This window comes from Mustela putorius, unplaced genomic scaffold (assembly GCF_011764305.1).
Source record: "Mustela putorius furo isolate JIRA1106 unplaced genomic scaffold, ASM1176430v1.1 tig00000544_pilon_pilon_pilon, whole genome shotgun sequence".
Lineage (NCBI taxonomy): Eukaryota > Metazoa > Chordata > Mammalia > Carnivora > Mustelidae > Mustela > Mustela putorius.
In genome coordinates this window covers 75,895-147,983 of record NW_025421409.1, presented here as the reverse complement: position 1 = coordinate 147,983, position 72,089 = coordinate 75,895, and the positions used below count along the sequence as shown (strand labels likewise).

Here is a 72,089-nt window from a genome sequence, read left to right as displayed (position 1 = left end):
ATGCGGCCAAAATTAGGAAATGGCCTCCTCATGTGGAAAGTTGGTTTCCCGTCACTTGTGTTAGCTGTGGTTTCTGTGTCTTAGGAAAAGAAAAACCCTGTCGGATAGACAGTGAGCTCCAAGGTTTTCAGGGGCTGAGCCTTAGGGTGGGCACTTGGCTTCCCACCTAGGTGGATGAAGGGAAGGGGAGGTGCTGTATTGCCAGGCCCAGAGAAACTCAGTATGTGACAGAGGGATTGCCACTCATGTCGCTGGTGGACCTACCAGATGAAAATGACTCTTGGCTATTCTCTAGCCTTTGAAAGCAAACAAGTCAAGATAGTATTTTAGTAATCACAATATAGCAAGTGAGGCAAAGTATGATCTGAGGAGTCGTTTGAATCATGACTCCTCCATGAAGCACAGGCTTTTTTGTGTGTGTGAGAGATGATATTTCATTGTATTTTTTATTTATAATTCCCAATGATGAGTGATGTGGAGCATCTTTTCATGTATCTGTTCTCCATCTGAAAGTCTTCTTTGAGAAAAATATTTGTTTAAGTCTTTTGCTCATTTTGAAAATGGATTATTTATAGTGCAGTATTGACTTTGATATGTTCTTTATAGATTTTGGACACTAACCCTTTATCAGGTACATCATTGTGAATATCTCCTCCCATTGCACAGGTTGCCTCTTAGGTTTAGTAATTGTTTACCATACAAAAGCTTTTAATCTTGGTGGTGCCCTAATAGTTTATTTTTGCCTTTGTTTCCTTTGACATATCTTATAAGAAGTTGCCATGGTCAATGTCAAAGAGGTTATTGCTGTGTTCCCTTCTAGGATTTTGATGGTTTCCTATCTCACACCTAGGTCTTTCATCCTTTTAAAATGTACTTTTATGTATGGTGTAAGACAGTGGTCCACTTTCATTCTTTTGTATGTTGCAGTCTACTTTTCCTAACACCATTTATTGAAGAGACTATTTTTTTCCTTTGGATATTCTTTCCAGCTTTGTCAAAGACTAGTTTACCATATTTTTGTGGAGTCATTTCTGAGTTTTGTTCTGTTCCATTGATCTAGGTGTCTATTTTTGTGTCAGTGCCATCCTGTCTTGATGACTATAGCTTAGTAATAAACTTGAAGTCCAGAATTCTGAAGTCTCCAGCTTTGCTTTTGCTTTTTCAAGATTGATTTGGTTTTTTGGGTCTCTGTATTTCTTTTTTTTTTCTCTTTTAGTTCTTATATATATATACATATATACATATATATATGTATATATATACATATATATATATACATATATATATATATCTTTCCGGCATAACAGTATTTATTGTTTTTGCACCACACCCAGTGCTCCACGCAATCCGTGCCCTCTATAATACCCACCATCTGGTTTCCCCAGCCTCCTACCACGCACCCCCGCCCCTTCAAAACCCTCAAATTGTTTTTCAGAGTCCATAGTCTCTCATGGTTCCTCTCCCCCTCCAATTTCCCCCAACTCCCTTCTCCTCTCCATCTCCCCATGTCCTCCATGTTATTTCTTATGCTCCACAAATGAGTGAAACCATATGATAATTGACTCTCCCTGCTTGACTTGTTTCACTCAGCATAGTCTCTTTCACTCCCATCCATGCTGGTACAAAAGTTGGGCATTCATCCCTTCTGATGGAGGCATAATACTCCATAGTGTATATGGACCACATCTTCCCTATCTATTCATCCATTGAAGGGCATCTTGTTTCTTTCCACAGTTTGGCAACCATGGCCATTGCTGCTATGAACATTTGGGGTACAGATGGCCCTTGTTTTCACTACATCTGTATCTTTTGAGTAAATACCCAGTAGGGCAATTGCAGGCATAGGGAAGCTCTATTTTTAATTTCTTAAGGAATCTCCACACTGTTCTCCAAAGAGGCTCAACCAACAGTGTAAGAGGGTTCCCCTTTCTCCACATCCTCTCCAACACACGTTGTTTACTGTCTTGTTAATTTTGGCCATTCTAACTGGTGTAAGGTGGTATCTCAATGTGGTTTTAATTTGAATCTCCTTGATGGCCAGTGACAATGAACCTTCTTTCATGTGTCTGATAGCCATTTGTATGTCTTCATTGGGTAAGTGTCTCTTTATGTCTTCTGCCCTTTCTTTTCTTTAAAGATTTTATTTATTTGACAGAGAAATCACAAGCAGGCAGATAGGCAGGCAGAGAGAGAGAGAGAGAGGAGGAAGCAGGCTCCCTGCCAAGCAGAGAGCCCGATGCTGAACTCTATCCCAGGACCCTGAGACCATGACCTGAACCAAAGGCAGAGGCTGAACTCACTGAGCCACCCAGGCGCCCCTTCTGCCCATTTTTTTGATATGATTGTCCGTTTTGTGTGTGATGAGTTTGAGAAGTTCTTTATAGATCCTGGATATCAGCCTTTTGTCTGTACTATCCTTTGTGAATATCTTCTCCCATTCTTTGGGTTGCCTCTTTGTTTTGTCGACTGTTTCCTTTGCTGTGAAGAAGTTTTGCATTTTGATGAAGTCCCCCAAATTCATTTTTTAAATTTTTCTATATATATTTATATTTATTTTTATTTTTTATAAACATATAATATATATATTTTTTTAATTTTTTATTTTTTATAAACATATATTTTTATCCCCAGAGGTACAGGTCTGTGAACTGCCAGGTTTACACACTTCACAGCACTCACCATAGCACATACCCTCCCCAATGTCCATAACCCCACCCCCCTTCTCCCAACCACCCTCCCCCAAGCAACCCTCATTTTTTTTTTGTGAGATTAAGAGTCACTTATGGTTTGTCTCCCTCCCAATCCCATCTTGTTTCATTTATTCTTCTCCTACCCCCTTAAGACCCCATGTTGCCTCTCCACTTCCTCCAAATTCATTTTTGATTTTGTTTCCTTTGCCTTTGGAGACATATCTTTCTTAAATTTTTTTTAAATTTCTTTTCAGCATAAACAGTATTCATTGTTTTTGTACCACACCCAGTGCTCCATGCAACCCTTGCCCTCTCTAATACCCACCACCTGGTTCCCCCAACCTCTCACCCCCCCCCCCCTGCCTACAAAACCCTCAGATTGTCTTTCAGAATCCATAGTCTCTCATGGTTCCTCTCCCCTTCCAATTTCCCTCAACTCCCTTCTCTGCTCCATCTCCCCTTGTCCTCCATGCTATTTGTTATGCTCCACAAATAAGTGAAACCGTATGATAATTGACTCTCTCTGCCTGACTTATTTCACTCAGCATAATCTCTTCCAGTCCCGTCCATGTTGCTACAAAAGTTGGGTATTCATCCTTTCTGATGGAGGCATAATACCCCATAGCATATATGGACCACATCTTCCTTATCCATTCGTCCATTGAAGGGCATCTTGGTTCTTTCCACAGTTTGCGACCGCGGCCATTGCTCCTATAAAGAATGGGGTACAGATGGCCCTTCTTTTCACGACATCTGTATTTTTGGGGTAAATACCCAGTAGGGCGATTGCAGGGTCATAGGGAAGCTCTATTTTTAATTTCTTGAGGAATCTCCACACTGTTCTCCAAAGAGGCTGCACCAACTTGCACTCCCACCAACAGTGGAAGAGGGTTCCCCTTTCTCCACATCCTCTTCAACACTTTTGCTCCAGCTCTTTGAATAATGCCAGTAAAATTTTGTTCAGAATGGCATTGAAAGTATACATTGCTCTTGGCACTGTAGACATTTTAACAATGTCTATTCCTCCGATCCATGAGCATGGAATGGTCTTCCATTTTTTTGTGTGTCTTCTTGATTTGTTTCATGAGTGTTCCGTAGTTCCTCAAGTACAGATCCTTTACCTCTTTGGTTACGTTTATTCCCAAGTATCTTATGGTTCTTGGTGCTATAGTAAATGGAATCAATTCTCTAACTTCCCTTTCTGTGTTTTCATTTTTAGTGTATAAGAAAGCCACTGATTTCTGTACATTGACTTTGTATCCTGCCACATAACTGAATTGCTATATGAGATCTAGTAGTTTGGGAGTGGAGTCTTCGGGTTTTTCTTAAAAAGTATTATGTCACCTGCGAAGGGAGAGAGTTTGACTTCTTGATTGCCAATCTGAATACCTTTTATTTCTCTCTGTGTTGTCTGATTGCTGTTGCTAGGACTTCTAATACTATGTTGAATAAGAGTGGTGAGAGTGGGCATCCTTGTTGTGTTCCTGATCTCAAAGGGAAGGCTGTCAGCTTTTTCCCATTGAGGATGATATTCACTATGGGTTTCTCATAGATGGATTTTATCAAGTTGAGGAATGTTCCCTCTATCCCCATACTTTGAAGCATTTTAATCAGGAACGAATGCTAGAATTTGTCAAATGCTTTTTCTGCATCGGTTGAGAGGACCTTGTGGTTCTTCTCTCTTTTCTCATTGATTTGTTCTATCACATTGATTTGGGAATGTTGAACCATCCTTGCAACCCAGGGATGAATCCCACCTGGTCATGGTGGATCATCTTTGTAATGTGCTATTAGATCCTATTAGCGAGGATCTTGAGAATCATCGCATCCATATTCATCAGGAATATTGGTCTGAAATTCTCGTTTTTGGTGGGGTCTTTGCCTCGATTGGGGATCACTATAATGCTGGCTTAATAAAAAGAGTCTTGAAGTTTTTCTTCTGCTTTAATGTTTTGAAACAGCTTCAGGAGAATAGGTGTTATTTTTTCTTTGTAAATTTGGTGGAACTCCCCAGGCAATCCGTCCTGACCTGGGCTCTTGTTTTGGGGGAGGGTTTTGATCACTGCTTCAATCTCATTACTAGGTATTGGTCTATTCAGGTTGTCAATTTCTTCCTGATTCAATTTTGGAAGTTTATGGTTTTCCAGGAGTGCATCCATTTCATCTAGGTTGCTTAACGTATTGGCATATAACTGTTGATAATAATTTCTGATGATTGTTTCTATTTTTCTTGGCGTTATTTGTGATCTCTCCCTTCACATTCATAATTTTATTAATTTTGGCCTTCTGTCTTTTCTTTTGGATTAGTTTGGCCAATGGCTTCTCGATTTTATTCTTTCAAAACAGCAACTTCTGGGTTCATTGATGTGTTCTACTATATCTCTAGTTTCTATCTCATTGATCTCTGCTCTAATCTTGATGATTTCCCTTCTTGTGTGTGGAGTTGGCTTAATTTGTTGTTGATTCTCCAGTTCTTTAAGGTGTAGAGACAGCTGGTGTATTCTGGATACAGTGGCCTCCTCTGCCCATGGCCTTGGAGGAGGGGATGACGGTCAAGGCCAGTGCCACAAGGGAAGGATGTAATGCAAACATTTCCTGGGAAAGTAAACCCCGCCTTCTCCAGCCCTGAGTTTTCTAGGCTGAGTTCCCCATTGGCTCCCAAGCTAGGCGGAGGAGGCTGTAGACACCCAAGGGGTCGCCCTGTGCCTGGCTCCAGGAGGAGCAAGTCACATAGTGTTCTTTGTGGAACGTGTCCCTGGAGGGTTCACCAGTCAGGTATGGCCCTCTGAAGGTGAACAGGGAGCAGCTCAGCCAATCCATGTGGGGAGATAACACGGGTTGGGCTTGATGTTGCCCAGCTCAGGCTCCTGAAGAAAGGAGGAGGACAGAGGCTCGGGGTGTCCCTCCCATGCCAATTGGGGGTGCAGCTGGCCCACCATGTGTCCCTGAGGGCATATGGTATCCCGGGCTCAAGTCAACAACAAGATAGCATCCAAACCCAGCTGGGAGAGGCCCGAGTCCCCGGGGGGCCCCTCAGCCTCTGCGGAGACCCATGGACAGCCAGGCTCACCTCATGTCACCATTTCATCATTTCAGGTTCTATATATTTTCATACATACAGGATAACCAAACAAATCACAAGAATGTGAAGGAAATTGAGTGCAGTGCTCATTTGGAATATGTTAAGGAGTTAGGATTAGAAATTGTGCACAATTCAGGGACACCTGGCTGTCTCAGTCAGTTATGCATCTGCCTTCAGCTCAGGTCATGATCCCGGGGTCCTGGGATTGAGACCCATGGCAAACCCATCGTCGGGCTCCTGGCTCTGCAGGGATCCTGCTCTCTCTCTCCCCTCTGCCTGCTGTTCCCCCCTGCTTGAGCTCTCTCTCTCTGTCACATCAATACAATCTTTAAAAAAAGAAATTGTGTACATTTCACTTTCCACTTTTGTAAATAAAACAAATATAACTTCTATGACCAGAAGCAATGTCTTCTGTCATATTACATTGCTGGAATATACTAAAGCCATAAAATTAATTATTTTATTAGTTGTTACAAGATTTTCTTTTGACTTATTCATTTGAGAAAGATACAGAGACAGGGACAGAGAGAGAGCACAAGCAGGGGGCGAGGCCAAGGACAGAGATGCAGACTCCCTGCTGAGCTGTACTCCCAAGTACAACAGGGGGCTCGATCCCAAGACCTGGAGATCACCACCTGAGCCAAAGGCAGATGCTTAACCATTCGAACCACCCAGGTCCTCCTGCCATTTCTTTTAAATTTTTAAATTAACATATAATGTATTATTCACCAGAGGGGTAGAGTTATGTGAATCATCAGGCTTACACACTTCACAGATTCACCATAGCACGTACACTCCTCAATGTCCATAATCCAACCACCCTCTCCATTACCCCACCGCCCGCCATGACCCTCAGTTTGTTTTGTGAGACTTAAGAGTCTCTTAAGTTTTCTTTCCCTCCTGATCCCATCTTGTTTCATTTTTTTCCTTCCCTACTCTCTAAACCTCCACTTTGCCTCTCAAATTCCTGATATTAGGGAGATCATATGATAATTGTATTTCTCTGATTGACTTGTTTCGCTCCACATAATACTCTCTAGTTCTATCCACATCACTGCGAACTGCAAGATTTTATTTCTTTTGAGGGCTGCATATTATTTCATTGTATATATATACCACATCTTCTTTTAACCTTTCATCTGTTGATGGACATCTAGGTTCTTCCCCTGGTTAGGCTGTTATGCACATTGCTGCTATAAACCTTGGGGTGCACGTTCCCCTTAGGATCACTGCATTTATATCTTTAGGGTAAACACCCAGTAGTGCCATTGCTGGGTCATAGGGTAGCTCTATTTACAACTTTTAGAGGAACCTCCATATTATTTTCCAGAGTGGCTGCACCAGCTTGTATTCCCACCAACAGTGTAGGAGGGTTCACCTTTGTCTGAATCCTCGCCAGCATCTGTCGATTACTGACTTGTTAATTCTAGCCATTTTGACTGGTGTGAGGTAGTATCTCACTGTGCTTTTGGTTTGTATTTCCCTGATGCCCAGTGAGGTGGAGCAATTTTTAATGGGTCTGTTGGCCACCTGGATGTCTTCCTTGCAGTGATGCCTGTTCGTGTCCTCTGCCCATTTCTTGACTGGATCAGTTGTTCTTGGGTGTTCAGTTTGCTAAGCTCTTTATAGATTTTGGATACTAGCCCTTTATCTGACATGGCGTTTGCAAATATCTTCTCCCATCCTGTTAGTTGTCTTTATACCGATTGTCTTTTAACTGAAAGCCATAGGCAGGGTTTGATGGTGTGTTAGGGAGAAGAAGGAATATGAGCAAGGGAATGGGGCAGTTTCGGTCTCTGTCTACTGTGCCACAGCAGGTGTCACAATGGGTTGTATTGCATGGGGGGTGGGGGGCAGGGTCCCCTCCCTTGGCCTCTGTCTTCAGACCTCCCGCTCCTCACAGGGCCCAGAGGGTGGGACTTGGCCTTTTCCTCCTGCAGTTACTTACATGAATTTCCCCAGTGGCAGCTTTGCATTGAGAGGAGCTTGCCTGCCTTCCCCTGGGGCAGTGCTAAAGCTTTCCTTGTGCAGCAAAGTTTCTGCACGGTAAGGTTTGAGAGGATGCTGTGTTTCAGCATCTCACTTCACAGGGGCCAATTCCTTCCTCATGTCCCTGGGCATGTGTCACAGAACCCAGGACAAAACAGTGGCCTCACCCTGGAACTTCGCATCCTGAGTTAAAGTGGAGGATGGTTCCTGTCAGGCCTCCAGGTCCCTGATCTTGGACACCAGCTCCCCCAGCTGAACACTTGTCTTGATCTCACTCTTCTGACAGACCACAGAGCAGAACAGACACAACAAACCTTCCCCACGGGGCTCCTTCTGCCATAAATTGGTGCTCTTATGACGGCAGACAGAAGCACATTTTTGGTGCATGGGTTTCTTAAGATAACCCAGGCAGATGAGACATCTACTTCCTTCTTTAAAATGTTCAGCCAGACCCACTCTCTGCAGAAAAACGTGTAGACTGGAGTTTCCTAATGATAAGTGACCTTGAGTGCTTGGGTTCTTTTTTTTTTTTTCTTTTTTTACACTTTTTTTGAAATTTTTATTTTCAGCATAACAGTATTCCTTGTTTTTGTACCACACTCACTGCTTCATGCAATCCATGCCCTCCCTAATACCCACCACCTGGCTTGGGTTCTTAATCTTCTTTGCTTGCATAGACATGTTATGTAGCTACTACATGTCATCCCTCTACTAGGAAATGACACACAATATAGCAACAAGTGAGTTACTCTTGGCCCCGAACTTCTGATATTTGAGATGCTATTGAGAATAAAAAGCTTGATGGGTCATTCAGCCTTGACCTGAGCTGGTGAATTGAAACAGATCGTGGGTGTCCAATACTGTAGCCACCGACCACCCATGGCCATCAAGCACCTGGAGTTCAGCTCCTCTGAGTTGAGATGTGTTCTGAGTGTAAAATGCACACTGGATTCTGAAACCGGAAGAAGGAAGAGGAGTTATATTATCTTACTGAGATCGTTAAAACAATTCTCATTAACATAAATACATGTGGAGGGGATACCATTTTTCCAATTATAAATATTTTGACTTATTTCCTTTTACCGTCTATAATGTGCCTGCTAGAAAATTTGTAACTGACATGGGTGGGACACATTAGATTTTCTGCCAAGCATTGCCGGACCCAACCCCCGAGAGTCTCCAACTCAGGGAACTGGTCCCACCTGGCTGTGACTCAGAACCAGAGCAGCCACTGAGGGGTGGAATCAGTCAGTGGGGAAACTCAGTGCAGCATCTCGTAGAGCAGTCTGAGCTATGATCTGGTTAAGGAATAGAAAGACTTGGTCCTCTCTCCAGTGTGGGTATTGAAAATCTAGTCCTGCCCACAACTCCTAGAGCAGAGAGCCCGAGTGTACCCATTGTCTCTAGGTGCAGACCCTGTGTTTGGAACTGAGCTGGCCTCCAAAACACTCATTATATTAGGAAAATACTTCATTCCCCAGACTTGTGGTCTCATATTTGCTTTTGTGAAACCCTGAGGGTTAAATAAAAAAAAGTTTCACAATCTTGGATGTGTCCTCTATGAGAGTCTTCTCCAGCCTTCCACTCCCTCTGAAGGTGATTCAGTTCTGGAATGAGATTGATCAAGAAGGGATCTCTGTTAAAGGGTTCTTCTCACACTCTACCATAGCAGCAATCGCCTCTTATATTTGAGTCCTTTTAATTTAATTCTAGGAGAAAAGCGACTTACTGATGAAAGAAAGGTGGCCACAAATGTTTGGATTCAACGTTCACCCAAAATTGAACAGGGTGCTACACTTTCAAGAAATTTGAAGTTGAGTAGTTACAAATCTCAAGAATGGCCTGTGGCCATTATAATTTTTCTCATTGTTTAGTCTGACTTCGTCAATATTTCTCCTTATGTATTCCTCCATATCCATTTGGAAAAAATTCATCCTTCATCTGGAAACCACACCCTCAGAGGTAAAATTCCCATTTCAATTTGACTCCTATTTTCTTAAGATTAAGACCTCAGTTTTACTAAACAATACTCACCCTTCACTAATATCTGTATAAATTGTCTTTCACTTTAGCTCAAGTGTTTAGAGTATGTAGGCCATGGTGATGGCCATACCACCTATTTGGGGAACCAAGCCAAGGGGGATGGCATTTTACTCTGCTTCGTTCCCATCCTATGAGATAGAGGCTTCATGTTGATTTTATTGCCAATCGGTGACTAGAAGAAGAAATCCCTTATTCCTACCACGTTTTGATGCACAGTGAAATATGAAAATATAGGCATATCAAAACCATGAAGCGAATTTTAAATATATTTGAGATTCAAAACACGGGGAGGTCGGATGAACATTTCATGAATTATAACTGTTTTAAATATCCTTGTTAGCAGTCCCTCAGTGAAATTTGAGGTGTTTTGCTGTTTCTCCTCCCTTATTTTGCCTTTATTCCTCAAATATGGAAAGTCCTGATGGATTTGATTTCTTGAGTGACTGTGGCAGACACGTGGAACTTTTGGTGAATGGAGCAATGGTAAACGCAGCTGGCCACTAGGTGGAGAGATGTCACCGACTGTGCAAGCTCTTCTGGCTGGTTCCTGTCAGAATTGGATGGAATTGTAAGACAACTTGGAGAGTTGGTGGTGGTTGGTGTTAGCAAATAGGACACACCCGTGTACTTGAAACAGGAACACATCTGCTACCACCATGGCAGCAATGGCTGCATAAAGATCCCCATGGGGGTCCTCTGTGCTCTGTGGCCTTGGAAGAATGGAATCAGGTTCAACTGGCAGTGGGGAGAGTTGGTTTCCAAGATCAAGGATCTGGAGCCCTAGGTGAGAGCTATTCTCTGGGTGAACCTGTGGATGCTGACATTACCCCCACCACCACCCCCTTCCTCACTAAGGACTCAGAGATCATTATATCACTGCTGGTTCTCCAGGAATGGCAGGAATTATCTGATCTTAGGCATTCTATGTGACTATGCCCCTCAGTCCTGAGTGCACAGTAGAATGACCTGGCAGGTCCCTGATAAAGACTGATGCTTGAGTCCTGCTCTGGACACAAGTGGGCCACCCGACAGAGCCTGTTCTTGCTACAGGTTGGTTTCTTGTGAGACTTCTATGCTTTGGAAGGGAACCCACCGATACACTCTTGCTACCATTGCGTCTCCACTCCTCTAGGCTCTTGATTGGTGCCCTTGTGGAAGGTCTCCCTGCCATGCCAAACCTCAGGGGGAATCTCTATTACACAGAGGAAGCACCTGTCTCGATTCTTGATTTCCCTCACAAGACATGTAACACAATCTTGTCATTGTTGTTAGCTTTGTAGGGGGGAAATGATAATAATAACATGTGTCTTAACTCTTTGAGGCTAAAGGATGTGGGTAGCCTAGAGTACAAATTAATGAAGGCTTCAAAAAAATCATAGTGCCAGGGTGCCTGGGTGGCTCAGTGGGTTGGGCCTCTGCCTTCAGCTCAGGTCATGATACCAGGGCCCAGGGATTGGGCCCGGCATCAGGCTTTCTGCTCAGGGGAAGCCTGCTTCCTCCTCTCTCTCTCTCTCTCTCTCTCTGTCTGCCTGCCTCTCTATATGCCTACTGTGATCTCTGTCTGTCAAGTAAATAAATAAAATCTTTTTTAAAAATTATAGTGACCCCTCTGTGTGGTATTGCTTATTTCCCTCATTAAATCCCTTTTTTAAATAGATCTTATTTATTTAGACACAGAGAGAGAGAGAGAAAGAGAGAGAAAACACAACGGGAGTGGGACTGGGACCGGCAGGCTCCCCACTGAGCAGGTAGCCTGGTACAGGACTGGATCCCAGTACCCAGGGATCATGACCTGAGCTGAAGGCAGATGCTTAACTACTGAGCCAACCAGGTGCCCTTGTTAACCCCTTTTCCTGGTTGGCTGCTTAATGTCCATGAGACAAGATCAGTGTTAATATGCATCCTTAATTTTAGTCCTGAGGTGGGAGTTCAGGGAAGATTTCTGTGGAAAGGTTCATTGACTGTGGAAAGAGCAGAGATAAGCCACTTAAATGCAAAAGGAGTATGTGGGCCTCTTCTAGGTTCAGGCTGTGCATTCTGACCAGTTGTTGATTTGGGTTCTTTCTCTCCAATGGCTATGACCTCAGATGTAGATACACCCAAGGAGAACCTCATGACTTTTGCTACCCTGAAGGGTGTCCAACATGGACATTCATTTCAAATAGAATCGGAAAGAGGTTCTGAGAGGTTCAGCAACTCCATCTGCACCCTGGACTCCCCTTGCTTGCCCTCTGGGCACCCTACTGGGAAATAGATGTTGGAACAATCAAAGAATAGGATCTGGGCATTTGCAAAGAATCTCTTCACCAACACAGGAGGCACCCAGTGCCTGCAAAATGTGGATTCTGGACTGTGGATTTGAGAAATGGAAAGCACTCATACATTGATTGGCGCTGGGCCTCGGGCTGCTCTCTTCATGGACCCCACGTTCACTTAATGAGGTTCTCCCGGGGTGTGGATATTTGAAACCTTTCATTTTCTAGCAACAGCACTGTGTCCTGACTGAATTCCCAACCCCACGACCATGATCAGAATAATGTGATTGTTTTATGCCATTCCTTTGGGGGGAATACCTACTCAAAGGACCCCCCCCCCAGGAATACAAACATGAATGCATAAATGGTTTTTTATTTATCTGTTTTGTACAAAACTCTAATGCTTTTGCATTTTCTCCTCCTATTTGACATGCAGAGGTGTGAACTTGTTTTCCAGTTGTTCCCTATTTCTGTACATATCTATTGATATGTTTAAGAAGTTTCCCATCACAGTGGGGCCAAAATTCCCCATTTTTAATGCACCAGTGTACCATTGCCTGTTTCCTCCATACTGGTTCAACTACCTGGATATTCTATGGAGAAAATGTGGCCCTAACCATATTAATGCGATTTTTTCTGTCTCCTGAAGAGCTTATTTGATTGACTATGTCTAGAAAGTTGCAGTAAGTCAGCAACAATGGGCACTGGTGCCGTGTGGATTTTATCTTCTTCTTTTGAAAGATGTTATTGATTTGCAGAGAGAAACACCAGGGGCACGCACATGAGCGTGTGTGTAATCGTGGCACAGGGAGATGCAGAGAGAGGATTTCAAGCACACCCACATTTAGGCCTAAGCCTCGCGTGGGGTTGGATCTCATGAACCCGAGTCAAGCCCTGAGCTGACATTCAGAGTCCCAGGATAACTAGGCACCTGGAATATACGCAATTTTTTTTTTAACCATGTATTGCAATTACTTCATTTTAACCATGCCATGTCTCTTGGTTTTGTTCTAAAAGTTTTCCTTGTTTCATGTATTTGGGGGCTGGTTCCTTCCCTTTCCATTGCTCATTTTCGTAAACAGAACAAGATCATGTATTACCCATCTATGTGCCAGAACACACACTGAACCCTACCTTTTGGGGAGTATTTAAAATACATCATTTAGAAAAGTATTCATTGTATTTATTTCCTCCACCCGTCCACTCGTACAGAAATGCTGTGTTGAAAATACAGTGATTTGTTTCTCATAATTACTCATGAAGAGCCTGTTTTTCCCACACATAGTGACCAAGAAATTGGTCAGTGAGTTCACAAAGGTCTAGAGATAACAAAGTACTTAGCCTTAGCTACACACAGAGAAAAAGCAGATCAAATACATAGATGCTGAGAGAATGACATAATTGGATTAATTTGTGCATAGAGAAATACGACTCTGGAAAACGGAATTGGTGTTAACACTGCTTTTGATTTCATCTGGGACCCATGTTAAACTTTGTTCTAGAAATGTCTGGTGACTGAGGATGGTAGAGATGGATAGGGATGGTGTTTTCAATCAAGAATGGGACCTCTATAAATGGTGCTGGGAAAACTGGGCAGCTATATGTAGAAGAATGAAATTCGACCATTCTCTTACACTGTACACAAAGAACGCAAAATGGATAAAGGACCTCAACGTGAGGCAGGAATCCATCAGAATCCTAGAGGAGAACATAGGCAGTAATCTCTTCCATATCAGCCATAGCAACTTCTTTCAAGATATGTCTCCAAAGGCAAAGGAAATAAAAGCGAAAATAAACTTTTGGGACTTCATCAAGATCAAAAGCTTCTGCACAGCAAAGGAAACACTCAAGAAAACAAAGAGGCAACCCACGGAATGAGAGAAGATATTTGCAAATGACAGTACAGACAAAAGGTTGATATCCAGGATCTATAAAGAACTCCTCAAACTCAACACACACACAACAGACAATCATATCAAAAAATGGGCAGAAGATATGAACGGACACTTATCCAGTGAAGCCATACAAATGGCTATCAGACACATGAAAAAAATGTTCACCATCACTAGCCCTCAGGGTGATGCAAATTAAAACCACATTGAGATATCACCTTACACCAGTTAGAATGGCCAAAATAAGCAAGACAGGAAACAACATGTGTTGGAGGGGATGTGGAGAAAGGGGAACCGTCTTCCAATGTTGGTGGGAAGGTACGTTGGTGGAGCCTCTTTGGAGAACAGTGTGGAGATTCCTCAAGAAATTAAAAATAGAGCTTCGCTATGACCCTGCCATTGCACTACTGGGTATTTACCCCAAAGATGCAGATGTCGTGAAAAGAAGGGCCATCTGTACCCCAATGTTTATAGCAGCAATGGCCAGAGTCGACAAACCATGGAAAGAACCAAGATGCCCTTCAACGTACAAATGGATAAGAAAGATGTGGTCCATATACATTGTGGAGTATTATGCCTCCATCAGAAAGGACGAATACCCAACTTTTGTAGCAACATGGGCGGGACTGGAAGAGATTATGCTGAGTGAAATAAGTCAAGCAGAGAGAGTCAATTATAATATGGTTTCACTTATTTGTGGAGCAAAAAAAATAGCATGGAGGACATGGGGAGATGGAGAGGAGAAGGGAGTTGGGGGATATTGGAAGGGGAAGTGAACCATGAGAGACTATGGACTCTGAAAAACAATCTGAGGGTGGGAGGTCGGGATACCAGGTGGTGGGTATTAGAGAGGGCAAGGACTGCATGGAGCACTGGGTGTGGTGCAAAAACAATGAATACTGTTATGCTGAAAATAAATAAAAAATAAATTTAAAAAACATTTTTAAAAAAGAATGGGACCTCTATCTATTCTCAATATGTGTTTCTTTTCCTCTCTTCACCCTAAAGATGGGCTAGTGAATCTATTTGGGGGGCAGGCCACCTCCCCTCATGTCATTTCTTTTCAAAAACAGAGGGATAATGTGTGAGACCAGACTTCAACTTTGGAAAAGAAGTGTTTCCTCTCACGTGAGACCCTGGTCTGTGAAGAGCCACCTGTCTGGACAGCAGGAGTTGGCCGCTGTGCAGCTGTGGTGACTCTGAAAGGTCTATGATGACACCATCACCATGGCGACAAGAGATACACCTCTGCTGTCCTGTCCAACGGCCCCTCTTTGAGCTGAGTGAGTCGATGAGACAAATCAGCTCTCAAGATGGGAAACGGAATCGGAATGTGTGGCTGCTGTTGTGGTATGTTCTTACAGATCTCCTGACTGCTTTTTGCTGCTAATCAGATAGTTCACTCTTCCTCCAACTATTCTCTCATTATTGAAAAATTTCTCTCTCCAACTTGTCATTCAGAGTTATACAAATGTTTTATAGTTTAGTTTTATCCCTGGATTTCTATTTTTGGTTATTCTATTTTGGTTATTCTACCAAGCTAGCTGCCTTGACTTTTGTCCTCCGTTTTGAAAAATGTACTCCTCCCTTTGATATCCTGCACCTCACCCTTGACAAACTAGGTTCCCCTAGGGGAGAACGGCAACATCTATTTTCATTTACGCTTTTTTAACGTCCAAAATTATACATTTCCATTCCTCCTTTCTGAAAGTGAGAGTGAACCTGGAAAGGTCGATATGGAGGATATTTATGATTGTTTTATCCATGTTTTACAATGTATTCCTGTACCGTTTATCCCAAAATGGGTATGCATTTCAGGATTTGGGGCACATGTTGGTTTGTTCCTAGAAACAGGCACCCCAACGAGATCCAAAGAATAGGAGAGTCTACATTTCACTTATGACCCCCAAGCAGATGTTTCCCTTTCTTCTTTGGCTGTTATCAAAAATTACTTTTTCTAGGTGATATGCTGTCTAGGTCACATCCCCCTCTTTGCTCCTCCTCCAAGCCCGTATTCTATTCTCTCCTTCTACGTATTGGACTACTGGAGGTGCCCCATATAAGCGACATGATGCCATATTGTCTAACTGGGTCTGGCTTATTTCACTTAAGATGAAGTCCTCCAGGGCCATCCAGGTTGTCACAAATGTTGACATTTCCTTCCTTTGCAGGTGAGAAATTCACCCAGCTATGGGCCCGAAGATGGAAACATCATATAAAAATACAACCCACTGATGGATCCCATGAAGGTACCATGGGAATTCATTCATGAATCGGGTTCAAGAATAATTACTGTAGGAGCACCTATGTGGTGTCCAACTCTTGATTTTGGCTCAGGTTATGATGCCAGGGACCTGAGCTCAAGCCGCATGTGGGGCTCCGCGGTGGGTATGGAGCTGTTTAAGCTTCTCTCTCCAATTCCCATGCCCTTCCCCTGCTCACACTCTCTCTTTGTTGCTAGAAAAAAAAAAAAAAAGAAAGAAAGAAAGAAAGAAAAGAAAAAAAAGAAGCTGTATCAATATACTTGCCTGTGAGTGTCCCATACTTCCGACAAAGATACCAAGCCATATTATTTTTGTGAACATTGAATTTCAGCTGGTCACTCATGAGTTTATAACCACAAGAATAAAGCTGCATTTGCAACTCGAGTTTGGTAATGTTAAATGGTAGGTATAGTGAAGCTAACATTAGGCATGAATGTGTTGTTAAACACTAGCCAAAGAGATGTCTTCTTAATTTCTAATCAATAGTCCTTAATACTTAGAGTAGGTTTAGAGTATCCTAACAAGTGAAGAGATAATCAAAAAAAGTTCCCTTATCCCCCTTATCCCATAGTGCACCTTTTCCACAAGTATCAAAACCTTCATCATTGTGGAACATTCGTCACAAATAACAAACCAGCCTAGAGCTATTATTCACTGAATTCCACCATTGCTATTAAGGCCTGCTCTGTGTTGAGCAGTTAGTATGGGTTTTGACAAATGGGTAAAGTCCTGTATCCAACATTTATAGGGTAGGTTCACTGCCATAAAAATCCTGTGTTTCACCTAGTAATGCCTTTGCACTTTCTCTAGGAATAAGAGCAACCGCTGATGGTTTGTCATCGCTCTAGATTTCCTTTTTCCAGAATATGATAGAGTTGGAACTGTAAGCCATGTTGCTTTTCCACACTGACAGCTTTCCCCTCTATCTATACAGTTACCATTCATTGATATCTTTCTGTGACTTGACACCTGAATTATTTTTCTTTTCTTTTATTATTTTAGTTAGAGAAAGAAGGAAAGTGTGGGGGAGAGGCAGAGGAAGCTGCCTGCCAGAGGAGCTTACCTGACACGGGGTTGAAATTCCTGACCCTGAGATTCTGACCTGAGCCAAAATCAAGAGTTGGGTGTTTAACTGAGAGAGCCGACTACATGCCCCGAAGGTTCAGCTCTTTTTTTTTACAGAATCCTATTTCATTGTATGGGGATATTGTTGGTTGTTTACCCATTCACCCTGTGAAGGACAACTTAGTTGCCTCTAGTTGTGGTGTTCCTAAAGAAAGCTGATAGAAGCACTCCTGGGCCGGTTTTCATAGGAACATAATTTTTCAGCTCAACTAGATAAATACCTAAGAGTGTGATTAGACACAGCAAGGCTCTTATGCTTTGTTAGATTTGATAGAATTCACCAGTCCAGCCACCTGGGGCCGGCACCTCCTTTCTGGGAAACGTATGAACTGTGGATTCACTGTCTTTGATATATGCCAATTCAGACAATCTATTTCCTTTGCGTGGGTCTTGAGAGTTTCTGTTTTGGAAGGAATTGGCCTTTTTGCCTAAGCCATCCTAGCATTTTTCCATGTATTACTTTACTTTTTAAAATTTGATTTTATTTTTTTTTTCAGTGTTCCAAGTGTTCATTGTTTGTGCACCATACCCAGTGGTCCAGGCAATACTGCCCTCTTTAATACCCACCACCAGGCTCACCCATCCCCCTCACCTCTAAAACCCTGTTTGTATCTCAGAGTCCACAGTGTCTCATGGTTCATCTACCCCTCTGATTTTCCCCAATTCACTTTTCCTTTCCTTTTCCTAATGTCCTCCATGTTATTCCTTATGATCCACAAGTAAGGGAAACCATACGATAATTGACACTGCTTGACTTATTTCTCTCAGCATAATCTCCTCCAGTCCTGTCCATGTTGATACAAAAGTTGGGTATTCATCCTTTTTAAAACAATTTTTATTTTTTTTAAATTTCTTTTCACTGTTCCAGAATTCATTGTTTATGCACCACACAAGTGCTCCATGAAATACGTGCCTTTCATAATACCTACTACCGAGACCAAGAGTCAAGATGGCGGAGAAGTAGCAGGCTGAGACTGCTTCAGCTAGCCGGAGATCAGCTAGATAGCTTATCTAAAGATTGCAAACACCTGAAAATCCATCGGCAGATCGAAGAGAAGAAGAACAGCAATTCTGGAAACAGAAAAACAACCACTTTCTGAAAGGTAGGACCGGCGGAGAAGTGAATCCAAAGCGACGGGAAGATAGACCCCGGGGGGGGGGGAGGGGCCGGCTCCCGGCAAGCGGCGGAGCAACCGCGCACAAAATCAGGACTTTTGGAAGTCTGTTCCGCTGAGGGACATCGCTCCAGAGGCTAAACCGGGGCGAAGCCCACGCGGGGTCAGCGTGGCCTCAGGTACCGCAGGGTCACAGAAGGATCGGGGGTGTCTGAGTGTCGCAGAGCTTGCGGGTATTGGAACGGGAAAGCCGGCTACAGAGACAGAGCTGACAGTAAGCTCGCAGCTCCGTGTTACCTTGAACCGGTCGCAGGCTCGGTGAGCTCGGAGCGCGGCCGGAGGTCAGGCAGACGGGAGTACCTGGGCGCTGTTCTCTGAGGGCGCACTGAGGAGTGGGGCCCTGGGCTCTCGGCTCCTCCGGGCCGGAGACCAGGAGGCCGCCATTTGTATTCCCATCCTCTGGAACTCTACGGAAAGCGCTCAGGGAACAAAAGCTCCTGAAAGCAAACCCGAGCGGATTACTCACCCCGGCCCCGGGTAAGGGCGGTGTAATTCCGCCTGGGGCAAAGACACTTGAGAATCACTACAACAGGCCCCTCCCCCAGAAGATCAACAAGAAATCCAGCCGAGACCAAGTTCACCTACCAAGGAGTGCGGTTTCAATACCAAGGAGAGCAGCAGAATTCCAGAGGAGGAGAAAGCCAAGCACGGAACTCATGGCTTTTTTCCTGTGATTTTTTTTTTAGTCTTGCAGTTAATTTAATTTTTTCTTTTTCATTTTTTTTTTCTTGCCTTCGGGTAAAATTTTTTTTTTAACTGTTACCTTTTTCTTTTTTAACGATTTTTTACTAGTTTATCTAATATATATATATATATTTTTTACATTTTTCTTAGGTGTTTTCTTTTTTTAAAAATTCTTTTCTTTTCTTTACTTTTTTTTTTCTTTTTCTTTTCTTTTTGCTTTTTTCTTTCTTTCTTCCTTTTTGAACCTCTTTTTATCCCCTTTCTCCCCACTCACGATTTTGGATCTCTTCTAATTTGGTTAAAGCATATTTTCCTGGGGTTGTTGCCACCCTTTTAGTATTTTACTTGCCCCTTCATTTACTCTTATCTGGACAAAATGACAAGACGTAAAAATTCAACACAAAAAAAAGAACAAGAGGCAGTACTGAAGGCTAGGGACCTAATCAATACAGACATCGGTAATATGTCAGATCTAGAGTTCAGAATGACAATTCTCAAGGTTCTAGCCGGGCTCGAAAAAGGCATGGAAGATATTAGAGAAACCCTCTCGAGAGATATAAAAGCCCTTTCTGGAGAAATCAAAGAACTAAAATCTAACCAAGGTGAAATCAAAAAAGCTATTAATGAGGTGCAATCAAAAATGGAGGCTCTAACTGCTAGGATAAATGAGGCAGAAGAAAGAATTAGTGATATAGAAGACCAAATGACAGAGAATAAAGAAGCTGAGCAAAAGAGGGACAAACAGCTACTGGACCACGAGGGGAGAATTCGAGAGATAAGTGACACCATAAGACGAAACAACATTAGAATAATTGGGATTCCAGAAGAAGAAGAAAGTGAGAGGGGAGCAGAAGGTATACTGGAGAGAATTATTGGGGAGAATTTCCCCAATATGGCAAAGGGAACGAGCATCAAAATTCAGGAGGTTCAGAGAATGCCTCTCAAAATCAATAAGAATAGGCCCACACCCCGTCACCTAATAGTAAAATTTACAAGTCTCAATGACAAAGAGAAAATCCTGAAAGCAGCCCGGGAAAAGAAGTCTGTAACATACAATGGTAAAAATATTAGATTGGCAGCTGACTTATCCACAGAGACCTGGCAGGCCAGAAAGAGCTGGCATGATATTTTCAGAGCACTAAACGAGAAAAACATGCAGCCAAGAATACTATATCCAGCTAGGCTATCATTGAAAATAGAAGGAGAGATTAAAAGCTTCCAGGACAAACAACAACTGAAAGAATTTGCAAATACCAAACCAGCTCTACAGGAAATATTGAAAGGGGTCCTCTAAGCAAAGAGAGAGCCTACAAGTGGTAGATCAGAAAGGATCAGAGACCATATACAGTAACAGTCACCTTACAGGCAATACAATGGCACTAAATTCATATCTCTCAATAGTTACCCTGAATGTGAATGGGCTAAATGCCCCTGTCAAAAGACACAGGGTATCAGAATGGATAAAAAAAACAAAACCCATCTATATGTTGCCTCCAAGAAACACATTTTAAGCCCGAAGACACCTCCAGATTTAAAGTGAGGGGGTGGAAAAGAATTTACCATGCTAATGGACATCAGAAGAAAGCAGGAGTGGCAATCCTTATATCAGATCAATTAGATTTTAAGCCAAAGACTATAATAAGAGATGAGGAAGGACACTATATCATACTCAAAGGGTCTGTCCAACAAGAAGATTTAACAATTTTAAATATCTATGCCCCCAATGTGGGAGCAGCCAACTATATAAACCAATTAATAACAAAATCAAAGAAACACATCAACAATAATACAATGATAGTAGGGGACTTTAACACTCCCCTCACTGAAATGGACAGGTCATCCAAGCAAAAGATCAGCAAGGAAATAAAGGCCTTAAATGACACACTGGACCAGATGGACATCACAGATATATTCAGAATATTTCATCCCAAAGCAACAGAATACACATTCTTCTCTAGTGCACATGGAACATTCTCCAGAATAGATCACATCCTCGGTCCTAAATCAGGACTCAACCGGTATCAAAAGATTGGGATCATTCCCTGCATATTTTCAGACCACAATGCTCTAAAGCTAGAACTCAACCACAAAAGGAAGTTTGGAAAGAACCCAAATACATGGAGACTAAACAGTATCCTTCTAAAGAATGAATGGGTCAACCGGGAAATTAAAGAAGAATTGAAAAAAATCATGGAAACAAATGATAATGAAAATACAACGGTTCAAAATCTGTGGGACACAACAAAGGCAGTCCTGAGAGGAAAATATATAGCGGTACAAGCCTTTCTCAAGAAACAAGAAAGGTCTCAGGTACACAACCTAACCCTACACCTAAAGGAGCTGGAGAAAGAACAAGAAAGAAACCCTAAGCCTAGCAGGAGAAGAGAAATCATAAAGATCAGAGCAGAAATCAATGAAATAGAAACCAAAAAAACAATAGAACAAATCAACGAAACTAGGAGCTGGTTCTTTGAAAGAATTAATAAAATTGATAAACCCCTGGCCCGACTTATCAAAAAGAAAAGAGAAAGGACCCAAATAAATAAAATCATGAATGAAAGAGGAGAGATCACAACTAACACCAAAGAAATACAAACTATTATAAGAACATACTATGAGCAACTCTACGGCAATAAATTTAACAATCTGGAAGAAATGGATGCATTCCTAGAAACATATAAACTACCACAACTGAACCAGGAAGAAATAGAAAGCCTGAACAGACCCATAACCGGTAAGGAGATTGAAACAGTCATTAAAAATCTCCAAACAAACAAAAGCCCAGGGCCAGACGGCTTCCCGGGGGAATTCTACCAAACATTTAAAGAAGAACTAATTCCTATTCTCCTGAAACTGTTCCAAAAAATAAAAATGGAAGGAAAACTTCCAAACTCATTTTATGAGGCCAGCATCACCTTGATCCCAAAACCAGACAAGGATCCCACCAAAAAAGAGAGCTATAGACCGATATCCTTGATGAACACAGATGCGAAAATACTCAACAAAATACTAGCCAATAGGATTCAACAGTACATTAAAAAGATTATTCACCACGACCAAGTGGGATTTATTCCAGGGCTGCAAGGTTGGTTCAACATCCGCAAATCAGTCAATGTGATACAACACATCAATAAAAGAAAGAACAAGAACCATATGATACTCTCAATAGATGCTGAAAAAGCATTTGACAAAGTACAACATCCCTTCCTGATCAAAACTCTTCAAAGTGTAGGGATAGAGGGCACATACCTCAATATCATCAAAGCCATCTATGAAAAACCCACCGCAAATATCATTCTCAATGGAGAAAAACTGAAAGCTTTTCCGCTAAGGTCAGGAACACGGCAGGGATGTCCATTATCACCACTGCTATTCAACATCGTACTAGAGGTCCTAGCCTCAGCAATCAGACAACAAAAGGAAATTAAAGGCATCCAAATCGGCAAAGAAGAAGTCAAATTATCACTCTTCGCAGATGATATGATACTATATGTGGAAAACCCAAAAGACTCCACTCCAAAACTGCTAGAACTTATACAGGAATTCAGTAAAGTGTCAGGATATAAAATCAATGCACAGAAATCAGTTGCATTTCTCTACACCAACAGCAAGACAGAAGAAAGAGATATTAAGGAGTCAATCCCATTTACAATTGCACCCAAAACCATAAGATACCTAGGAATAAACCTAACCAAAGAGACACAGAATCTATACTCAGAAAACTATAAAGTACTCATGAAAGAAATTGAGGAAGACACAAAGAAATGGAAAAAATGTTCCATGCTCCTGGATTGGAAGAATAAATATTGTGAAAATGTCTATGCTACCTAAAGCAATCTACACATTTAATGCAATTCCTATCAAAGTACCATCCATCTTTTTTCAAAGAAATGGAACAAATAATGCTAAAATTTATATGGAACCAGAAAAGACCTCGAATAGCCAAAGGGATATTGAAAAAGAAAGCCAACGTTGGTGGCATCACAATTCCGGACTTCAAGCTCTATTACAAAGCTGTCATCATCAAGACAGCATGGTACTGGCACAAAAACAGACACATAGATCAATGGAACAGAATAGAGAGCCCAGAAATAGACCCTCAAATCTATGGTCAACTAATCTTCGACAAAGCAGGAAAGAATGTCCAATGGAAAAAAGACAGCCTCTTCAATAAATGGTGCTGGGAAAATTGGACAGCCACATGCAGAAAAATGAAATTGGACCATTTCCTTACACCACACACGAAAATAGACTCAAAATGGATGAAGGACCTCAATGTGCGAAAGGAATCCATCAAAATCCTTGAGGAGAACACGGGCAGCAACCTCTTCGACCTCTGCCGCAGCAATATCTTCCTAGGAACAACGCAAAAGGCAAGGGAAGCAAGGGAAAAAATGAACTACTGGGATTTCATCAAGATCAAAAGCTTTTGCACAGCAAAGGAAACAGTTAACAAAATCAAAAGACAACTGACAGAATGGGAGAAGATATTTGCAAACGACATATCAGATAAAGGACTAGTGTCCAGAATCTATAAAGAACTTAGCAAACTCAACACCCAAAGAACAAATAATCCAATCAAGAAATGGGGAGAAGACATGAACAGACATTTCTGCAAAGAAGACATCCAGATGGCGAACAGACACATGAAAAAGTGCTCCATATCACTCGGCATCAGGGAAATACAAACCAAAACCACAATGAGATATCACCTCACACCAGTCAGAATGGCTAAAATCAACAAGTCAGGAAATGACAGATGCTGGCGAGGATGCGGAGAAAGGGGAACCCTCCTACACTGTTGGTGGGAATGCAAGCTGGTGCAGCCACTCTGGAAAACAGCATGGAGGTTCCTCAAAATGTTGAAAATAGAACTGCCCTATGACCCAGCAATTGCACTATTGGGTATTTACCCTAAAGATACAAATGTAGTGATCCAAAGGGACACATGCACCCGAATGTTTATAGCAGCAATGTCCACAATAGCCAAACTATGGAAAGAACCTAGATGTCCATCAACAGATGAATGGATCAAGAAGATGTGGTATATATACACAATGGAATACTATGCAGCCATCAAAAGAAATGAAATCTTGCCATTTGCAACAACATGGATGGAACTAGAGCGTATCATGCTTAGCGAAATAAGTCAAGCAGAGAAAGACAACTATCATATGATCTCCCTGATATGAGGAAGTGGTGATGCAACATGGAGGCTTAAGTGGGTAGAAGAAGAATAAATGAAACAAGATGGGATTGGGAGGGAGACAAACCATAAGTGACTCTTAATCTCACAAAACAAACTGAGGGTTGCCGGGGGGAGGGGGTTTGGGAGAAGGGGGTGGGATTATGGACATTGGGGAGGGTATGTGCTTTGGTGAGTGCTGTGAAGTGTGTAAACCTGGTGATTCACAGACCTGTACCCCTGGGGATAAAAATATATGTTTATAAAAAATAAAAAAATTAAAAAAAAAAAAAAAAAAGAAAGAAAGGCAAAAAAAAAAAAAAAAAAAAAAAAAAATAATACCTACTACCAGGCTCACCCTGCCTCCCAACACAGCCCCTCCAAAACCCTCAGATTGCTTTTCAGAGACCATAGTCTCTCATGGTTCATCTCGGCTTGACTTATTTCTCTCAGCAAAATCTGCTCCAGTCCTGTCCATGTGGATACAAAAGTTGGGTATTCATCTTTTCTGATGGAGGCATAATATTCCATTGTATATATGGACCATATCTCCTTTATCTATTTGTCTGTTGAAGAACGTCTTGGCTATTTCCACAGTTGAGCAACTGTGGCCATTGCTGCTATGAACGTTGGGGTACAGATGGCCCTTCTTTTCCCTACATCTCTATCTTTGGGAGTAAATACCCAATATTACTTTTGAATCCTTTCAACCTCCATATGATCTGTAGTGACGATGACTCTTGTGTCCCATGTTAATGTACGTCCTCTCTTATTCTTTCATTTTTCATCAGGCTACAGCTTTATTCATTTCACTGATATTTACAAGGAATGAGCTTGTGTCTTAGGTTAATGAATTAGGTCTGGGAATTTCCCGTGCTCCATTTCAATAGTATCTGCAATAATATTATTTTTTTCTCTTGCTCGCTTTCTATGATAGTACACTCTTGCCTTGTTTTCTAAGCAAGCCTAGGCATGTTACATCTCTCTGATTTTCTGACACACGACTTTCAGTCCTATCAGTTCCCCCAAGCCCTGCCTTTCCATAAATGTTGGTCAAGGTACATTTGCATCTAATTTGGTGAAAAATATTTTAAAGGTTCTCTTGAAATTTCTTCATTGACCACTGTGTTATTCAGAAGTGTATTTTTAAATCACAGCTCCTTGGGGATTCTGCCAAGATTTCTTCCTGTTGTTGATCTCTAGTTGAATTTCATAGAGGTCTGAGAGCGGCTGTTGTATTGAATCTACTCTTTGATTGTGTTTGGATGTGTTTTCCGGCCGAGAATGTGGTCTCCTGCTGAATGTTCCATGGGAGGTTGAGAAAATGGTGTGTTCTGCGAGAGAGTGTCTGCTCCAGGAAAGCTCGATCCCCTGTTTTCCCTTTTTTGTCTCCTGAGGGCCATGGTTTCCCTGTGTCCTCTGTTTTCCTATGGATCCCAGAAGAGCGTGTTGATTTTTCAGTGTCTTCAGGCTCTCTCTTGTCCTTAGGAAGAAGAGGTGATCTCCATGGTCTTTGCCCATGGAAGTCTCTCTTTTTGTCTTCATGTACCTTCAAACTCCCTTCTCGTGTCCTGAGTCTTGACTTCAATACATCTGGGCACATGCTGTTTTTATTCATAAAACTAGTTTTCCAAAACAGCTGAGAAGAATGTGTCTAGATACAAGCTTTTGTACTAAAACACACATTTTCTTTTACATTACGTCTTTGATGACATGTGGCTAATTTAATTAATCTGCCTAAATTTAATCTGCCTAAATTATAGGTATAGAGAAATACCAGCAGCATGCCTTCACTAAGCATTTGCCCACCCCAGAGGTATAGACTGGTGAAAATAGAAACAAGATATATTTCAATATATACCCATTGATTATCCAGCCTTACACACAATGGCAGGCAAAGAAATCTACTGATAGAGATTGATAGAAAAGCAATGACGTTACATATCTAACCCACATTCATATCAAGCAATACTCTCCGAGCTATTCATTTTTTTAAGATTTTATTTCTCAGAGAGAGAGAGTGAGAGAGAGAGAGAGAAAGCACAGTCAGGTGGGAAGGGCAGAGGGAGAGAGAAAGAGCAGGTCCTCCCTGAGGAGGGGCCCCCCACGTGGGACTGGATCATAGCATCCTGAGAGCATGACTTGACGGGAAGACCAGTGCTGAAAGAACTGAGTTTCCAGGCGCCCCTCCTCGAATTAATCTTGAACAGCACCACCAATGTGCTGATGGGTACATTCTTGATGTCCTTCCAGATGTGTCTGAGAAAATCTCAGTCTGTGCGACGCTTGCCATCAGCCCAAAGAAGAAGAGGACCAGAGTGTTGCCAAGGTGAGGTTGCCTCTCTTTTTCCCCAAGGAGCAAGCATTGCTTCCTTGGTTTCTTTCATCAAATTCAGATGACAATCAAATTATACACTATATGTTGGTGAATTGGACATAATAAAAAAATTCATTTTCCTAATGTAAATTTTTTGTACATGGAAGTAAAATGGTTTTTTAAAGATTTTATAACTTTATTTGACAGACAGAGATCACAGTAGGCAGAGAGGCAGGCAGAGGGAGAGGTGGAAGCAGGCTCCCCGCTGAGCATAGAGCCCGATGCTGGGCTCAATCCCAGGACCCTGTAATCATGTCCGGAGCCAAGGCAGAGGCTTTAACCCACTGAGCCACACAGGCACCCCTAAAGAGATTTTCAAACTGTATGTGTGTGTGCATGTATGTGTATATATAATTTTATATACATATATATGTATAAACGTGTATATATATATGTATATGCTTATATATATACATACATATACATATATGTGTGTTTATATAAGTATATATATCCATATATATACACATACGTGTGTATACACACACATACACATTTGAGAGGACATATGCATAATTTCCCTTTTGCGGAGAGTCCTGAGTGGTTGTTTCCTGCCCACCATCGTCTGATTCAAGAGGATATTTACCACTGGCAACAGCAAATCTTGTTAGAATTGCTGTGGTATGATCCTTTCCATCCACAAGAGTTTCTCTTGCTTGGATGAAGAATTTTGTAGTTGCCATCCTGAGTGGACTGGGTAGACACATCTCCCAGGAAAAATGACTTCATACAGGTATCCAGGTCCCACTCTTGGGGCCTTGGTTTCAATCACTGTGTTCCATCTGGTTTGCTAAAGTCATTCAGAGAACTAAATATCAGTACGGGCAGACAAGTATACAGCACAGCCAGAGACTCATGGTGTCCTCTTTTTTGTGCCTGCAGCCTCAGGAAACATCAACAGAGGGAGGTGGTACGTATTCTGGACTCAGTCTCTTCCTGCGGAAAAACTCTAGCTGGTAAGGCAGGTGGGGCCCCCTTGCAATCTTCAGTCTGGAGAGCCTCCCTGATTGGGGATTCTTGGTAGGACTCTTGGTGGTTTGGGGACAGGCATATTTCCCAGGTGACAAAGTATGCTCTTTTGTCTGCAAGACTAGGAAGCCAGTGGGTTCCGTGTGTGTGCTGTGAGTTTGTGTGCATGAGGTTTTTGGTTGAGGTCTCTTTTGTGGCTCTATGTAGTGTGATTGTGAGTGGGTGATTTTTTGTGGGAAACATGGAGAGACAGAGGCAGAAAGATACAGACAGAAAGACAGAGAGGGAGAGATGAATAGAGCAAGAGAGAGCGTGTATATTTCTGCAGGAGATAGATCCTACCACCACTGCCACTGGCCAAAGTCAACATTCTCAGAGAAAAGAATAAACCTCATCTAGGGCACACGTTCTAGCCATGGGAGACCCCACAGGGGCAGTTCAGCCCCTGCCAGTCAACCACATGACCCCACATGATCTAACCCCTGTTCATATCAAGCAATACTCTCCGAGCTATTCATTATTCTTTTAAGATTTTATTTATCTGAGAGAGAGAGAGAGAGAGAGAGAGCGAGCCCACAGTCAGGCGGGAGCAGCGGAAGGAGAGAGAGAAGACGACCCTCGCTGAGCAGGGTGGCCCCCATGTGGGACTCGATCTCACAACCCTGAGATCATAACCTGAGCAGAAGGCTGATGCTGAAAGGATTGAGCCCTCCGGGTGCCCCTCCCCGAATTATCCTTGAGCAGCACCACCAATGTGCTGACAGGTACATTCTTGATGTCCGTCTAGATGTGGACATCGGCTTGGTCTGGGCGTGGCCTCGCCAGAGCATTGAAGTGGAGAAACAGCAGTATATTGCCAAGGTGAGCATGCCTGTCTTTACCCAAGGAACAAGCATTGTTTTCTTGGTTTCTTTCAGCAAATTCAGGTGAAAATCAGATAATATATGTTGATAAATTGAACATAATAATAAAAAATTCATTTTCCTACTATAAATTGCTTGTATATGGAAATAAAGTGATTTTTCAAATGTATATGTGTCTGAATGTGTGTGCATGTGTAATTGCATAAATGTGTAATTACACATACACACACATTTGAGAAGACATATGTATAATTTCCCTTTTGGGAAGAGTGCTGAGTGGTTTTCTCTTGCCAACCATCATCTGATTCGAGAGGACATTCACCAATGGCAACAGCAAACCTGGTTAGAATTGCGCTGGTGTACAAAAGATAAAAGAAAGAAAAATGGTGTAACATTATCATAATTTAGAAAAGGTATTGATACTATTTGTTCCAAATTATAGAAATATTATAGTATAACCTCACTTTCTTAAAGCTAAAGAAAGTAATTTCTTATTTAGCTTTTAAATTTGGTCAACTTTTATGAGGAACCTATACAGGATACATAAAGCAGGGATCCCAAATGTCCTTGCTGAAAAGAACTTTCTATAGTTAGTAGATCATGCTTTCATTTTAGACCCACATTAGTCTACACTAGACTTTTCGAGCTTTATTATTACATTAGTTAAAATGATTTGGGGTTCTGTGAACAAACGCATTTGCTAAACACTAAGTATGTTCCCAATATGTATAGACAAATAAAGGTTGGTTGAACTTCATGAATGATACTTAAAAAAAAAAGAAAGAAAAGAATTGTGGTGGTGGCATTCATTCCCTCAGCAACAGTTTCCCTTGCTTGGATGAAGAATTTGTAGGCACCATCCTGAATGGACCGGGCGGACACATCCCCTAGGACAAACAATTTCCTTCAAGTGTCCTGTTTGCTTTCCGTGGGGGCCAAACACTGGGTTCCCTCTGATTTCCTGATATCACTGAGAGAACGAAAGATCATGAAGTCAGACAGTATACAACATGACCTGAGCCTCATGGTGCTCTCTTTTCTGTACCTGCAGGTGCCGCGCAGCAGACTGAGCCAAAGAGGTGTGTATTCTGGAATCAGTCTCTTGCTGTCTGTAGTCAGGGGCACCATCAGATCCTGGGTTCCCACTGGAATGGGGATCAGAGGTGTGGTGAAACAATGGGTTTTCTATGTGCATAACCATGGTCATGTCTTTGTAATTCAGGTAGTGAGTTTGTGTATGTGGAGGTGGGCTGTGTCTCAGTGTGAAATAATGAGGTGTGATTCTGAATGGGCATGTGGTTTTGTGTGTGTCTGTGTGTGTGTGTTTCCAGGATTTATGTCTCCCTAAATAGCACAGTTGCTGGTGTGAACTTATCATTTCGAAAAAGACAAAGAAAATCCCGCCCCTTGCCTCATGGGTGTGTTGTGTGTCAGAACTTACGGCATTGTATGACTTAAAAATGTGTGCAGTCTATCGTATGCCAAATACATCTGGTTTCATCTGACAAAATCCCAACACCATGGAGGAAAGTGTTCCCAGGGTCCTGAGAGGATAATAACATTTTCAGAAATCCCTTGAGTCTGTCAGGAATGACTTCAGTTCATGATGGGTCTCACCTCTGAGCAGACAGCGGGAGCGATCATGACTAAAGAGAAGGTGCCATAGGATATTCAGTTGGCGTCAGAGAAAAGGGAGGCTGGAGAGGGTGCTGAATGACAGCGAGGACGTAGTGCCTGTGTTTGGGGAGCCTAGCACCGAGATGGGGCCCTTCAACCTCAGATCTCATGATATTTTTCCCATCTCAATTTCTAGGGGAAGACCCTACATTTCTACACTGAGTGGCATTAGTAATAGCTATTTGCCTTGTTCTTGATCTTCCCTGAACGGGGCTCTCACCAAACCCAATCCCAGAGGCCTTGTTATATCAGACTCTTCAGATTAAAGGGATATTTCATCTACGACCCCTCCTCTGTTCCCACAACTTTTTGATGAAAGGAGCCTGAGAAATAATCCTCTTCCTCGTAGGGGGAGAGCTGAGGCAGGTGGTCCCAAGGGCAGATGGTTGCCACACCCTGTTCTGAAAGGAATCTGAGAAGTGGGAGCCTGTAGGTTCTAGTAACCTTTGTCCCTAGACCATAGTCTCACGGTAGTGTTGAAGGGAATTCCTGCTGGGCACAACCCAATACAGAAGTGAGAGCAGCAGCTAGGCTCTATGGAGTCCTGACTCCATCAGATCCTTCTGCTTTGACGGGTGAGGGCATGATCCAGGGGCTTGGACTAGATCTTCAGAGGGAAGATGTAGAGGGGATGGGGTGGGGGGGCAGAGGGGCAGCTCGAAAGACAGCCAGGCCATGTGAGAGAGGGAGGGCATGCCAAGATTGCAAGGATAGGTGAATCAGGTGAAGCCTGGGCCCAGCCTTGCCCACGCTGAGGATGCCACTCGGGCTCCTCCTGCGCAGGGACGAGGTAGGTCACACTGTCACGGCTGGTGTGAGCACTGTATGCACGTCTTCCTAAATCCCCAGGGAAGGGGCTTGCTTCTCAATCCATCCTCTTCTCCGGCCACCTGTGTGACAAACCAGACTCTTTCCATCATGGAAATTAGGGAGAGTCAGAGAATGCAGTCAGGTCTTCTGTTCCCCCATCTGAGACACATCAGTGAGGATGGAACAGGACCAGGCCAGACACACGGAGGCTCCCAGCCTGAACCACTCAGGGCTAGGAGGGGTGAGTTTTTACTTTTCACCTGCTTCTGGAAGTCACTTGACAACCAATCCTTGTCTATACGCAGTTGGCCAAGGGTTATCTGACCTCTAGACATATTTAAGCTGAAGAGATCTCACACCATGTGGCTATGGCATCTGTAGAACATTCTAGGTGTTCATGAGGTGAGAGGGGCATAGACTCTAGGCATGGTGAACTTAGCAAAGTCATGGGAGCTGATCCCACGGTTGGGGTGCTTCTTGCTCCTCCCTTTTATGGCCCAGAGGACATCAGTTTGATGGTTTCTCTGAAATCATCTGAGAGTTCGCACACCCAAACTCTGTGTCCTTCTATTCAGGGGGACAGGAGACCTGCACCTGGTAGCCACTGCAAGGGCACCAATTGCATCTCTCTCATTCCTTCTCACCCAGATGGTTAGCTCTCAGCAGCCTCTCTTGATACAGCGTGAATTAGGGTCTAGTTCAGGGGCAGAAACGTCCCTCTTCACTTGTCTGGGCCTCTGTGGCCCCACAAAATGCTAAGTGCCTGCCGAGGCTCTTGTATGGACCAGGAAGAGAAGGATGGGCTCCTGAGGACAGTGAACTGTCCCTGCCCCTAGCAAGACATGTCTGCTCATGTGTGAGTTAATTCAAGGAAACAAAGCTAAACAGTCCCATCCTTCATCACATCAGCTAAATTACAGGTGCCCCGTAATGCATGTTTACAACACAGAACATTTTCATTTTCACAGACAGCTCCCCTGGGCACCTGTTCTGAGCCTGGCAGAGGGGCTGCTCATGGACCCCATCTAACCCAGACTGTTTCCACCAAGTTGGGAACACAGGTTGATCCGTGCGTGGGTGAGAGCTATCTTGATCCCATGGAGACAGGGAAGTGCCATGTGAAGTGGCATCCTTCCTTTTGCTGAGCGTTAGCAGCTGTGCTCAAGGTCTTGTTGAAGGGCTCTGACTTAGGGAGCCCAGGGCAGGTCTGAGGACCTGGTGGAAGAGTAGGTGTTGCCAGGAGAGTCAGCCTGGCCTCCGCTGGAGCCTCAGGCACAAGGGAGCCCCTCTCTCTAACAACTCGCTGCTCATGCTTGTGTCTCTATAGAATGGAGCCTGGATACGATATTAGAGGTCAGCTCAGAGGAAGAAGACCCTCCAGGTAGGGAAGTACACTCAGGTAGGAACCAAGGGGAGAGGGTTCCTGGGAACAGGCAGATTACAGCAGTTACTTTGTAGATAGCGAGTGGGAGGTAGGAAATAAAAAAGATGAAGTATATGTATTAGAGGATTTCTTTCTGTTTTTCAGCCATGGAGAGATTTTATTTTTTAGAGAGAGTGAAGGATTGGGGGGAGGGGCTATGGGAGAGGGAGATGGTGACTCCAGGCTGAGCCAGGAACCTAATGCAGGCCTGCTCCCATGGATCAGAAACCCAGCTGAATGCAGACATTGAAATGACTGAGCCATCCAGATTCAGTCTCTGTTTTGTTCTTTTCCTGTAATGGTAGGTTTTTGTTTTTTTTTTTTTTGTTTTTTTTTTTTTATTTTCAGAAAAACAGTATTCATTATTTTTTCACCACACCCAGTGCTCCATGCAATCTGTGCCCTGTATAATACCCACCACCTGTTGCCCCAACCTCCCACCCCCCGCCACTTCAAACCCTTCTGATTGTTTTTCAGAGTCCATAGTCTCTCATGATTCACCTCCCCTTCCAATTTACCCCAAATCCCTTCTTTTGAAATAGAAGTAGTCTGCCTCTGGGCTTTGAAGGTGCTCTGTTTGTAATCCTCTTTTCTTATTTGATATTTATGATTCTCTCCAAAAGTGAAGTGAGGCTGCATTTCTCCCTGCCAAACATAAGAGCCTTTGGAGACCCTCCTAGGCTTGTTGGAATTCCAGACCTGTGTAAAGGCTGCTAAGCTGGTCGCACACCCTGGTGCTCGAGGATCCCACTGAGCTGTTTTCTGGATGACCCTGCCCAGGACAGGGGCTCTAGAAGTGGGACCATTGTCTCTGCTCCTGTCTGATCCCGCTGCTCCAGCCACACGGTAATGGACCTGCTCCCCACATCATGGTCCCAGACCACCCTTGGGCCTTCCTTCAACCCGCTTGGGGCCCCCCCCAGTCTTGCCAGGGCTTGGGGGCTTGGCATGATTGCTGGCAAGCGCTGGGGTTTATATATCCATGCTCGCTGTGGAAACCTGTCTCCACACTGACAGCCTAGGTGAATTTGGATATGTCATTTTCCCTCTCCTGTCACATTCACCTCTTCTCTTGGCTAGGACTCTTGTGGGCTATAGTAACACTCAAGTATGATTCCAGTGTCTATGATCAGCCCAGGCATAGGGCAGTACCTTTATTGCCCAGTTGCCTGTCACACTCATGCTCAGCACAAGCCAGGCCCATGGAAATCACCTCCATGCTAGCTGGTTTGGCTCACGGGTCAACTGAGGTAGGACTAGGGAGGATGGCAGTAAACCCATCATCATTGCTCCACTGTTGCCATTTCACAGAGCAATCAGGTTGTCGGAGGTGAGAGGAGAAGGGAAAGAAGCAATTCATGATTCGGGGAAGGATGAGGGAGCATAGCAGGAGGGAGCCGAGGAAGGCAGGAAATCATGGGGACAGAAAGTCATGGGCAGCACCTTGGATGCCTCTTGAAAGAATGGGATGACAGGCTTTGGTTGCAGGTGCCAGTTCTGAAATGTAAGGGCCAGAAAGGGCCCAGAGACCCTGGAGGACTTCATATCAGTGGGCTAAGGGGATCATGGTTCTGGGGCTGGTGAGATGGGGGGACTGCAGAGCTGAGGACAGAAATTGAGTATTTGGGTCAGGGACATGATCCTGGGAGAAGTGGCCTGAGTCCTCACCTCAGCCTGACTGTCCCCTTTCCCTTCGCAAGGCATGGCCATGTCTGTTACCATCGCTCTGCCCAGAGAAGACTATTTCGCAGACGTAGAAGATTCAGAACAATAGATCCATAATCCGTGTGCCATCATTTCCTCTTTCATTCCGTTATACTCTTTCTTTTCTTTCTTTTTAGTTTCTTTAGGTAATGAATTATTTTCTTTTGAGATGGAGTGAGATCATGGGATGGGGTGAGGGGCAAAAGGAGAGAGAGAGAGAGAGAATTCCAGGCAGATTACCCACTGAGTGCAGAGCCTGACAGGGGACTCGACTCCACGACCCTGAGACCATGGCCTCAGGACTCACACACTTCACCAGCTGAAGAAACCAGGCACCCCTCCTCTCTCTTACTGCTAACCTCCTTTTGGTAGCTTCGGCTACTTTCCTCTTTCCTGCTTTTTATGATTCTCATCCTGTAGGACCTGGGCTTATGCAGGCACTTGCTCTTCTCAGATCTTCAAATCTATAGTCTCTGTCCTCAGCCCTGCTCAGCAACTTCCTCAGCATTTTCCTGGTTTCTGGTCCCCAGTCTGCATGAAAATGCGAGTGCACAAATGAGCCATAGGCAGACCGAACATGAAGATGGGTTTCTGACCACAACCAATCCAGGACCCAATCCTTGTTGTCAGCCGAGCAAGCAGGCTTACTATGTATGTCAGACTTGGAAGGAGGTTGGCTGCTGTATCTAGCAAAAGGCCAGGAATCTGCACCAGATCCCGCAGAACAATGGGCCCAAATGGCCATAGTTCTATCTGAGAGCTTCCCTAACTCTTGTCCCCACTCCCCACCTAGGTCTGACGGACCAGAAAACATCAATTTGGGACCCCGAACAGGCACATAGGATGCCTCACTTCTAGACAGCTCACTAAGGCTCTCTGGGCCAATAGGCTCCCATCGGGCATAGCTGAGGCCTTCCCTTTTCCCCACTAGCATGAGTTCTCACTCTTCTGCTTGATGTGGAGTCTCTGCCAAATGCACATAATGGTGGCTTGACTCCCTTGCTCTAGCAAGCTCTGATATTCTTTGCCTGTTGTTATTTGCTTGGCCTTCCTTTACAGGACAAGTCATACCAGAGGTCCCGCCAAGACCCCGTCTGAGCTGCCGTTGCTTCAAAACCACAGCTTTCCAGCCTGGCACCTGGGCCTTCTTCTGGGGTCCCCTTTTTTTTTGGCCTCCTTGGTGGAACCAGACCATTCCTTTTTGTCCGCTTATGCTGTCCTTTTGGTTACAATGTTGTATTGTTCTGTGCAAACCTGTTGTGAGTCATAAGAAGAAGAATCAGAGCTTGGAACCATATATAGGCTCTTGTGAATCTTGTCTGAGCCTGCCTCAGAGACCAGGGAGATTGATGATCTCAGCAGATTGTTATCCACCGCGATGAACTGAGCTGAAGGTCCCCAATCACAAAAGCTGAAGTTCTCCCACTAAGTCAATGTTGGGTCCTGGCAGTATCCTCTCTGGGTTTCCACTGGGTGGGGAGTCCAGACTGATGGGTCTGTGTTCAGAGGTGGCCAAGTGTCATTTCGGGGGGCTCAAGACATGAGATATACTAATGTTCTATTTTGACCAACCATCACCACTTCTGTTCGGAATCCTCTAAATGTAAATTCTCTCTTCTCCCAGAAAACAAAAATGTCTGCTTCCTGTATGTACTCTCCTCACAATCTCAAGTCTTATTCCCCGCAACTTTGCCAATGATGATTTGGGTCTTCAGGGCCCACTCTGGACAACCTGATTTGACAAAATCGTTCATTTGAGAGGCAGGCATGTAACACACAAGATATTGGGTCAAGGCTCCCATCTAGTTCTTTGTTCATTTTGTATATGCTTAGTTAAAATACTACTTCTCATTTCCCATAAACGGCTTGCTGCCATTCACCCAGAATGACCCCTTTACTCCTTTTTTTCTTATTATAATCACTATACTAATTATTATCCTTGTTAAGTGAGAACATAGCCTATGCCACTCCTCTCTGTGCTTCTGACCGCAGGATGTGCCATCCATCCCTGGACCCCATGGCAAATCCTTCTGGGAAATTCAGATTTCAACAAATGAAATGAATCACCAAGACTGGAAATTCCAACTCCTGGGTGAGCTCCAAAAGGCGGCGACTTTAATTGTTCGGGCACACGACTTGGAGGATTTACTATTTATGCCACAAATTAGAACAATGTTCCCTTTATTGGAAACTGCATAAATAAGAAAGCCTGTAAGAAACCTATCTCTAATTTGGGGGAAATTGACTCATAATACAATTTATGTGGAAGATGGAATATGGATCCGTCTGAGCCTATTGTTGGCATAGTGATTTTCGTGCCATTGCTGTAGATTTCTAGTTGGCAGGAGGTAGTGGTATTTGTGTTACTGTTTACACCTTTTGGTCCATAAAGTAAGACAGAACAGTCTCTGAAAGGCCTTAAGGAAGAAGCTGTTTGGCATTAAGGCTGATCCTCATGGCTAAGGGGATTAGTTCTCTTGGGCAATAGGGGTTCCTGTTTGGAAGCACCCTATAGTGACCCTTAACATGTTCTTGTTTGTTGTGTTTGTCTTCATAGTGGTCATAGTGCTGGTCCACTGCGTTCTAGCCAGAGTCTTACAAGCATCTATACAGATGTTCTCTCATCACATGCATGGTCAAGATCTTCCAATACAGTTGCCTGTGAAGATGACTAGACCATGTTCAGCAGTGAAGTGTGGGATCTCTGGTCTTCTCTGACTGGGCCAACCTCTCCCAAGGCCCAAAATGGGGACAGACACGTGGAAGACATGAACGGGCAGTGCCATGACCATACATAACAATAGGTCTCAGGGGGTCAAGCCTCTGCCTTCGGCTCAAGTTATGATCTCAGTGTGCTGGGATTGAGCCCCACATCAGGCTCTCTGCTCAGTGGGGAGCCTGCTTCCCTATCTCTCTGCCTGACTCTCTGCCTACTTGTGATCTCTCTGTCAGATAAATTAATAAAATCTTAAATAAAATAATAGGTTTCTTGCCTGAAGTGTGTAGCCCAGGAAATCAACCCATTATCTACAGTTTTCTCCTTGGAAAGCATCAGAATACAATCTGGGCCATCCGGCCTATAAAGTGTACCAATAACCTCTGTAGCAATTGTCCTCAAATGACCAGGAAATGGTTTGTGACTGAGTCTGTGCCTGATTTCTTTCCCTATACGCACCTGAGGCCCAGCAGATACAATAGCCCTGACAAAGACATGGGATGTCATGCTTCTAGACCACCGGCTACAGCTTTCTTATGCCCAGAGGCTCTAATTGGGGCATCCCTGAATCTTGAATCTCTGCCGAAATGCAAGTGATAGTGGCTGACTCCCCAGGCATGGAGCTGGGCTAAGTCAGGGGTACTAGGCCCACCCTGCTCTAAGGGAACCCTGCGAAGTCTGGTTCTGGCTCAGGTACTACCCACACTGGTGTTTTCCTGACTTGGGTGGCTCTGGACACGTACAACTCCCACTCGATTTCAACTTCCAAGATTGCTCCAGCAAGGGTCTGCTTCCAGAAGTTCCCTTCCCTTTTTCTTCAGCTTTAGAAATATGAAGACTGAGGCATGACACAACCATGTGGAGTTGCTGAATAAGATTCTGGATGTCTGGGACATAGTGCGGGCAAAAGTTTAGATTTGAAGTGGGGCCATGAATTCCGAATGTTTGGAACTGATGAGCATAGAGTTTCCCTGAATGCAAGAGAAAGTAGGAAAATAATTCTGGAGAACCTTGGTGAGTATCCTGGGGAGGAAGTTGGCAGGTTGTTGGTATGGAAGGGCCCCTCTAAGAGAAGAAGGAACAAGTCCCCTGCCCTGTAAGGAAATAATGGAGAAAGTCTGTAGAGACATGATCTGGGGAGACGCTTTGCAAAGGAGTGGGAAATTTGCCCACTCAGAGCCAGTGCAGCCCCTGTTCACTCTCGGCCAGGCCTTAGGCCAAGCTGTTTGTACACTTGCTCAGATCAACAAGTGGTAAGACACTGAAGGTCACAGGTTTAATTTATTAAGCCACCAAAGCACCAATTCAGGTGGCCATTTTCCCAGTGCGTGCATAGTAACTGGTCCGCCAGTGTTGGTCAGTAAATGAAATCTAATTCTTGGCAGAGCCATCCTATGACAGTTGGCTTGGAATGTCCCAGGTTCTCAGCAGTTGAGCAGACCACTCACTGGCCACTAAGTGTGGTCAGCTGGTCCCTAGGAAGGCTCCATGTGAGATAGCTGGTAATATGAAGACTGACGGAGGATGGCCATGGTGGGTTTTTTCCACAGGCACTTCAGAGGGGCTTCTCTTGGAGGTAACTGTCTTGGGGTTCGGGTCATGGGTGGAAACCTAGAGGTGGGGGGCTGAGTGAGCATGTGGACTTTTCTGTTGGCTCAGGCACCTCCTCCAGCAGGAGTGTCCAAGAAAGAGACTTGGCTGTGGGCGTCAAGGCATGATCTCACATGCTCCAGGAAGGTGACTTGTGTTCAGGGATCTCTCTCCCCAGGGAACCAACTCTATTCCTGTCCTGGACCCATCCTCATCTGTATGGTAACTCCTAGCATGTCAATTTATCTCTGTACATTTCAGGGCCCTCACTCTAGAATATGGCTTACAACCCCTTTCTGTCCCCCCACACCTCAAAAGGGCCCACATGGGGATTACAGGAGATGGTCAAAGGTGTCATCCACGAGCTGTGAAACAGCTGCATTTCTCCAATGCCTCCATGAAATGAAGGTATGTGCCCACAGGACCTACCTGTCCGGTGTTCTTAGTGCACCCCCAACTGCAAAACCTCCACAAGCCCAACTTGGATTCAGGAGGCTCTACTGAGCAGGCAGCAGATGAATAATGAGATGAAAGGATTGAACTAGGAATAGGTTATCACCCATTTCCCTGGGTTCTTCTGCCAGCAGGATGTCCACAGTTCTCTCTATTATGATGTATTTCTCAGGATCTTGCCTCAAGGATTAAGAAGAAATGTTCACCCGAGGTGAAGAATATCAACTGGCCTGAAGCAGTGATTCGCGAAACATCACATCTGGCCAAACAACGGGAGGCCCCCTATGGATGGCCCACTTGAAGGTACTGTGGAAACACACTCTTTAGGTTCATTTCAGAATAATGAGTCTATTTTCATCAGTGACCCATATTTAAGACAAAACTATGAGATGTTCAGCTACATTCCTCTCTCCTGTATGCAATGGTGGATGATCAAGTCAATCGGTAGTGCCTCTAACTCTAGACATCAAGATACACTCCACCTCCAGAATGGGCTCCTGTTGAACAGTAAACAAAATCTCTAGCCAACGTGTGGACCGTTAGTTGTTTTTTTCCTCTTTTGCCTACATTCTTTGTTTTTCTTATGTTCAATTAGCCACCATAGATTACATGTTTAGTTTCTGATGCAGTGTTCAGTGACTCATTGTTTGCATAGAACACCCAGTGCTCCTCACCACATGTGTCCCCCTTAATACCCATCGCCCGATACCCCCTCTGCTCCCCTCCCCTCACCCTTCTGTAACCCTCAGTTTTTTGCAGGAATCCAGAGTCTCTCATGGCTTGTCTTCCTCTCTGATTTTTTTCCCATTCAGTTTTCCCTCCCTCCCCCTATGGTCCTCTGCACTATTCCTTGTTTTTTTTTTTTTTTTTTTTTTTTTTTTTTTTCCTTTTTTAAAGTTTTTCTGTGTTGTTAGTCATCATACAATATGTCATTAATTTTTGATGCAGCATTCCAAGATTTGTTGCTTATGTATAACACCCAGTGCTCCATACAATACGTGCCTTCCTTACTACTCACCACCAGGCTCATGCATCCCCCACCCCTCCCCTCCAAAACCATCAGTTTGATTCTCAGGGTCCACAGTCTTTTTTTGATCCTTTACATGAACAGAACAAAATCATGTAGTATCCATCTATGTGCCAGAACACACACTGAACCCTACCTTTTGGGGAGTATTTAAAAAAACTTCATTTAGATAAGTATCGATTTTATGTATTTCCCTCCACTGGTCCACTCATACAGAAATGCTGTGTTAAAAAAACAGTGATTCGTTTCTCATAATTACTCACGAAGAGCCTGTTTTTCCAACACACAGTGACCGAGAAATTGGTCAGTGAATTCACAAAGGTTGAGAGATAACAAAGTACCTAGCCTTAGCTACACACAGAGAGAAAGCAGATCAAATACATAGATGGTGAGAGAATGACATAATTTGATTAGTATGTGCTTAGAGAAATATGACTTTGGAAAATGGAATTGGTGTTAACACTGCTTTTGATTTCATCTGGGACCCATGTTAAACTTTGTTCTAGAAATGTCTGATGACTCAGGACGGTAAAAATGGATAGGGATGGTGTTTTCAATCAAGAATGGGACCTCTATTTATTCTCAATATGTGTTTCTTTTCCCCTCTTCACCCTAAAGTTGGGCTAGTGACTCTATGGGGGGGTGCAGGTCACCTCCCCTCATTTCATTTCCTTTCAAAAACAGAGGGATAATGTGTGAGGCCAGAGTTCAACTTTGGAAAGGAAGTCTTTCCTCTCATGTGCCACCCTTGTCTGTGACTAGGCACCTGTCTGGACAGAATGAGTTGGCCACTGTGCAGCTCGAGTGACTCTGAAAGGTCTATGATGACACCATCACCATGGCGACGAGAGAGACACCTCTGCTGTGCTGTCCAAAGGTCCCTCTTTGGGCTGAGTGAGTCATTGAGACACGTACAACTCTCAAGGATGGAAACAGGATTGGAAATATTTTGTGTGGCTGCTGTTGTGATATGTTCTTACAGATCTCCGGACTGCTGTTTGCTGCTAACCAGATAGTTCACTCTTCCTCCAAATATTTTCTCATCAATGATAATTTTCTCTCTCCAACTTGTCATTCGTAGTTATACAAATGTTTTATAGTTTAGTTTTATCCCTTGATTTCTATTTTTGGTTATTCTACCAAGCTAGCTGCCTTTTGTCCTTCGTTGTGAAAACTGTACTCCTCCCTGTGATATCCTGCACCAAACCCTTGACACACTAGGTTCCCCTAGGGGAGAAAATACGGCAATGTCTATTTTCATTTCTGTCCAAAATTATATATTCCAATATATGTTCAATATATATATTCGCGATAAGCACCTCCTGAAGCCAACTTGAAAATAGGACCGGCTCCTTCTCCCCTGAACTGTGAACAGGCCTAATATGGGGAAATTCATCAATTCAATTAAAGGGGCCCACTGCCTCCAAACACCTCCCCCCCCCCCCCCCCGGCCCAGCTCAGCCTGAGAAGCCTCAAGTGCCTGCCTTTGGGGACCCAGCGGGATTGCCCACAGGAAGGACGCATGGATGAGCCTGAAAGTCCCACCCTCTGCCAGAGGAGAGAAAGTTTGTCATTTACCCGGGCGCTGGGCTGTCACCACTCCGGGTTCCTTCCTCACCCGGCTCCGGGCGTTGAGCCCCCAGCCTGCGGGGAAGCGGCTGGACCTGGAAGCCCCGATTGGGGGCAGGAATCGTTTGGCGGCAGCTCGGCCGCCCCGCTCCCCCTCCGGAGCCCTTCTACCTGGCCCTGCCGCCTCGACCCTTACCTGAGGGGGTCTCGGCCACTTGCAAACTCTGCTAGCGGAGCCCAGCAGGCGCCAGGGTCTCCCTCGGCGACTCGCGCGTCCCGCTTGGCTCGCCCGCTCCGTGGGCGCCTTCCCCGCTGCCAGCCGCTGCAGTGGCATCCAGCAAAGCCGACTCGGGATCGCCTTTCTCGCCACCAAGCCTGCTCAGCGCCGGGTCCGGGGCGGGGGGGGGGGCTGCTCTTCGGGGCTGGCGCAGGGGGCCACCCTGCGCGTGGCCAACGGGAAAGTGCAAGAGTGTGCGTCCTGGATTGCAGCAGCGGCGACAGCGGCGGCCGAGGACTAGGAGGCGGTGGCGACGCCAGCCGGCGAGCCGGGGAGGCGGGCGGCGGCGCGAAGTGGAAGCCCGGTTCCCGCGAGCCTGGCGCCCGGGCGGGCGGCACTGCGGGTGCCCTGCGCCGGGACGAGGCCCCGAGCGCGCGCGGCCACCGGGTCGGGGGATGGCGAGGCCGGGGCACGGCGGGCGCGGGCGGCGGCTGGGCGCCGGGCGCCGGGCTCCGGCCGCTGTGCCTCGCGCTCGCCGCCTCGCGCGCTGCCTCGCTTGCTGCCCGGACTTCCCGTCTCCCGCCCGAGCTCCCCCCGCGCCGCCGCCGCCGCCGCCAGCAGCATGCCTCAACGGGGCGAGCGCTGCCCCCGCTTAACTCCTTACGTGCCACCTGGCCCTCCCGCAGCCGTCCGCGGAGCCAGGCAACTCAGCCCCAGGCAGGCCTCCCGGCCTCGCTTTGCTTGTCTCTAAAATGGGCTCGCGGCCCGGCTCTGGGGAGTCGGGTAGAGAATTAACGGAACGGATTAGTGATGCGAAGTGCCATGCGGCGGGCATTAAGGAAGTGCTCGATAAATGGCAGAGGATTGGCTGCTTCTGCTGCTGCTGCTGCTGCTGCTGCTGTGCTGGGTTAGCAGGTTACCTTGTAGAGTAAACACCCTGAAAAGGGCGGTTTGGTTTGCTGGTGTTTACTTTGTTCTTTTTAACTGGAAATAGGTTTAAGCTGTGTGACCCTGGGCTAGTCATTTACCCTCTCTGAGCCTGTTGCAGAAGATTCCCTCTGCACTGTGTGACCTTGGGTCTCAGCACCCCCTCTGAACCTCTTGTAGTAGCCTCATCTGTAAAGTGGGGGATGATCGATGTGGCTCACCTTCAAAGGACCTCCTGCAAATCTCTGGAAAGGGAGCTGCTCTCAAGAGAACCACCATGGAGCCAATCTCCTAAATGCCAGGCACCTGGCCAGGGTAGTTCCAAACACATCACCTCATTAAGTTATGGAAACAACCCTAAGAGGCAACTTGTTTCTTTTCTTTCTTTCTTTCTTTTTTTTTTTTTTTTAAGATTTTTTATTTCTTCATGTAACAGAGAGAGAGATCACAAGTAGGCAGAGAGGCAGGCGGGTGGGGGGTGGGGGAGCAGACTCCCCGCTATGCAGAGAGCCCCATGTGGGGCTCCATCCCAGGAGATCATGACCTGAGCAGAAGCCAGAGGATTAACCCGCTGAGCCACCCAGGCCTCCCGAGGCAACTTGTTTCAACTCCCCTTCGCAGGTGAGAGATTTGGCGCCCCAGGATGTTAAGTTCACCCAAGTTAGCACGCTTACAGAGGATTGGAGCTGGACCCAAGGACCTTCTGACTCCCAAACCAGTACCGTTAAGCTGGGGATTGAAGGAGAAGCTCTAATGTGGGCCAACCTTTGTTGAGGCTAGCAACCAGAATTTGCATCTGCATTTCTTTAATTAGAACATGTTGTATTTCCAATTATAAAATTAATTCTGGTCTAATGTAGGTATTTCAGAAAATACTAAAATATAGGAAGGAAAGCAAATCAACCCTATTCCTACCACCCCAGGAGGTAATAATGAAGATCTTGATGTAGTTCCCCCACTCTTTTTTTCTATACCCACATGTAAAGGCAGTTCGCATAAGGCGAATAATCCCAAGCACACCACCATTCCGTATCAGGAGATAGGAAGGGTCTGGCAGATGCAATTCATGAACCCCTTGCTGAGGCTGGACCCCCCAGGTGCCCCCAGCTTCAACAAACCCAGATGACAGTTACCCTACCACTAGTCCAATAGAAACCTTACCAGGTTGGGGATTTGTGCATTTCACCCAGTTACCATTGGACAAACCCTGCTCTGATGCTTTCCCTTCTCCCACTGTTCCTGTGTCTTTTAGAAGACCAAATCATTCCTTTGCCTGGAGTACAGAGACTACAGATGTCACACACACCTTCCAGGCTGCCCAACCCCATCAGGAACAAAGCATTCCCAGAGTGAAGTCCCCAGGAGGACCGAGGCAGTGCTACGGCTTAAAGGTGCAAGCAATCTGGGTTCAAATCTGTGCTCTGTCTCAAGCAGCTGTCACCTCTCTGAGTCTGTTTCACATCTATAACATGGGGCAGAAAGAACACCAACCCTCTGGAGTCGTGAGGCTTACACAAGACGAAGACCAGTAAATACTCAACTCATAGCAGCTATTGCTTTTCATTAGGGAGGAGAAGTGATCTGAATAACACTAATACTGATTGTCAACAACTGTTGAGTCCTTGCAAAGTGCAGGCACAATTCCCATTAATGCCTAACAACAACTTCAGGTGATCGGTATTAGGACTTAGTCCATTGAGAGATGGGGAAACTGAGGCCCAGAGAGATGAAATCCTCTGTCAGAGGGTACATAGTAAGCTCACAGTAGAGGTTGGGTTAGATCCCAGCTCTTCTGGCCCCTGCGGCCCAATCACCAGCACAATTCCAAATGGCAGACTTGGTACCTTTCCCATGTCCTCCTCGTCCCTCCCCAGCTCAGAACCCTCTTGCTCTGTCTGGGGGACAAACCTCCTCCTGGGAGTGATCTGAGTGATCTAGGGACTGACACCTGGCTATGGAGCCCCCTGCAAGGTGCTGGGGATCTGAGAACAGAGCTATTAATCTCCAGCAGCCAACGCCAATCCCCAACGCCCCCTCAGGCATAGGCACTGGGCTCATGGAGAAATGGAAAAAGCCCCAGGCTGGGACTCAAGCAGGTGAAGTTCAAATGTTAGGCAAGTGTCCTGGATTGATCACTCCCCATTTTCATCAGCCACAAAAGGACGAATAATGTTTTCCCTGCCTACTTCCTAGGGTTGTTGGGAAAATTATGGATTGGAAAACACCTTGAGGGTAGAACCATGTAAAAATACACAGCTGTGATGTTAGAGTCATCACAGGCATCACCATACAAGCAGTACAACAGAGCATCGTGACATTCTGTAGCCGTGGAAACTGGGGGCTCTGGAGACAGGATTGTTTTCCTCCATATAATGTCCACCATGTGGAGGGAGGGGGCTGATTCTGCTTTTTCTTCCCTTGCCTAATTCTTGGGGTTGCCAGGGCACCATCCAAACACTGTGTAACCCCCTTGCTGGTCTCTGAAACCAAGAGATTGAGATTCGCTATAGAGAGTAAGGAGTAGGGGCTCCTGGGTGGCTCAGTGGGTTAAGCCTCTGTCTTCAGCTCAGGTCATGATCTCAAGGTCCTGGGATTGGGCTCACTGCTGGCCAGGGAGCCTGCTTCCCCCTCTCTCTGCCTGCCTCTCTGCCTACTTGTGATCTGTCTGTCAAATAAATAAATTTTTTTAAAGATTTTATTTATTTATTTGTCAGAGAGAGAGAGAGAGCACACAAGCAGGAAGAGGCAGAGAGAGAAGCAGGCTCCCTGCCGAGCAAGGAGCCCGATGCAGGACTCGATCCCAGGACCTTGGGATCATGACCTGAGCCGAAGGCAGTGGCTTAACCAACTGAGACACATAGGTGTCCTGAAATAAATACATAAAATCTTAAAAAAAAAAAAAAATAAGGAGTAAAGTTTTAGGATTTTTGTCTAAACCGCACACACAGTCAGTTCGGGCAGAATGAGACAGTCCATTTCCTCTAGGCCTGATCATTGGACAAACTCTAATTTTTGCTAAGGTCCTGCTCTGAGCGGGTCCTTGGCCTGGCCCTCTTTTGGGTATCAGGTTTCTGAGCCTCTTCCTCTCTCTGCTCTTGCTACTTCAGCACAGAATCTTACTGTTTCTTGGCCCAAGTCTGCTGCAGGACTCACGGAGGAGAGTGAAGAAACAAAGCCATCTTTGAAATCAATTATAAAGACCAAAACAATGATGTAAGAGAGCTTCTGTGAGTAAGATGATGTAACACCTCCAAGCTATGTTCATAGAACAAGTCACTAACCAGTACATCCCTGTCTTTGAACCACAGCGTCTAAAAATAGTATTTGCTGTAATTTCCTGAGTAGCTGATATAAATGGAAAGAGTGTTAGAGTAGTGAGTGAGCTGTGTTGGGTGGTAACTAACTCCCCTTTGATGGTAGTTTTCTTTTTCTTTTTTAGGATGTCGTTTATTTTTTTTATTTGACACAGAGAGAACACAAGCAGGAGGAGCATCAGAGTGAGAGGGAGAAGCAGGCTCCCTGAGAAGCCGGAAGGCCAACACTGGGGCTTGGTGTGGGGAGTCCCGGCTCATGACCTGAGCCAAAGGAGTCTGCCAGGAATCTCTCTCTGCTCCCCAGCCCCTCCATTCAGAATCCTCCTATGATTTCCGCCACGTCCCCCCTCCCCCGCCCCAGCCCCACTCTTCTGATGGGGGCTGGTCTGCCATGCAGAACCCCAGAGTCCAAGGGCGTGTCTTTCAACCATTCCTCTGTCCCTGGCACTCACTGAACACAGCGCTCTGCACACAGTAGGCTGTGTTAGTCTGCTTGGGCTTCTGTAACAAAAACACTGAAGACTGGGTGGCCTATAAGCAACGGAAATTTATTTCCCACAGTATAGGGGGCCGGGAAGTGCAAGACCAAGGTGCCAACAGATTCGGTGTCTGGTGAGAGCGCACCTCCTGGTTTGCAGACAGCCATTTTCTTGCTGTGTCCTCTTAGGGTGGACGGGACTGAGGGATTTCTCTTCAGGTCTCATTTGTAAGGGCAAGGATCCTATTCATAGGGCTTCCACCCAGGTAACCTATTCACCTTACAAAGGCCTCACCTCCTCCTACTATCACCTTAGGGGTGAGGTTTTAATGTACGAATTTTGGAGGGACACATTCGGTCTAGAGCACAGGTGCTCTGAAAGAAATGAATGAATTAATAAAACTGTCCAGTATTGCCACAGATATATACAGGTGAAAAGAAAATCTGGTGTGATCCGGAGAGTTCACTCATTAAAAATTCAGTAAAAGAGGCAAAGGTATGTAAAAGTAGAAGAATGTGTACTGCAGTACCTTTTAATGGCAGAACGCCAGAAAGAATCCAAATGCCCAACAAGCGAGAGAACAGAGGGACCAATTCCGGTATATTCTTAAAGGGAAGGTACCACACGGCCGTGAAAAGTAATGAACTAGAACTCTATGCATCAGCTTGGATAAATCTCAGAAATTAGAGCATTGAGTAAAAAAACCAAAAAGCTGGCTGCAAGATAATAAATAAGCTAATTGCAAAAGGACACATACATAATACTAGTTAATAAAATTCAGAACTATGGAAAACAATTCAGTATATTTTTATGAGCACCTACATGTACAGTTAAAGCAGAGAAACTGTGAATACCAAGTTCAGGAGAGAGTTTATGGCTGTGGGGGGAGAAAGGGGGCAGCAAAGATCCCAGAGCACTTTCATTGTGTCTTTAATGTTCTACTTCTGATGCCATTTGGTGGATACGTAGAAGTTTTATTGTTTTTTTTTTGGATTTTCTATTGTATGCCTGAAATATTTTATTTTATTTTTTATTTTTATTATTTTTTAAGATTTTATTTATTTATTTGATGGAGAGATCACAAGTAGGTGAGGAGGCAGGCAGGGGGTGGGGGGAAGGAGCAGGCTCCCTGCCGAGCAGAGAGGCCCATGCGGGGCTCGATCCCAGGACCCTGAGATCATGACCTGAGCTGAAGGCAGAGCCTTAACCCACTGAGTCACCTAGGTGCCCCTGTATGCCTGAAATATTTTATTAAAGAAAAAAAACCCAAGCTAGCTGTTGAGTGAAGGCCTAATTCCTATCTCCATTCAGATATTCGCTATGTGTCTCGAACAAGCGATTTAATCTCTGAGCTTCGGTTTCCTCAACATTACAATAGGGATAATAAATCTTGGAAGAATTAAGTGACATCATGGGTGTAAATTGCTTAAAGCAATGGAAGTATTCAACAAATGGTAACTATTCATATCATAATTAATTATCAACAGCAGTTAGTTTCAAATTATTTGAAAACTGGAGACATCCAAGAAGATCAGCCATTTTAAAAAAGATTTTATTGTTGAGTAATCTCTACACCCAACATGGGGCTTGAACTTAAAACCCTGAGATCAAGAGTCACATGCTGCACCGACTGAGCCAGCCATGTACATCCAAGATCAACCACTTCTAACCTGTCTTCACAGATGACACCCTAAGACTTGAGAGGTTGGGAAGCTGTCTGAGGTCATGGGGGGCATGGGAGGCAGCACTGAGGATGGGAGGTGTGCAGAGGACCCCCCTCTGGGTAAGGTGCTGAGCAGGTCTCTGTTCCAAAGTGCTTCCCTCAAAACCTCACTTCCTTCTAGGGAACCAACAATGGTCACATGGGGACCTACTAAAACAGGGACACAGGTCCCAGAGGTACCCGGACAGGTTCTAATGTGGCTTCCTAATCCCAAGGCCTATTTATGTCACCATGAAAGAGATGGAGAAGAATAATGTCACAAGGGCATCCCTTTCTATTTTATATAACTATATTTTTTAATATTTTAATTATTTATTTGTCACAGAGATATCACAAGTAGGCAGAGAGGCAGGCAGAAAGAAAGGGGGAAGCAGGCTCCCCACTGAGCAGAGAGCCTGATTCGGTGCTCCACCCCAGGATCCTGAGATCACGACCCAAGCCAAAGGCAGAGGTCCAACCCACTGAGCCACCCAGTTGCCCCCTATTTTGTATTTTTTTTAGTAAAAATCTGATGCCTAACACACAGAGGCATATATCTTCACAAAAATACACAAATTCAAATACAGTTTTTTAATAGCCCCAAACTGGAGACAACACAAATGTCTATCAGTGGGAGAATGGACAGCGTTGCACTCTTTCTGCAGGATAATACTCTCCGGCAGAGATTGAACACACTACTGCTATCGGGACCACACAGACGAATGTCCCAAACAGTGTGGATGAAACAAACCAGACCCAAAGCTTTTACTTGCTGATATTTACATGAAGTTCAGCACTGGCAAAACTAACCAGGAGGCTAGATGTCAGAGTAGTGGTTGTGCTTCAGTGAGAGGTTGGAAGTGGGCTGGGGGGGCCATCCGGGAATGGATAGTGTTGTGTTGGTTGGTCTGGGTCTTGGTTCCCAGGGTGTGTTCTTCGTGAGAATGCATAAGCTATACTCTTATTGCTTGTACACTTATGGCCATATATTACACTTCAATTAAAATATTGTTTAATATAAAAAAAACTTGCCAATTGCAGTATTTTAACCACTATTAGTTACTGATTGTTTATGCGACATCACGGATGGAGTCATATGATATAGAGGGCAATTGTGGGCCTCTCAGTTAGCAACTTCTCCGAAGCCTTGACCTTGAACGGTACCAGCTGAAACCAGCTTTCGTTTCAGGCTCACTGAAAGGGGGGATTGTCTACTGAGGACCCAGCCAGGTGGAGACAAGGGCCATTACTCAGGACATCTGATCCAGAGAGACAGGCAAATTATCTGATTTGGCAGTTTCCTGGGATCAGATGTCCCAGATATTGGTCAAACTGCCATGGAGACACCACACATCCCAGCCAAAATACCCACCAGGTGGACCCTTCTCCTGGAGCCCTAATTGTGGGCGGAGCGCAGAGAGAGGCCTGTGCCACCCCGGGGTTTCCTTTCTGCAAGAGGAGCCAAAGGATCTCTTCCAGAATCTGCAGAGGCGCCAGAAAGGTAAGGCCGATCTGGTCCCAGCGGCGCTCCAGGCCTGTCCCCTCCAAGGACCCAGCTCTGAGCCTTTGGGCAAAGACGATCTCATTCAATCTAGCAGCCCTAGGAAAGAAGTAGCATCACAACTCCCATTTTGGGTGGAGGAAACAGGCTGGGAGGGGTTGAATGAGTCTCCCAGGACTGAACACCAGGGGCGCTATTCCCCATTTCTTTTTTCTTTTCTTTTTTTTTTTTTTTAAGATTTTATTTATTTATTTGACAGAGAGAAATCACAAGTAGATGGAGAGGCAGGCAGAGAGAGAGAGGGAAGCAGGCTCCCCGCCGAGCAGAGAGCCCGACGCGGGACTCGATCCCAGGACCCCGAGATTATGACCTGAGCCGAAGGCAGCGGCTTAACCCACTGAGCCACCCAGGCGCCCTATTCCCCATTTCTTATCCAAGTTACTGGCCCATCTGGCATCCCTATGAGCTTCACTTCCACTGGATGCTCAAGGAGTTCAGGTCCCCCGCCATGCAGGCTCACAGGTGCAATTCAAAGTGCAGGGGTTCCATGGAGGAAACTGCTGCAGAGGTAGAAGACAGAGAAAGCAAGGTCGGACAGGAAGAGCCTTCAAACTGAATACAGGTCTGCCCTCTGGGAAAGGCCACGGGAAGGAAGGCGGTCTGTGCCGGGAGAGCCCCATACCACAGCTCAGCTCAGAGGCAAGAACATTATCCTGAGTGTACCCTGACTTCCATGGGAAAGTCATATTCAATTATATACTGACACACCTCTCACTGACAGGAGCAGTACCGAGCAGAGACTTTTATTTTTTTTTGAGATTATTTATTTATGAGAGAGAGAGAGCGAGATCGAGAGCGCACACATGCATGAGCAGGGAGAAGGGGCAGAGGGAGAGAGAAGCAGAATCCCCGTTCAGCAGAGAGCCCAATGTGGGGCTCGATGCTAGGACCTGGAATCATGATCTGAGCCGAAGGCAGACTCTTAATCAACTGGGCTACCCAGGTGCCCCTGGATGGATTTTTTTTTTTTTTTTAAGATTTTGTTTGAAATAATCTCTATACCTAATGTGGGACTTGAACCCACAACCCCGAGATCAAGAGTTGCACATTCTACCAACTGAGCCAGCCAGGTGCCCAGAGTAAAGACTGTCTTAAAACACTGTTGCTTATGTATCCAGTTATCTGTGCCCCAAGCCTACCCATGGAGCCAAAAGCCCTGTCTTATTTGTCAGGTAGTACCAGCACAGAGTAAGGCGTTCACACATTATAGGGACTAATAAATGCACATTTCTGAGCCTGAACTGGAGGCATAGCCATGGGACCACGTGCCACATTCATTAGTTGATTTAATTCCTGATGTGAGAAACAAAGGCAGAGGAAAAATTATTAATTTTCCTTACTACCTACAGCCCATTGACAAGCCCTTGAACCAAGAACTTCCTCTAGGAACTCAGCTGCCTTGATGTTAACACTTTGCTAAGGGCAAAAGGCAATCCTAGCTCAACTCCACCCTCCCCTACTGCCTAGGATCCTGTAAGTCAACTTTAACATATAAAAATTCCTTTGGAAGTTTCCTGTATCTCTTAACCTCCCAAGATAGGTCTTGGCAATCACCCCACAAGCCTGTGGTTGACTGATAAACATGGTCTCATGGCTAAGGTTTTATTAGACAATAATAAATGACCTTTTCCAACAATAGCTAGCCTCTTCAAGGTCCTAGAAACCTTGTTCCCAAATTCCTTAAAAGGTTTACTCTAACCTATCCCCTTCCCAACTTGAAAGTGCATAATGGGCCACTCCTCACGACCCCAGGGCAGCTCTTACTCCCCAGAGGTCCTGTCTCTGTGCTTTAATGAAACCACCTTTTTGCACTAAAGATCTCTCAAGAATTCTTTTTGGTACACTGAAAAGAAACTTTAAAAAAAGGAGAAGAGAAAAGAAAAGAAAGAAAAGGAAAGGAAAAAAAAAGAAAGAAAGAATTTGTTTTTGGCCATGGGCTTTGAACCTTAACGCTTTTCCTCCATCAGTCCCCACCACAGCCCCATGTAGACAGTACTGTTGCCATCTTCCCAATGGAGAAATAAGGCCCACCAGGGTGAGACAACCTTCCGGAAATCATGCACTGGGAGGTTTCAGGCTGGGGTCGTCCAGGCTCCATGCTGGGGTTTTTCCGGCAGGACATGTAGCTGTCAGGCACGGCAAACAGGTCAGTCCAAAATGCAGCCCGATGTCCTCATTCTCCCTGGAGATGCCCGCCCAGACTCCAGGGAAATACTCTTGGAAACCAACCTCTTCTGGCGTGTTCCAATTGAAACCCATGAGTATCCTAGGAAGAGAGAGAGCCCGGGGCTTGTGGGTTGAAAGGTTTTACCATGAAGGTCAGGGGATGTCAGCCCGTCCTGGTTACAGAGCTGGTCCAAGAAGCTTGTGTTTTGAATGTTATTTCTTTCCCATGTCTTCCGTGTTCAACCTTTTTCCATGCAAATAAACTCAGGAGCCACAACTGTGCGAATCACAACAGCAATTTTTGCGGATCTCCTACTAGGGGTGAGTCTGGGGTCTGCTGGTCTGGGACCCATCACATCCACGTCGGCCTTGCAAACCCACAGCCGCCATGCACCGTGGGTATTCCTACTTCCATTTTTGAGGTGCGCAAACAGGCTTAGGGAAATGAAGTAACCTGCCCACTGCTGGAACGTGGCACAGAGAAGACCTGGATCCAGCCAGGTCAAGTTCTGAGCATAAGACAGGGAGAAAGGACACCAGCAGCCTGAACCGGAAGGGCCCTGGAGGCAGCCATTCCTTAAAAGACATATTGGGACAGCCTTGTCCTTGGCCCCCTGCCTCCCATCACCACTCCAAAGTCATCCACAGCAATCTCTTAGAACATACACAGCTCTGACTACACAACCCCCTGCTCAAGACCTCCAAATGGCTTCCTGTTTCCAACAGCTGAAACCCAGACTCCTTCACTTGGCACCCAAGGCCTTCTGCAGCCGGGCCTGAAATCCACTTCCTGCCTCCTTTCCCACAGTTCCAGCCTACCCTCTGTAGCAGACGCTCCCCTGCTCCCCCACACCGCATGCTGGTTCTCCACCTTGCCTTCGAAGACGCTCTCTCTCCTCCCTGGAGTGTTTTTTCTCTCCTTCTGCTTCTCCACCCAGTGAACTCCTGCTCGTCGTTCGATTTCAAATGGTACCTTCTTTTGAGAGGTCTTGGTTTCTAGAAACCTGTGACTTCACTAACATACCAGGGTCGGGAGAGTAGAGTGAAACCAGTTGGGCCAATGGAATCTTCTTCTCTTTATGCCTTAGGACGCAATCAGAGAAGGCAATTCCATACCCTTGATCGAGCCCAAAGAAATGCCTCCCCAAAACCATTTACAGAAGCTGGAAACCTCCCTCCATCCCCTTTTCCCCACACTAATTGTTTTGTTTGCCCAGAAATAGCATAACCCATCTTGGGGAAAGCTGCTTCTTTCCATTCCAATCTTGTGTGTCTGGAGGAAGCCATCCCTGAAGGTGGTAGGGACACCTTGGAGTCTAACTTGGCCAATCTCAGAATCCCAAGGCCCCGACCACAGTGATTGGTCCAGGAATTGGCACATGACCCAAGCTCAGCCAATCAACAAACTTCCCTGGGAGTTTTCTGACTAGTTGGTGGGGAACAATGCTATTTTGTGTGGTCGGAAGGTTCTAATGTTTAGATGTCCAGAGCCACCCGTGATACTGGTTTGAGACCAGTGAGGATGACTAGCTTGAGGGAATGAACCAGTTTGCCGACAATAGACTACACAGAGAGGATGTTGCTGAATTAGTTTCTGGCTTCCAACACTCCTGGAGATTGCTTTCACCCCTGATCTTTCTGCAAATGGGTCTCGGGGGCCCATGAAGTCTTTAGTAGGAGTTCAAGTTCAAGATGGGTTCTGATCTTAAAACCATAGGGTGAATTTTGGTCACTTAACAACTACAGGGTTCTAACAAACAAAATTTAAAACTCATTCTTCAATTACATTAGGTGATAATGCAGTCAATACATATTTATTAAAGACCCGGTATAGACTAGGCACTCTGCTAAGGAGGATCCCAGAGGGAGAGAAAAGTATGGTCCCTGACCACACAGAGCTCAGTCCGCATTACCCTCACTTAGTTATTGAAATTTAAAATAGTTAAAATTAAATAAAATTTGAAGTTCAGTTCATTAGACTCATGTACTACCTTTCAGGTACTCAGCAGTCCCATGGTGCTGGTGGCTACCGTATTAGGCAGCATGGACACAAAACCTCACCCTCAGCACAGAACTTTCCACTGGCCCATGCTGGTCTAGAGCCCTGCCCATCCAAAGTGTTCTTGAAACCAGCCCCATCAGGCTCACTGGAAATGCAGAATCTCAAATACCATCACAGATTTAGTGAGTTGGAATCTGCATTTCAAAGAGATTGTTGTGACTTCCTTAAATTAACATTTGTTAATGGAGCCTGGGGGAGGAGGGTGTTGAGCCACAGTTACCCAAGACAGCAGTGGTGTGAAATAGAGTTCATTGGTTACTCACCTGTCAGGCAGGCAAGGGGTACTCAGCTGCCTGGAGGGGTCTGAGCAGGAAGGGCCAGGCAGAGTGCTGGGGGCCCAGGCCTTCATTATGGTCCATGGGTTCCCAGTCTGAGGCTAGATTGGTCAGTTCTAAACAAAAAGGGTGGGATTCTTGTAAGCCTCGTGGCCCTGGGCGGCAGGAGAGAACGCTCATCACAAGGGCCCTTGGTGGGTCCATGTGAGGAACTTACATTTACTTATGACCACAGGTTGTTCATTTAGGACATGTGGCCATGGAAGAGTCGGCATCAGTTCAAGGCCCCTGAAGGCTGCTGGGCCACACAGAGCAGATGCTGAGACTGAAAAACTACGGAGTAATTGAGCGAAGTGCTCAACACAGACGCCCAGGTGATTCACATGTGCGTTATCCAAAGAAACGCCATCCTAAGAGCCGCTCTGAGTTTAGCCCCTCTGCCTGACGCTGTCACACACACCCTCCCATGAGCAGCAGAGGAGGGTCCCAACCTGGCCTTCAGCCGACTGACCTCCCCGCCAGCCACAAATTCAGCTCTCACAAAGTGGACGGTGGTGCACCCACCTAGTTGATAAATAGGATTCCGGTAAACTAGGACCCCTGGACAAGGTGGGACCCTAGGGGCAATCCCGCCTAGGGATGATTTTCTGGGATCCCTTTCTTCAGGGTAAAACCACTGCAGAGAGCTGGGAGTGAGCAGGCATTTATGCTGTGTTAATAGTTTTATTTTTTTCCCCAGAAAGAGGAAGAAGGCCCTTGCTGTGTGGCATGAGTTCTGCTCGTTCTCATGCTATAAAGGATGTGCCCACCCCTGTGTGGGCTTAGGGGCTCTCAACCATCCCAGCCTGATTGAGAAGCACTCTTTGAAAAACCTGTGTGCGGCACGGCGCGCGCCGCGCGCGCGCACACACACATACACACTTCAACTAATTGGTGGCAACCAACCATAACCAAGAAAAAAGGCAACAAACTATCCATTTAAATTGCAGATTGTGACCTTTATGCTTGAAATCTTTCAAACATCCTGTTTATAGCTTTGGGGTTCTGGCATTCAATAATTCTCCAAATTATTTTTCTCCGTTGGTTGTTTTATTTTTCCCCCAGTTGTCATTATGATGCATTGCATTCTCCCAATTTCTGGGCCTCACCACTTCCCCCTCCCGCCCCCTTCTCCCCAGTTGGTTTCTCCTGAGAGTCCCATAATTTGCAAAGACCAACAGCAGGACTTTCCTTGAATGTTGCCACTTTAATCAGGCCAACCAGCTGCAGGAGCTGCTTTGCAAGGCTTCACCCTGCCCACGCAGAGACCAAGGCAAGGGGGTTTCCGAAAGGCTGGGGGTGGAAAGGAGGGCTTTTTCTCCAAGCTGTGCAATGCCTCTGCCCCCCCCCCACCCCCAAGATCTCTGATGCACTGATCTGTGAGGTCATTCCCGGAAGTGTTAGTCAGTTACGGGGCAGATATTCCAACTGTGTTACAAGTAACTAGGGGTTAAATTCAGAGGAGAGTCTTCCTTATGGGGGATTTCTCAGGACCTTCAAAAACCAGCTCCTTTGGGGGGTGACACGAGGTGGCAGGTTTCCCAAGTTTACTTAATCAGAGTGCACCTGTTTTCCTGGATGGTCTCGTAGATCGCCATCCACCATCCGCTTGTGGGGTGCTGCTTGTCCCAGTTAGTACTGCAGGGAGGGTCCTGAAAACCCAGCCCACAATGACAGGAAGGGAAGTAGGCTCTGCCTCTCTGTAGAATGTGCAGCTGCCTCTGGCTTCCCAGGCAGCACAGTAGGGACTCAGGATCAGAAAGAATGGGTTTGAGCCCTGCTTCCTGGCATCGTTAATATGCCCATTTTAAGTACACAGCTCATCCCCACACTTGTACCTGTTGATCTGGGAGCCTGAGTGGACATGGCTCCTTCTGCCTGCCCATTCTCCTCTCTCTTCTGGAAACAAACCCCTTTTTTCAAGGGGACACACAGATCCTTAGAATTAATTAGCCTGTGGAGGCTCATTGCATGTTTGATTCTTCTCAGAGAGCTGATGTCTGCAACAAAAGTGTTTGATGACTGAATGTGGATCGCTGAGTCATTCCAGCAAAAATAACGAGTAACAACAACAACAACAACAAAAGTATCATGGGCTTCCTGTGTACCAGCCACTGTGCTGCTCCAGTTTCCATTCTCGGACTCACTTAATCCTCAGGACAACTCCATGAAGGGGCTCCTACAATTATTCCTATCTTACAGATGGGAAACTGGAATCGTTTGCCATATGACTCAGAGAGAGCAATCAGAGATGTCAGGCCGGACCTGTCCTCCTTCACATCTGCAATTCTTAAACGCTTGGACTAGACGGATGGAGAAAAGCAGTCAGTATCCAGGAGAGTTACTATTTTTGGAATATTTTCCATATGCCAGGCTCATGGGTTACTCTTTATCAAGTACTTTCTGTAAAGCAGGCTCTGCTCTAAGAACTGTGTACTCATTTAACACTCATAGCGACCCCATAATCTAGGGATCATCCTTGAAGGAAACTGAGGCACGGCAACATCTGTTAACTTGAAAATATAGAAGGTCTTTTACCAGCAAAATGGTTTTTTTTCTGGGAACAGCAGAGAATAGCAAAATAGAGGAACCATAGGCAAGTGTAACCAACAAAGGAGAGAAATGTTTTATGGAGAAAGAGGAAGTTAGTATGGTTGTTTTGAATGAAAGTCCTCTAAGCAAAGCAAGACTTCAGGGTGCTGACAGTTTCTCACTACCTTAGTTGTTAGGGTAGTTGGGTTCTGGTGGGGAATGCAATATACACCCCCCCCACCCCCGGCCCTGCCCTAGCCTATAATTGATTATTTCCTGAATCTTCTGTTGGGAGTCTGCAACTGACAGTTCTTCCTATAATGGATACTTGAACAATACTCTGCCCCCTGCTAGACTCTCCCTTCTAGCCTCCTGACTCCCTTTTAGTGAGGTTTCCTTTGATTACTTTTTATATGTTCAATGTAGGCCCAGGGCTTACACGGCTTCTTGGTGATGGGAACAGGATGTGAACCCAGAACTCTGGAGTCCAGGGTGTGTGCTCTTTCCCATGCTGCTGCCCCAGCAAAGGGCTTTGGTTCCTCTCCTGGAGGGCAATAACAGTTTGAACCAAAAAGCCAGGTCTCGATGGCACTCAGCTCTCTCTGAACATTCTGAGGCTGGAGCATCAACAAGGCTGTGGCGGTGTCCTTACTCCTGCCTTGGCTCTGAGGACATTTAACCTTCTCAGTTCCCCTTACCCTCCTTGGGCCAGCTCCTGCGTGAATCAAGGCTTTCAGACAGGGGAAGGAAAACTACAGACGGGCCAAGAGCCCAGCCTCAGGGGTCCTGCCTGCCAGGCCCGGCTCTTTGAACAGCCCACATCACGTCTGACCACCGCTCAGACACCAGAGTGAAGAAGTTTTATTTAAGGGGCTCTGGAAGGCCCTGGCAGGCTCACCCTGAATTCCCCGCATTCCCCACTGCCTGGGGCGGAAAGAATTTCCAGCCAAACTTGGCAAGCCAGGAAGGACTGTGGTCTGGCTTCTCCCTTTGAAAGGTGCTATGCAGCTCTGGCAGCCCAAGGCATCTTTTTCCTCTCCTACCTCATTGCTAAGAATAAACAGGCCACCTCCACGGCTCCACTCAGGCCCAGCCTGTGCCGAGCTCTCCCTCTGCTGGGTCTAAATGGTCTTTGGCAGTGAGAGTGTGGACAGCGAGCCCGAGAGTCGGGATGTAAATCCAGGATGTGTGGTTCCAGACCTCACTCTTGTACTGTGTTGGAGGAACCACCTACGGGTAGGACAGCAGAGATCTTTTTCTGGAGACCAGACCTGTTTTCTACTCGGAACTGCATTCATGGTGTGGGGAACAGACCCTCAGACCTAGCTGTGGCTGCTGCTGTCAGCATCCTACCTGTATGCCGGGACACTCATCACTGTGTTGCTTGGCAGTAGCTTCTTTTCTTCTTCTTCTTTTTTTTTTTTTTAAGATTTTAAAAAATTTATTTGACAGACAGAGATCACAAGTAGACAGACAGGCAGGCAGAGAGAGGAAGGGAAGCAGGCCCCCTGCTGAGCAGAGAGCCCAGTGCAGGACCCTGGGATCATGACCTGAGCCGAAGGCAGAGGCTTTAACCCACGAGTCACCCAGGCACCCCACGGGTAGTAGCTTCTTAGGCCAACCCGGGTGTCTGGGCCAAAGTGCTAGAGAATTGGCAAATGAGAATAAGTAGGTAAATGTCCCAGGTGCTTGTCCCTGGGGTGGGATAACTCTGTCCACATTATACCCTGTCTGCCCCAGCGCCCCGCCATGGGGCTGCCCACGGCACGCATTTGCTCAGTAACACCTATTTGTTGGTTTCCTTCCCTCCCACCCTTCCTGCTGTTCCCAAGGATCTGCTCCTTCTTCAGCGTCTCTTCTGGGGGACGCTCAAAATAGACGGCCCTCGAGAGTCCTAAAGGGGCTAAAGCTAAGGTGTCTCTTTCTTTAACGAGCAGACTCTTAGCTGTCCAGGCTCCTGAAGGTGCCAGGACGGAGTGGGCGAACAGACTGGTGGCAAGTTCCCATGTCTTCGGTCCATGGCCTTGGAATGCACTGCTTGGGTTTCTTTCCACTTCCACTGCTCTGTCTTCAGGGAGCCTGTGCCAAGCAGAAGTTCATTTGCCCTGAAATCTGTACCGAGCATTGACCATGTGCTAAGCACCACGCTGGGCTCTGGCCACCCAGAGGGGAGCATTTAGCTGAGAAAGTCGCCCAGCAGGAGACCAGTGGACAGCCTTGTCAGAGAAGATTGAGATGCCTAGACTCCATCCCCAGAACCTGATTTGATAAATCAAGGTGTGGCCTGGGCACTGACATGTTTAAAAGCTGCTGAGGTAGTTCTAATTGTTGCCAGTGTAGAGACCCACTTGCCTTAAGGCCTGTTTGCCTGTTCAACCATGGGCTGATGAGGAGGTGAGAATGTTGGCAGGGACTTCTAGGGAGCAGGGTCTCTGGTCTCCGTTGTCTTGCCCACCCTGGGCCATGGGGGTAGAGGAGGGTGCAGAGTCAGGTTTCCTGGTCCTCAAGGTATGTCCACCTTAAAAATAAAAGTCGATCTTTTACCAGCAAAAATGGGTTTACTCAAGAAGAGTAGAGAATTACAATGTGGGACACACTATGGCAAAACCATAGGCAAGTCCAACAAACAAAGGAGAGGAATGTCATTCTGTGGAGAGGAAGTTGGAAGACATCACTTTGAACAAAAATCCCTTAGAGAAAAGCAACAGTTCAGAGTGATGACGGGTCCTCATGGGCAGACTTGTGGAAACCGTTGACTTCTCCTTGGCGATGGATGTACATCTCTCCCCTGTTGGGGCCTGTAATTGATGATACCTCTTGACCATACTTCCGTTGGGGTCTGTAGTTGACAGTTCTTTCTGTAATTAACAGTGAGCAACACATCTCCCTGTTCCAGGCCCCCACGCTAAGTAGCGAGGTTTCCCTTTATTAATTTTCACAAGTGTGTACCCCAGATAACCAATCCATCTACACCAACCGTGCTCTGAAGCAGAGCCCAGTTCTGAACCAGAATTTATACTTGTCTACACGTACACATTCAGCACGAGGCCCTGCACCTGATTACAGAGTCTCCGGAGTCAGAAAGATATGGGTCCTAACACCACCTACACCACCTACTTAGCTGTGTGCCCTTGTGCAGAAGAATTCACCGAATTCACCACTCTGTGCGATAACAACAACACCTCACAGAGAAATTTTCCCGAGGAATACCTTTTGACAATATCTAGAGACATTTTTAGTTGTTAGAACTGGGGGGTGATACCGTCATCGTGTCGGTGCTGCTCAACGCTGTAGAATACACAGGGACCCCTTCCCTCCACACACGCCCACCCCAGCTGCATGGATCATCTAGAACAAAAGGTCGATGGTACCACTGTTGCAAAACCTTGATCTAAGTCAATCATGCAGCACTGAGTTAGACACAGAGTGAGGGGCCCCGGAACATCAGCTCCTTTCCATTTGACTTATTTACTGCCAAAATGTCGACCTGGTATGGTGATCCTGGGCGGCGCCTCGGGAGAAAAAAACACTAATTAATTAATATGCGGGGATGAGGAAGAGGTGCTAGGCTAAGGCTCTCTACCAGAAATACGGTAAGAGCCACAAATGCAGACCATACATGCGAGGTGAAATACTGTAATATTTTAAATATTTTACTTAACCAACTTATTGAATATATTAGCATTTTTACATGGAAACAATATAAATTATTAATATATTTTATACTCTTTTTTTTACACCAAGTCTGCAAAATCCAGCGTCCATGTTACCCTTACACATTGTGGACTGTGACCTGTAGTAATGTGGACTTGTCACATTTCAAGTGCCCCATAGACACATGGCTCCTGGCTTCTGTGGACAGCAGAAGTCGGACTAAAGCCTTTCCTGGTGATGATCAGGTCAGGCCAAAAGAGAAAACAGAGGAGGAGATAAAGGAGGATGGGAAGGGAATCTTTGAGAACATATAAACAGGAAGCAGGAGTAACGTCTCCAAAAAAGGCCTAGAGCCCTGTGCTCTGCCTCTGCCCACCAGCAATGGGGAGACACAGGAGGACCTGCCTCTGCTCTCCAGGTTAACTTTGCTCATAGGCACCAGCCCCAGAGGAGCCTGGGCAGGGGTGGGGGAGGTGGGGATGGATGCTGACCTACCAGCGGCCCACAGCAGGAACTCAGAGCCCTGGGGAGACCATTCCCCCAGCCCACCCCCAACAAATTAAAGAGACCGTTTACATAAGCCTCATCTAAGGCTGGCTCTCGCAATGTTTTTAAATCACCTTTGGCTTAGGGAGATGGAGTGTCCGCTTGTTCCATCAAGTGATGACTCCTGGACAAGACAAAGCCCATTTCCGTGGCTAATAGGACAGAGCTTTCAGAGAGTGCTGAATCCATTAGGGACCAAAGTGGTTTCCCCGCTGTCATCGGCAGAAATGCAGATGAAGATAGAGCTCAGGGCGGTGGGTGGAGGCCCTGGGATCAGCATGGGGATTCCCAGCCCCACAGCTAAGTCACAGCACCCCCGAGAAGACCAGCCCTGTTAAGACCCTCTACAAAGTAGCTTAGGGTGCGTTTACTGTGGGTGGGTTACCTGAGGCCAGAAAACTGGCCCACGATCCAGCTCCATCTGACAACGGGCGATCAATCCAATCCTTCCAAGCCCATTTAGTCATCCATAAAAGGGAGTGATAACTGTTTTTCCCACTGGTCAGTCTGCCCCCAGACATTTAGGACTCACGCAGTCATCTCTTCTGAGTCTGCGTTTAGATGTTGCCTCCTCCAAGAGGTCTCCCCGCCGTGTCAGAAACCACAACTCTATTCTCACCACTCTTCAGCCCTTCGTGGCTCTGATTTATTTTTTCATATATGTAGTATAGATTTACATATTTTGTTTGTGTTCTAGCTCACCCCCAGTAGAATTTCAGCCCCAGGAGGGAGGGAGTTTTGTCTCTTTTGTTCCCTGCTATCTTCCCAGCACCTAGAACAATGTCTGGAATGAAGTAGGTGTTTGATAAATATTTGTTGAAATAATTTTATTTAGAATTCATTCTTTTCTTTTAATAATCTCTACCCCCCCAACATGGGGCTCGAACTCAGATTCCCGAGATCGAGTTTTATGCTCTTCTGACTAAGCCAGCCAGGTACCCCGACTGACATAATTTCTTACTTAAAGAAACATCAACAATGCCTGGCACATAGTAGTTCATTAGAATTACTCAGATATTGGTCACAAAAGCAGGAAAGTGCCACATGGTTCCTACTTTCACTTTATTAACTCATCTAAAAATGTGAACTCTGGCTTTACCAAGGTGCCAGGCAGAGTACTAGGTTCTGTTGCAGCAGGGCTGGGCAAGAGGGCACAAAACCTCAGCGAGGATTTAATAGTACCCCACTCACGAGTTGTTGGGAGGACTGAATAAACTCATGCCCGAAAATGCTTTGCATGATCCAGGAACATCGTGTCTGCATTAGTCAGCTTGTGCTGTGATGAAGCCATGTGACAAACACTGCCCAAAAATCTCAAGAGAGCTCCAACAGAGTCACTTCTCACTTTTATGTCTGGAGGGGAGGTGGGTCCCTATTGGGTCTGCTCCATGTGTCTTCTCATTTGGGCCCCTCGTAAAGGATCAGCTCCTATCTGGAAATGCTATTCTCTGGAGACAACAGCTGTTCTTTGACACAACTGCCTAGAAGTGGGAGATATCATCACTTTTGCCCACATTCTGGTGGCCACATCAATCCACATGGCCAAGTCCCACATCTAGGCCAAGTCCCACATCTATAAGGAAATGGACTCTCTTCACTGACCAGGGAGGGGAGAGGGACTACTTGCTGGATAATAGTACAAAACACCCTATGTTTAATAGAAGGTCTTTAATATTATAAGGGAGAGAGGGAAAAAAAAATAAAACCCTACTACAAAATCTGGGATAGGCAGTCATCAACGGTTACAGATCACTCAAGGAGAGCTGAGTTCCAGAATTGGAAGCTGGACGCCCTCCTGGTGTTTTTTATGAATCAGAGAGAGCACCCGTTTGAAATCAACACAGACTCAGTATGTGCATCTCAGCCCTATCAATGAACGGCCAAGCCTCTGTGTGTCCTTTTACCTCTCCAGGAGTCGTCTACACAGTGAGGTTCTCACATGACTCTGGGAGTTTCTGTGAGGATCAAAGGACTAATATGTGTGCAGACCTTTTGTGGGCCATGAACACCCACAGTGGTTGTCTAGGATTCCAGAGCCATTCATATGATGGCCCTGAGTGCCCAGTGAAGCTTCGTGGCCACCCAGCTGAGCCTCAAGCCTTTCCCAGGGATAGTCTGCATAAAGGCACCCTTGAAGGTGACGTTGCAATATTTCTCTTGCAGTTCCCTCTCCTGCACTTATCCAAAGCAAGGCTTAGGAAGTCAGGCACAGGCCAGACAGATACTTCCTGGGCATGTCAATGGGCCTGAAGCTCTGCAAGGGGCTGGGAATAAGGCAGGAAGGGAGGCAGTTGTACCCACACCTGGTGTCATGAAGTTCATGTCCCATGAAGGATGGTGGGTAAGTAATTCTAAGTGTGGGGGGTGTTGGGGTGGCACAGGGCATAATGGATGAGGATGACAGAGCTAAGTTGGAGGAGAAGCCTTACGGATGAAGCTGCTACTGTGATGCCCAGCGAATAGAGGTGTGCAGGAGGGAGGCCGTGTTCCAGTGGCCATGCCGTGTTATAATGGGCAAGGTTGACAAGCTCTGAGAACATGCTCCAGGCTCAAAAGTCAGAGGTAGCTTCCTGGGGGCCATGGATGGCGGCTGACCCTCTTGCATCAGCTGCATTAGAGATGATTGGATGTGTCAAAGCCAATGAGAGTGATGTAGTCCTCTTCCTGCCAGGGACCAGCTCAGAGAAGACACGTATCCATTCCAGGACAAGGAGACTTGAGGGAGATCTGCCTGGAAGCTGCAGGGAGGGGTTTCCTTGACTGTCAAAATGAGACACACATTAAAATTAAAAAACCCTCTGATTTCTTTATGCGGTTGGGTCTGGATGCAATGCCCGGTCTACAGCAGCTACTTTGCCACCTGCCATGGGTGAAGCTTACCAAGCAAAGAAATGGAAGGGGTGGGGATTCTTGAGGACACTGCACAGCGGCCTCAACCAAATGTGGACCCTCCTCCCTCACCTCTGGACTTCCATTTGTGTGGGATATTAAATTTTCTTATGGGTTGTGCCTGTTTGGAAACAAAAACAAAACAAAAAAAGGACTTTTTATTACTTTATTGCTTTACTAAGAACCAATAGTGGTGATACGGAACTGGGTCTTGAAGGTTGCATAAGAGTTTTCTAGGTGAGGAAGAAAGGGAGGTCCCCCTGGGGAGAGGGAATGGCTTGGGCAAAGGCACGGATGTATTCAGAGAAGGATCAAAAGGGGAGATCGGGACGGGGGTGCTGCTACATCATGGAGGGCCTGCCTTGCCTTCCTCTGGCTTTCCTCTGAGAACAGCTCCTCTGTAGATTAGTCAGCACCCTTCAGAGACAGTACAAAGCAAACTCTGGAGTCTGATAGAGCTAAGTTCCAATCTTGGCTTCTCCGAGGAAAGCAAGTAGTGATGCTAGACAATGAGGATAAACCTTAAGCAAGCCTCAGCTTCCTCCCCTGTAAAATGAGAAGGGCCACTGTGACAATTAAATACAGACACAGATCTAGAGACAGAAGTAGATAGAGATAATAACCTGCACAGTCCTTGAAATGTGGTACAGGATGGCTCTCGCTACCATCTTATTATTCTTATATAACTACCATCACACATATGCTGTATCGGTGAGCTGTTGCTGCCTAACAGACCACCCCCAGGCTCCCAGCTTAAAATAAGAAGTGATTCTTTTGCTCACTGTCTCCAGGTCAGCTGGAGGTTCTTCTGGGCTTGGCTGGGCCCACTGATGGCTCTGAGTACCACTGGGGTCGAGTAGGGGGCTATGTTCTCTGGACTAGGCTGAAGTTTCTCATATTTGGGGGCCCTCTGGGGAGGGGGACGTCTCTCATCCTCTAGCAGACTAGCTTGGGCTAGGGCTCAGTAGGGATGCTGGGCAAGATTCTAAAACAGATGGGGCGCCTGGGTGGCTCAGTGGGTTAAAGCCTCTACCTTCAGCTCAGGTCACGATCCCAGGGTCCTGGGATCTAGTCCCACATCAGGCTTTCTGCTCAGCAGGGAGCCTGCTTCCCCCTCTCTCTCTGCCTGCCTGTCTGCCTACTTGTGATCTCTCTCTGTCAAATAAATAAAATTTAAAAAAAAAGTTTCAAAAACAGAGAGCAGGCATGTTCTAGTCTTCTTGACCCCCTGTGCTGGGGATCACCGCGGACACCTCCACCATATTCTGTAGGCCAAGACAAGTGACAGGGCCAGCCCAGGTACAGGGGCTTCCAGGGAAACCGAGTTCCCTCCTTAATGGCAGCAGCTGCAAAGCGGCGTCGGGGAAACAAGAGGATGCATGTGAGGGTAGAGAATCGAGGTCAGGAGTTACGAAGGCCCTGCTCAGGTTTGTACCTGGGTAAGAGTCTCCAGCCAGCAAACATCCTGAAAAGGCCTTGGCCCCCTCTGGAGGTGTCCCCAACCTCTTCCTCAGCTGGATTTGCATATTTTGATTGGTTCCCCTACTTATCATTTGTCCCAGCAGGAAGAGCCTATCTGTCTCCAGCCCCTGGAGAATGAGTAAAATCCCACACTCTCCTCTGACCTCACCATGAGATTCCTGCAGGCAGAAACCTGACTTGCCCTGATTTCCCATAATTAACTCGTCAATACACCTGGTGTGCCTGCTGCTCCCCTCAGGGGCTCTGGCTTTCCCCAGCGCCATCCAGTGGGTCCCTCCCTGCTCTGCTCATCTCCTGGTGGCGGGGGTTGCTCTGTTTCTGGAAGACCTACTGTGAGTCCAGCCCTGGAGTGAGTGTATCTGTGTGCAGTCATTGCTTCCCTTAAACACCCCTGCCACATGGACACTATGATTCCCATGTTACAGATGAGCCCACTGAGGCTCGGAGAGGTGGGCCAAGGACACAGAGCTGGGAAATATCAGAACTCCCGTTTATGGTTACTTGCTTACTTAGGGAGCCATACCTGGGCAGATACTAAAGAAATTGGCTTAAAGCCAGTGTAAGATCCTCTCTCTGGGGAGAGGCCTGGGGGAGGGGAGAGGACTTTGACCAAGTTGTTGTCTCCCTTCTGGCTTGGCACAATGCCTGGAACATCCCCATTAATCCTTCCTTTCAAGGACCATGCCCCCCATCCTCACCCCCACCTCAAAACTGACACCAGGCAAGAAGACCCTATTAAAATACAAATAGAGTTGACCTTGAGCTACAGGAGTTTGAACAGTGTGGGTCCACTTATGCATGGATTCTTTTTCAATAAATACAGAATAGGACTGTAAATGGATTTTCTCTTCCTTATGATTTTCTTAAGACCATTTCCTTTTTTCTAACTCATGTTATTGTAAGAATACAATATACAACACATACAATGTACAATATTGGCATCAGTTGACTGTGTTATCAGGAAAGCTTGGGGTCAACAGCAGGCTATCAGCATTTACGTTCGGGTGGAGTCAAGTTATATGTGGGTTTTTGGGGCGCCTGGGTGGCTCAGTGGGTTAAAGCATCTGCCTTTGGCTCAGGTAATCCCAGGATCCCAGGATCAAGCCCCATATGGGGCTCTCTGCTTAGCAGGGAGCCTGCTTCCTCCTCTCTCTCTCTCTCTCTCTGCCTGCCTCTCTGCCTACTTGTGATCTCTGTCTGTCAAATAAATAAATAAAATCTTAAAAAAAAAAAAAAACTTTAAAAGTTATATGTGGGTTTTTGACTGTGCCCCAAACCCTTCATTGTTCAAGGGTCACCTGTATTGTGCATCTACAATTAGGTTCCTTCCTTCAGGCCTCTTAAAATGGACTCTTTCTGAATGAGGTGTGGGAATCTCCATTTTGATAATCCTCTTGTCTAGATGATTCTGAAGCCCTTGCCACTGACGACAGTCTTTGCAGAAGAGCACTCACTGTTGTTAAGTGCAAAGGGTGCATTGTGTAAAGAAGGGGCCTCTATTTGATGAGAGAAGAGATGTCAAATGGACACAGAAAGAAGTCTGGAAGAATAGGTTAACAGTGGGCAGTCTCCCCTCCGAGTGGAATTGTAGAGCTGGATTCCGGATATCCGTCTTGCTTGATCATTGTGCACTGAGCATGTGTTTCCTTGTACTCAGAAGAGGCAAGAGGATCTTTTAATGCAAAAACCTTGAAAGACAGAGAGGGTATTAGCAGCTGGAAGGCAATGTTGAAAAAAAGATATCTGGCCGTGGCAGCCAGCTGAGAACAAAGGCTTGTGGGAAAACAGCTTTGGTATAGGCACCTAGGGGGGCAATGGGGGAGGTCCGAAAGCCCCAGCGGTGAGAGGCACCAGAATTCAGGCCTTTCTGTTTGCACAACCTATGATCTTGATCTCTTCGCCAGACCATTGTGGCAGATTCCAAGGGTGGACCCAATTCACCCCTCCCTGATCCTGCGTCCTTGACCATAGGACCACAGTGCTTCACCTTGCTGACTCAGCTCAACCATGTGGCCTCCTCTGGCCAGTGGGATTTTAGCACACACACATTTCGACAACTCCAGAATCCTGTACCCATACCAAAGCTTGAAAATAATATAAATAATTTATTGAACTACGTATCAGGAATTCTGCTCATGCTTTAATCCTCACAGATAGTGCAGTGGGAATCATTATCATAGGCTTAAAAAAAAATCCAAAAGATAATTCTACAAAAATGCTATAATGCAAGTAAGAAATAAGGTCCATACTATAAGGGTAATGTCCATACTATAGTAAAGAGCTCTCACTAATTAACAAGTGACAAAGGACCTAATACAAAAATGAGCAAAGGTGAGGCACCTGGGTGGCTCAGTGGGTTAAGCCTCTGCCTTTGGCTCAGGTCATGATCTCAGGGTCCTGGGATCAAGCCCCGAATTGGGCTCTCTGCTCAGCGGGGAGCCTGCCTCTCTCTGCCTGCCTCTCTCTCTCTGCCTGCCTCTCTTCCTATTTGTGATCTCTCTCTCTGTCCAATAAATTAAATCTTAAAGAAAAAGAAAGAAAAATGAGCAAAGGATAAGAATTCATAGAACAAATCTCAGTGGCCAAAAAACAAATATAGGAAAAGATGCTTAAATTCTCTAGAGGTTAGGGGCACCCAGGTGGCTTAGTCGGTTAAGTGTCTGACTCGTGATTTCAGCTCACATCATATCTCATGGGTTGGGGGATCCCCATGTCCAGCTGGGTGCCAGCCCGGGTTTGAGCTCCACATTCAGTGACGAGTCAGCTTGAGATTCTCTCTCTCTGCTGCTCCCCCACTCTTGCACCGTCTCTCTCTCGCTATCTTACTCTCTCTAAAATAAATAAATTGCTGGAAAAAATTCTCTAGAGAAGAGGGGAATGCAAATTGAAGTAACAATGAAATACCACTTTGTGCCCACTGAACTGGCAAAAAAATGTTAAAGAGCTAGAACACCTCCTGCTGGCAAAGATGCGGGAAAGGAAACTCTCATGAATGGCTGGTGGATGATCAGAAATGGGCTTTGGAAATATCAGCTTCCCCAAGTTAACGAAGGTAGTTAATGTCAGAGTCATCATTCAAATCTGGTGGGCTGAACTCCAAAGCTCATGCTGTCAACCACTGAATAAATGGAAGGAACTTCGTGATCTAATCTAGAGTTCTTTGGGGCTTTTTTTTTTCTTTTTAATTAAAGCAGCAGAAGCTTCTCTTCAAAGAGCATCGCACAGAAAACCCAGCCCCATGAAAGAAATAAGAAGAGAACTGCTGTGCTTGAAGCTGGGGTGGGGTGGTGGTGGGCTTCCCATTCCTGGGCTCCTTCCTCATTATAGAGTCAGTGAATCTCCAGAGCTCCTTGGAGCAGAGTTTGAAAATGATTGGTCAAGCTGAACCCCATTATTTTTTAAAAAAATATTTACTTTATTTATTTCACAGAGATCACAAATTGGCAGAGAAGCAGGCAGAGAGAGAGGAGGGAGCAGGCTCCCCGCAGAGCACAGAGCCCCATGCAGGGCTTGATCCCAGGACCCTGAGATCATGACCTAAGCTGAAAGCAGAGGCTTAACCCACTGAGCCACCCAGGTGCCCTGGAACTGCATCATTTTAAATATGGGAAAAACTACATGGACCAGAGAGGGTAGGAACGGCTCAAGGTCACACAGCTCATCATGGCAAAACTGGCACTAGGACCTGGGTCTTCCTGCCATCAGAACAGCCCTCTTTCTGCTACGTGATTCTCGAAGCACTTAATAATCCCTCCATAATCATCCTCAGAGCTTTCATTCACTGAGCATCTTCTAAGTGTCCAACAACATACATCCAACTGTCTACCCCTCGGAACAACCACAGGGCAAGAGACTCAGAGGTGATAGCACATTCCCAATGTCACATTCCTAGGGAGTAGCAGAGATGGGATTCGAACCCATGTCTAACCTGAATTTTAAATTGGGAGCACTTGGGACGCCTGGGTGGCCCAGTTGGTTTAGCAGCTGCCTTTGGCTCGGGTCATGATCCCAGCATCTGGGGATCGAGTCCCACATCAGGTTCCTTGCTCAGCAGGAAGCCTGCTTCTCCCTCTGCCTCTGCCTGCCACTCTGTCTCCCTGTGCTCACTCTCTCTGACAAAAAAAAAAAAAAAAAGAGGGAGCACTTTCCACTGTACCAAAGGGGCCCAGGTAAAACACTTGCTGGGTGTGGAGAGTGTGGGGAATAGGAGAGGGGCTGGAGCCAAGCACCACCAAAGCATGTGTGGCCCCGCCCCCACCCATCAGGTTGTGATCTTCTTAAAGGATCTTCACTGTTTTCTCTTACTTTTGGTGTAAGCTCCCTATGGCGCAGCATCTAGCACTGCCCTCCATCCACCACCACTGGATGTTCATTATCTATCATTTGCCAACTGCTCATTCTCAGAGGCAGGCTATCTGTCACCTAGGCAGGCTGGAGGCAGAGTCCCGGGTTCATAATCTAATTCGGATGTTCCTCCGCTGAGGTGTTAACCGGCTTCTCCTGTGCCTGCTTCTTTAGGAATAAATTGGGGTTCTACAATAACACTGCTGCATCGAGTAGGATGCTTGGGGATACAGACCACAGACACCCTCACCTGTCCTGGCGAAGGTGTACTGGGGAAATCTACTATCCTCCAGAACAGGAAGTCCAAGGGGGGACTTTGCAGTTATTGACTTAGCTCAGTGACAGCCGTGAGGACAGAGTTCTTCTCATCTTGCCCCTCTGCCACGGTCAGAGTTACAGTTTCATCTCTTACCTTCTGGCCCGTAGCAAGATAATTATAAAATCGCAGCTGTCCAGGACCCTATGTGGCTCCCGCAGTTAAGGTGGGACTCCTGATGTTTGGCTCAGGTCAGGATCTCAGGGTTGTGAGATGGAGCCCTGCGTGTGCTGGGAGCTGGGCGTGGAGCCTTCTTGGGATTCTCTCCCTTTCTCTCCCTCGGCCCCTCCCTGACTCTTACTCTCCAAACAATGACAATAACAACAACAAAACAAAACAACAACAAAAAAAGCCCACCAAAAACCCAAAACTCAAAAGCCCACACAAAATAAAAAAACCCTGCAGGTATCCGATCTGCACATACAGCAAGCGATGAAAGAGAGCTCCCTTCCTCTAGGACCTTCTTAGTCCCGGGGGAAAGTTGCTCTAAGCCAGCTTAGACTTTCCTTCAGTTCTTACTGGGCAGAACTGGGTCACATGGCAACGCCCAAGCCAATGACCCGCAAAAGGGTCCCATCACTGTGATTAGATTAAACCCATCCTCTGCAGCACAGGGATTGAGGGGGAAGTCCATGATTCACCCTGAAAAGATACAGTGAATGAGGATCTGCCCCACTAAATGGCCAGCACATGGAACTTCTGCTTCTTCAGCTGTGAATCCCCAGCCCAGGACCCTGCAGACACTCAGCAACCAATGCGTGAATGCGTGAGCCCGTGCACAAAGGAAGAATTTCTTTCCTGTCCCTGCTTGGCGTCACCCAAGTCAATCCTCTCTTGATGACCTCAATGCCCAAATGAAGCCATGAAAGATGGTGTATCTGGAACAAATTAGGAAACAATTTGAACTCTCTGGGAGGCGCTACTGAAGAAATGAGTGGATCCTGGCCAGGCCCGCTGTTGTCTACGTCCAAAAATACTCATTGGCTTCCCACCTGGCTCCCTTGGGCGAGGGTGGATACCACAGGACTCTCTTGTCCATTTTGATTTTGTCATCGGTGTTGTTGTTGTTTTCAGTGAACAGTTCCTAGGACTGAGAGGATTTTGGAAGCCTCGTTTACCAGTATGGCTAACAACCACCACCCTGTCTTCGGCAGTGAACCAACGAACATTTATAGCCAAAGGAAACCGAATGGGCAGTGTTGGGCACTGAGTATTGGAAATCTGGTGGTCATTATCCAACATGGGGGCTGTCTTGATATTTTCTCCCACCCTGGGCCCACAGTGCGGGTACGAAGGTGGCTGCCTTCCCATTCCAGCAGTCAGTTAGGCTTTGTCTGGAAATTCAGACTAGACTAGGGGCTACCTGTCAGAACCCCACCAATAGGAAACATACAGTGTCCCTATGGATGCTTCCCAATCCCTAAGAGCCCCTGGATTGGAGACCACCATGGGAAGGGGGTTGCTCACCGCTGAGAAACACAGAAGGCAATGTCGGGTAGGTGATGGAATCATCTGGCCCACAGCCTTGCTGTGACTTTTGGCAGCCATGGTACGGATCCAGTTCTCCACCCCACCCTCACTATAGTGCTCTGTGGCTGGAGTGAACCCCATTGCTATTGGGCTGGACCGTACGCCTTGCTTGGGCCGATGGGATATCTTGAAGCAACTGTGGATCAGTCCTGAGTTCAAGCCTTGGGCAGTGTCCAAATTTTCACTCACCCCTCTTGAAATTTCTTTGCCCACCTTTAGAAGAGCATGTCTTAGGTCTTAGGTGGCTACTTGTCCCAGAATGAAAGACAAGGGGAGCAGGCTAAACCCAACCCACAAAGCCATCCCCAACTGATCTGTGAAACTGAGAAAAAAAAGGAGATAAACACTCTTATGAATCCTATAGACTGTTGGCCTGATGGCAGCAAAGACTAATACATAACTTTGATCATTAATCATAATAAAAATAATAGCTAATAAAAAATAGAGGGCACTTACTACGTGGCAGCTTCTACTTGCTCTCATAACAGCCCC

At 45.9% G+C, this 72,089-nt stretch overlaps 4 long non-coding RNA genes across 4 annotated transcripts; all 4 read left to right on the top strand.

Moving 5' to 3' along the window:
• Window positions 1-14,928: 14,928 nt before the first annotated feature.
• LOC123392379 lies at window positions 14,929-26,672 on the top strand. The gene is made up of 3 exons (XR_006607102.1): window positions 14,929-15,301; window positions 16,123-16,200; window positions 26,638-26,672. It is a non-coding gene; the product is annotated as an uncharacterized LOC123392379 (long non-coding RNA).
• LOC123392378 lies at window positions 26,672-28,642 on the top strand. Its single transcript, XR_006607101.1, has 3 exons — window positions 26,672-26,713; window positions 27,644-27,671; window positions 28,518-28,642. It is a non-coding gene; the product is annotated as an uncharacterized LOC123392378 (long non-coding RNA).
• A 3,584-nt stretch (window positions 28,643-32,226) lies between these two features.
• LOC123392377 lies at window positions 32,227-37,071 on the top strand. The gene is made up of 3 exons (XR_006607100.1): window positions 32,227-32,461; window positions 33,127-36,299; window positions 36,765-37,071. It is a non-coding gene; the product is annotated as an uncharacterized LOC123392377 (long non-coding RNA).
• A 6,128-nt stretch (window positions 37,072-43,199) lies between these two features.
• On the top strand, window positions 43,200-45,931 carry LOC123392380. Its single transcript, XR_006607103.1, has 3 exons — window positions 43,200-43,327; window positions 43,959-44,097; window positions 45,814-45,931. It is a non-coding gene; the product is annotated as an uncharacterized LOC123392380 (long non-coding RNA).
• The last annotated feature ends 26,158 nt before the right edge of the window (window positions 45,932-72,089 follow it).